Raw genomic sequence first — 72,089 nt, forward strand, 5'->3', positions numbered from 1 at the left:
GGATCTGATGTCTGGCTGCTAGCTTAGAAGCACCCTGGATCTGGGGCAATGTAGACACATGAGGGCACATGTCAAATAGTAAAGCACATGGGTTAATCCTGTTCTCTAATCACAGGTTTGGTCCGCTGAGTCAAATAAAGGAGGATGAGCTCCATCAGCTCAGTGTTGCTGCAGCCGCTGGAATAGGGAGTCCAGCTGCACCTGCAGAATTGGAAGTCCAATCCAGGTGCCTGCTGGGAAGTCCTGGGGAGCCACAACACTGGTACAGGGACCTAGGTGGCCTGGCCCCTGGTGTACCTGGATGGTTTTGCAGGTCTGCTCGACTCTGGTGGCTGTACAGCCAGCTGGCTGCTACTGAAGGATTGGGCTGCCCTACAGTCACTGGCTGGGAGGCCCTGCAGAGTTGGTGTGGCTGCTTCCAGACCCAGGACCCAGAAGGATGTGGCTGTAGATTGGGACCCAGAAGGCTGGTACAGCTTGCAGCTGCCTCTGAGGGGCTAGGAGCCCTAAACCTCTGCTGTCTCAGTCCGCAGGCAAGGAGTTCTGTGCCCAGAGTCTCTGGCACTGTGGGCCTGCTCCTCCAAGGAGAAGGGAGACCAGAAAAAGGGAAGTGATATTTTGCCCCTCTCTGTGTCCAGAGAAGTCTGAGGGTAATCTGAATCACAATGTTCTCAGCTCCTGTGACGTCCCATCTCCTTCAAGGAGCCTCAATGTTGGTTTTCTGGTTTCAGTTGCCCCTCCACTCACCAATTTCAAGGTTTCAGATCCTCTGCCTCTCAGATATTGTGCGCGCTGGTCACTGCCATCTCTGATCTGACTGGGAGGCTTCAGCCAGCAGCAGATAGAGACTGATGCTGGGACTTGCTGCCAAGCATGGATTAGAACTCTGGGAGTATTATAAAAGTGTTGAGGTAAAGATGGAAGGACCTGTAGAGGACAGAAACCCACAAGAAGACCAACAGAGACAAATAACCCAGTTCCATGTCATCTTTCAGAGACTAAAATATCAACTGCCTAGTATGCATGATTTTGACCTAGGCTCCCTGCACATATGCAGCTGAAGAGAGCCTTAGTCTACATATGAGGCACCTGGCAAGTGGAAGTAGGAGGCTGTTTCTAACATGAACTCTATTGCCTGCTTTTAGATCACTTCCCCTGGCCAGGCTGCCTTGCACGGCCTCAACTGATGAAATAAGTGTAGTCTTGATGTGACTTGATATGATGGGAAAAGTGAATCTAGGCCTCACTTTTCCTGGAAAGGGGGAAGGGAGAAAGAGAAAGTGTGAGGAATGGGGAGGAGGAGAGGAAGATATGGTTCCCTTATTTAGTTTATGTAAACTAAATAAACTAATATAAAATTTAAAGAAAAAGAATAATAATGAAAAAAGGCAAAGGACGCTGTCATTCAGACAAGGTGGCACCCTACAAAATAGAAAACATTTTTACCAACTCCATAAAAGAAAATCAGTAAACTCACTGTTTCAGTAAAATAAGATAAAACTAGTGCAATGGTAGGGAAATTCAAACTTGGATAGAGATACAAATAAACAAGAAACTTCATGCACTGACAATGGGTGTTAACACTGACATATACATTTTGAAAAACTGGCAATTCCTCTTCATGTGGAACATAAAGGAACCTGCATGACAATGATGTTATATTTATTGTTTCAAAATTCTATATATTCATATTATTCCCTTTATCTAGCCTATCCCTTCCCATCCCAACAATTTATTATCCATGTTCCTTCTTTTTCTGTAGATTTAATGTGCTCTTTTTAAAAACACATTCAGTGATGGGAGTACTAAACTATTTTCTGATTACAATTAAATACTACGCAACAAGATAGATCAAGGAGTACAGGGATAAAGAGAGATCAGAGATTGAGGGAATATCAACCCAAAGCTTGGCCCAACCTGAGACACACCTTACACTAGAGAGCCAGCCTCTCACACTATCAATGATGCTCTGCTGTGTTTATAAACAGTAGCCTAAAATGACTGTCCTCTGGGAAGCTGCATCCAGCAGTGGACTGAGACAGAAGCTGGGGTTTGCAGCCAAACATAAGGCAGAGCTCCAGTGCTATTGTGGAAGTTTTGAGGGAAAGATAGAAAGACCTGAAGGGGACAGGAACACCAAGAGTAGAACTTAGAGACAACTAACCCAGACCCACAAGGTCTTACAGAGACTGACACATCAAGTAAGGAGCATGCATGGTCTGGACCTAGGCCCCCTGCACATATGTAGCTGATGGTCAGCTCTTTCTTTATGTGGGTTACCCGGTAAGTAGAAAGGAGAGGTGTTTCCAACATGGACTCTATTATCTGCTTTTGGGTCACTTTACACTGGCAGGGCTGTCTTGCCTGGCCTTAGTGGATGAGGATAGGCTCAGCCATGATGTCACTTGATGTGTTAGAGAAAGACGGTAAGGAAAGAAGGGGCTCTCCTTTTCTGGGGTCAAAGGGAGAGGAGAAGGGTGGGGGAAGGGGACTGTGAGGAGAGAAGGATGGAGGAACCCTTGGGATGAAATGTAAATAAACATATAAAAAGTAAAGTAATAAAAATAAACCAGACTGGCCTTGAACTCACAATGATCCAATAATATTAAAGGAGCACACCATCACATGTGGCCCTAATTTCTAGTATACATTATGACATCATGTCTTTCTTTTTACTAGTACTTCATTAGATTGACATAATTCTTTACTAATTCTATGCTATGAACTATAAAATGGGAAAACAATAGGATATGAAAAGAAGCAATTAGGTTGATTTCTGGAGGAAGAGCAAAGAGAAGGCTGGAGTACATGGGGACACAAAGTTCTTTGCAAGACTATTACATATCAGAGGAATGGTCCCTGAACATTTTCCCCTAATCAACATACAGAGACAACGAAAAAATAACAGCCACTTAAAAGTACTCTGTTACTTTGGAGCCACTCACAAATAACTCATAATTGCTTTTGGTAATTAGCAACTAGAGAAAATATCAGAATTATTTGATCCCAAGGCCAGCACTGTCATGGCCACTCTAGCTGAAATGATTATAGTTCTAAAGGGAAATGAGGTCACGGAGATGCAGACTCTTATCTTAGTACCTTTCCAGAGAATGGAGAAATGTGACCCTATCTGTGAGGACAGATATAAAAAAATTGAGCAAGCAATGACCTTCACTCAGCAAAATGAATGACCAGACCCTTGTCTTTGAGAAAATGTTTCTTAGCAACCAACCCAGACGGCCCCAATTCTTCTTCTGAGTAGCTAATGACCTCCAGCCAAGAGCCTGCAGCCCTAATCTTCAAGGATGAGCTAACCACCCCACCTTCAATTGCAGCTGCATCCACACTTGACAGGACTGGCCAAGCTTGAGCACCTAAGACTAACCAATTATCTTACTTTATAGCTTCCTCTTCCAATCCTAAATTGCCAAAACTGCAACTTCAACTTTCCTACACTTATTCTTTTAAAAACCTAAGGCCTTTGTCTCCCGGTGCCACTAATTGCTGACCGGCAGGGGTGACCCCATTGCACAATGGTTAAACTAAACCTCTTGCTTTTGCATCAAGTCGTGGTATGTGGGAGTTTCTAGGAAGGATGCAATCTTGAACTCCTGAGCTGTGAGACCCCAGGTCTTACACTAGCTCAGAAGCACCCTAGATCTGGGGCTCTGTAGGCACTTGAGGGCACACTCTTTCAGGTCAAATAGTAGAAGACATGGGTTACCCCTATTCACTACTCACAGACTTGATCCTGCTGAGTAAAATGGAGGAAGATTAGTTCCATCAGCTCAGTAGTGATGCAGCTGCTAGAATAGAGAGTCCAACTGCAGCTACAAAATTGGGAGGCCAAACCAGGTGCCTGCTGGGAAGTCTTGGGGAGCCACAACAGTGTTTCAGGGACCTAGGTTGTTTAGCCCCTACTGTACCTGGATGGTTTGTGGGTCCGCTGGACTTTGGAGGCTGTACAGCCACATATCTGCCACTGAGGGATTGGGTAGCCCTACATTCACTGGCTGGGAGGCCCTGCAGAGTTGGTATGGCTGCTTGCAGACCCAGGAACCAGAAGGATAGAACTGCAGATTGGGATCTGAAGGCTGGTACATTTGGCTGAGGAGCTAGGAGACCCATTTCTGCTGTCTCAGCACCTGGAGAGGACAGAAACCCACAAGAAGACCAACAAAGACAAATAACCCAGTCCCATGTGGGCTTTCAGAGACTGAGATAGAAACTAAAGAACATGCATGATTTTGACCTAGGCTCCCTGCACATAGGTAGCTGATGGGAGCCTTGGTCTTCATATGAGGCTCCTGGCAAGTGGAAATGGGAGCCTGCTTGTAACATGAACTCTGTTGCCTGCTTTTAGATCACTTCTCCCTGACCAGGCTGCCTTGCATGGCCTCAAGTGATGAAATAAGTGTAGTGATGATGTGACTATATGTGATCAGAAAAGTTTTGGGGGCCTCCCAATTTCAGGAAGAGGGGAAGGGAGAAGGAGGGAATGTGTTGGTAACTAGGAGGAGGAGAGGGAGTGGGTACCCTCATGATGTAAAGTAAATAAACTAATATAAAATTTAAAGAAGAAGAAGAATGAAAAAAGGCAAAGGACACTGTCATTCAGAGAAGGTGGCAACCTACAAAGTGGAAAACATATTTACCAACTCCATAAAAGAAACTCAGTAAACTCACTGTTTCAGCAAATAGGATTAAGCTAGTGCAATGGCAGGTAAATTCAAACTTGGATAAAGATATGAATAAACCAGAAAGTTCATGCACTGACAATGGGTATGAACATTGATATATAAATTTTGAAAAATTGGCAATTTCTCTTTCTGTGGAACATAGACAACCCTGCATGACAGTGATCTTATTTTTATTGTTTGAGAATTCTATATATTCATATTATGCATTTTCATCTAGCCAATTTCTTCCTATCTCAACAAATTATTATTCATGCTCCTTCTTTTTCTATTTTCTGATTAGATTTAAATACTACTCAAAAAGATGGAACTGGTAAAAAAAAGAAAAAAAAAGAACTGGTGCTGCATCTCCACAAAACAACAGAAAACAGTGGCTTCCAGGTCGCAGGAACAAGCTCATGATATTATACTACTAATTTTACCAAATAATAAATTGATTCCTATTTTTTATTTTTTAATTTTTATTATTATTTACATTTTATTAACTCTGTATCCCAGCCATATCCCGCTCCCTCATTCTCACCCAATCTCCCTCCCTCATTTCTTCCCCCCTCCTTTCCATTTACACAATTTTAATCCTACCTTCCATGACCATGGGATATCTTTCCATCTCCTGATATCTTCTTCAATTTCTTTCTTCATAGATGTAAAGTTTTGCAAACAGGTCTTTCACTTGCTTGGTTAGAGTCACCCCAAGAGAGTTTATATTATTAATAGCTATTGTGAAGGGTGTGGTTTCCCTGATTTCTTTATTTTTAATTTGTATATTTTATTATTACATTTTATTAACTCTGTAGCCCAGCTGTATCACACACACTCATTCCCTTCCAACCCCTCCCTCCCTTCTTCATCTCCTTCATGCCCCTTTCCAAGTCCACTGATTTGGGAGGACTTCCTCCCCTTTCATCTGACCCTGTTTTATCAGGTGTCTTCAGGACTGGCTGCAAAGTCCTCCTCTGTGCCCTAGCAGGACTGCTCCTCTCTTGGGGGATGGGGAGGTCAAAGAGCCTGCCATTGAGTTCCTGTCAGAAATAGTCCCTGTTCCCCTTACTATGGGAAACCAATTGGTTACTGAGTTACCACGGGCTTCATCTGAGCAGAGGTTCTATGTATATCCATAAATGGCACTTGGTGGCATGTCAGTCTCAGAAAAGAGCCCTGTGCTCAGATATATTTGGTCGTTGTGGAGCCCCTATCGTGTCCACGTCATAATAACTTCCCCTTCTTTCCTAGGATTCCCTGCACTCTGCTGAAGGTTTGGTTATGACTCTTAGTATTTGCTTTGATACACTGCTAGGTAGAGTCTTTCAGGGGCCCTCTGTGATAGGCTCCTGTCCTGTTACTTGTTTTCTACTACGTCCAATGCACCACCCATTTGTCTTTCTAAGTGAGGATTGATCATCTTACCCCTGGTCTTCATTCTTGTTTATCTTCTTTAGGTGTATAGATTTCATTATGTTTATCATATCTCATAGGAATATGAGTGAGTATATACCATGTGTGTCTTTCTCCTTCTGAGATAACTCACTCAGAATGATCTTTTCTAGATCACACCATTTGCCTGCAATTTGCCCTATTTTTTGATTGTTGAGTAGTATTTCATTATGAAAAAATACAACAATATCTGTATCCATGCCTCCATTGAGGGACATTTGGGTTGTATCCAGGTTCTGGCTGTTAAAAATAAGGCTGCTATACAATGTAGCTCATGCCTTAGATGTACAAAAAGGCATTAATGCTCAACTAAAAGGAGGCTTGATGGCGTTCAATCAGAGGATTGACCTCATGCAGGAGCAAATTGATACCCTATGGCAAATGGCTCAACCGGGCTGTCAATGAAAGTATGCTGGACTTTGTGTCACTAGCATACAACATGAGAATTTTCCCTGTGCTGCAAATCTGTCTAAACAATTGTCTAGCTATATTTTAGGTAATTGGACTGGAGAATTCGATACTACGATGGAGCACATGAGAGAGGCCATTATCACAGTAAATTCTACCAGAGTGGACGCAGGACTAGCCACAGGATTATCACCGTGGATTGCTGCAGCCATGAATCATCTGAAGGAATGGGAGGGCATGGGAGAATTAGCAGGCCTTCTGGTGTTGGTCTCCTTGGTTTGCCTGTGGTGTATATGCAAGATTAGAGTCTCACAACAGCATAATGCAGCCATGATAATTCAGGCCTTTATAGCCATTGCAGCAGGACAGTCTCCCCAAGCATGGTTGGCTAACATAAAAAGCTAAAATGTTATGCTCAGGATGCGAGGCTAAGCACTGCACTCAGGGTTAGCCGCTTTCAACCCAGAGAAGAGCATGTCTGATTGCATGCGTGTTGATGCCCCAGGTCACACCTCTGAGAAAAAGGTATCAGACGGGTCTGATGCTCTTTGGGTGGATGACACCTAAATGAACATCAGTACAAAGTCCCAATTTATTTCTAATATCAGAGATCAGACCTCTACTCTTGCCTGATGCGTCTAAAACAAAAAAGGGGAACTGTAGAGAGCTGGGTAATGCCGCGCCTTAAAGATGGAGCTGGTTTCTGCCTTCCACCTTCCAGATGGTGAGTGCTCTCTGTCACAAACAACTCCACATTTGGCTAAGGCTGAGGATCTGGCTTGCTTCCATGTATGTGGACTTATCTGCATTGCCCACGTGGCATGCTGGGGTTGTCTACCCAGAGGCTATTTAAGCTGTGGGCTGGCTTTCCCCAGGGTCCGATGATTGTTCAAGGTTCTGAATAAACTGCATTGAAAAAAAAAAAATAAGGCTGCTACAAACATGGTTGAGCAAATTGCGTGTTGTGTACTTGAGCAAAATTTGGGTATAAGCCTAGGAGTGGTACAGCTGTGTCTGGAGGAAGCATTATTCCTAATTGTCTGAGAAAGCACCAGATTGACTTCCAAAGTGGTTGTATCAGTTTATATTCCAAACAGCAATGGAGGAGGGTTCCCCTTTCTCCACTACCTCTCCAGCATGTGTTGTCATTCCAGTTTTCTATTTTAGCCATTTTGATAGGTGTAAGGTGAAATCTCAGGGTCCTTTTGATTTGCATCTCCCTGATGGCTAAAGATGTTGAGCATCTCTTTAAGTATTTCTCTGACATTCTTTATTCCTCTACAGAGAATTCTCTGTTTAGCTCCATAACCATTTTTAATTGGATTACTTGATTTATTACTTTTTAACTTCTTTAGTTCTTTATATATGCTGGATATCAGCCCTCTGTCAGAAGTAGGGTTGGTGAAGATACTTTTCCAGTCTGTAGGCTGTTGTTTTATTCTGAGGAAAGTGTCTTTTGCTTCACAGAAGCTTTGTAGTTACATGAATTCTCATTTATTTATTGTTGCTCTTAGAGCCTGTGTAGTTGGTGTTCTGTTCAGGAAGTTGTCTCCTGTGCTGATGAGTTCTAGGATCTTCCCCACTTATGCTTCTAACTGATTTAGAGTATCTGGTTTTATGTTGAGGTCTTTTATCCACATGGACTTTACTTTTGTGCAGGGTGATAAGTATGGATCTATTTTCATTTTTCTGCATGTAGACATACAGCTGAACCAGCACCATTTATTGAAGATGCTGTCTTTTTTCCAATGAATGGTTTTGGGTCTTTGTCAAAAATCAAGTGTTCATAGGTGTGTGGGTTTATTTCTGGGTCTTCTATTCAGTTCCATTAATCCTCCTTTCTGTTTCTATGCCAATATCATGCAGGTTTTATTACTATTGCTGTGTAGTACAGCTTGAGATCGGGGATGGAGATACCTTCAGATGATCTGTAGGATCATTTTAGCGATTTTGGGTTTTTTTCTTTCTCCATATGAAGATGAGAATCTTTCTTTCAAGGTCTGGAAAGAACTGAGTTGGTATTTGGATGGGAATTGTGTTGAATATATAGCGTGCTTTTAAAAGGATGGGCAATTTCACAATGTTAATTCTACCAATCCACCTACACTGGAGGTCTTTCCATCATCTGATAGCTTCTTCCATTTCTTTCAGTTTGTTAATATGGTGGATCACATTGATGGATTTCCATATATTGAACCACCCCTGCATACCTGGGATGAAGCCTACTTGGTCATAGTGGATGATATCTTTGATGAGTTCTTGTGTTTGGTTTGCCATTATTTTGTTGAGTATTTTTGCATCAATGTTCATAAAGGAGATTGGCCTGAAATTCTCTTTCTTTCTTGGGGTCTTTGCGTGGTTTATGTACCAAGGTGACTGTGGCTTAACAAAATGAGTTTGGTAATGTTCCTTCTCTTTCTATTTTGTGGAATAGTTTGAAGAGAACTGGATTTAGCTCTTCCTTGAAGGTCTGGTAGAATTCTGCACTGAAACCATATGGTCCTGGGCCATTTTTGGATTGGAGACTTTCAATGACTCCTTCTATTTCCTTGGGGGATATAGGAATATTTAATTGATTTACCTGGTCCTGATTCAGCTTTGGTAAGTCGAATTGATCAAGTAAATTGTCCATTTCATTTAGATTTTCAAATTTTGTGACATACAGACTTTTGAAGTAAGTCCTAATGATTGTTTGGATTTCCTCAGTGTCTGTAGTTATGTCCCCCTTTTCATTACTGATTTTGCTGATTTGGATGATGTCTCTCTGCTTTTTAGTTAGCTTGGCTAAGGGTTTGTCTATCTTGTTGATTTTCTCAAGGAACTAGCTTTTGGTTTCATTGATTCTTTGAATTGTTTTATTTGTTTCTAATTGATTGATTTCAGCCTGAGTTTGATTATTTCCAGCCGTCTACTCCTTTTTGGTGTGTCTGCTTCAAACAAACAGGAAGGAATTGATGGAAAAACAGGAAAATACAGTCAGAGAGGTGAAGGAAATCAACAAAAAGGCTCAAAATCTAAAGATAGAATTGGAAAAATTAATGAAAACACAAATGGAGGAAATTGTGGAGAGAAAGACCTTAGGGAAGAAAACAGGAACTACAGAGGTTAGCATAAACAATAGACTACAACAGATGGAAGAAAGAATCTCAGGTGTGGAAGATATAATGGAAGAAATAGATAAATCTCTCAAAGAAAATGTTAAATCTAAAAATTCCTGACACAGACCATCCAAGAAGTTCAAGACAACATAAAAAGACAAAACCTAAGAATAATAGGAATAGAGAAAAAAGAAGATTCCCTGCTCCGAGGCCCAGAAAATATTTTCAACAAAATCATTGAAAAAAATTTCACCAACTTAAAGGAGAGGCCAATAAGAATACAAGAGGCCTACATAACACCCAATAAATTAGACCAGAAAAGAAAATCCTCCTGCCACATAATAATCACAACCGTAAGTATACAGAACAAAGAAAAGATACTAAAAGCTGCAAGAAAAAAAGGCCAAGTAACATATAATGACAAACCCATTAAAATCACACCTGACATTACAACAGAGTCTATGAAAGCCAGAAAGGCCTGGATGGATATCATGCAGACAGAAGAGAACACAGATGTCAGCCAAGGCTACTATACCCAGCAAAACTCTCAGTCCTCATAGACGGAGAAAACAAGATATTCAATGACAAAAACAAATTTCAACAATACCTACAAACAAATCCAGTGTTACAGAAGACACTGGAAGGGAAAATACAACCCAAGAAAACTAACTACTTTCAAGAAAACACAGAAAGTAATTAACCTCACTACAGTAAAACAAAAAGCAAACAAGCACACAACCTGATGACCACAGCCAACATAAAAATCACAGGATCTAACAGCCACTGGTCATTAATCTCTCTCAGCATCAATGGATGCAAATCTCCAATAAAAAGACACAGAATAACAGAATGGATGCCTAAACAAAACACACCAATATGTTGCATACAAGAAACACACCTAAGTCACAAAGATAGACATTACCTGATGATAAAGGGTTAGAAGATGGCTTTCCAAGCAAATGGATGAAAGAAGCAAGCAGGAGTAGCCATTCTAATATCTGATAAAATAGACTTTCAACTAAAATTAATAAAAAGAGATGGGGAAGGACACTTCATACACATCAAGGGAAAATTCCACCAGGAAGACATCATAATCCTGAACATCTATGCCCCAAATACAAGGGCATCCATTTGCAAAAGAAACATGGATAAAACTTAAACCACACATAGATCCCTACACATTAATAGTGGGAGACTTCAACACCCCACTCTCAACAAAGGACAGGTCAACAAAACAGAAATTAAACAAAGAAACAATATCTCTAACATAGGTGATCAATCAAATGGACCTAACAGACATTTACAGAACCGTACACCTAAACACAAAAGAATTTACCTTCTTCTCAGCACCTCATGGAACGTTCTCCAAAATAGACCACATAGTTGGTCACAAAGCAAGCCTCAACAAATACAAGAAGATTGAAATAATCCCTTGTATCCTGTCTGATCACCATGGAATAAAGCTGGACCTCAACAACAACAGAAATAGCAAAAAGCCTACACACACATTGAAACTGAACAACTTGCTAATAATTGACAGCTAGGTCAGGGAAGAAATATAGAAAGAAATTAAAATCTTCCTAGAACTCAATGAAAATGAAGACACAATATACCCAAACTTGTGGGACACAATGAAAGCAGTGCTAAGAGGAAAGTTCATACCACTAAGTGCCTTCAAGAAGAAATTTGAGAGAGCTCATTCAAGCAACATAATGGCTCACTTAGACACCCAAGAAAAAAAAGAAGCAGACACACCAAAAAGGAGTAAAAGGCTGGAAATAATCAAATTCAGGGCTGAAATCAATCAATTAGAACCAAATAAAACAATTAAAAAATCAGTAAAACCAAGAGCTAGTTCTTTGAGAAAATCAACAAGATAAACAAACGCTTAGCCAAGCTAACTAAAAGGCAGAGACACACCATCCAAATCAACAAAATCAGTAATGAAAAAGGGGACATAACTACAGACACTGAGGAAATCCAAACAATCATTAGAACTTACTTCAAAAGTCTATATATCACAAAATTTGAAAATCTAAATGAAACGGACAATTTTCTTGATTGATGCCACTTACCAAAGCTGAACCAGGACCAGGTACATCAATTAAATAGTCCTATATCCCCCAAGGAAATAGAAGGAGTCATTGAAAGTCTCCCATCCAAAAAAGGCCCAGGACCTGATGGTTTCAGCACAGAATTCTACCACACCTTCAAGGAATAGCTAACTCCAGTTCTCTTCAAACTATTCCACAAAATAGAAACAGAAAGAACACTACCAAACTCATTCTGTAAAGCCACAGTCACCTTGGTACCTAAACCACACAAAGACCCAAGAAAGAAAGAGAATTTCAGGCCAATCTCCCTTATGAACATTGATGCAAAAATACTCAACAAAATACTGGCAAACCAAACACAAGAACTCATCAAAGATATCATCCACTATGACCAAGTAGGCTTCATCCCAGTTATGCAGGGGTGGTTCAATATACAGAAATCCAACAATGTGATCTATCAGGTTAACAAACTAAAAGAAAAAAAAAACACATGATAATCTCCCTAGATGCTGAAAAAGCATTGGACAAAATCCAAAATCCATTCATGTTTAAAGTATTGGAGAGATCAGGGATACAAGGCACATATCTAAACATAGTAAAGGTGATATACAGCAAGCCTATAGCCAACATCAAACTGAAAGGAAAGAAACTTAAAGCAATCCCACTGAAATAAGGGACAAGACAAGGCTGCCCACTCTCCCCATATCTCTTCAACATAGTTCTGGAAGCCCTTGCTAGAGCAATAAGACAGTTTTGATATCAAGAGAATACAAACTGGAAGGGAAGAAGTCAAATTATCAATATTTGCAGATGATATGATAGTATACCTGAGTGACCCCAAAAACTCTACCATGGAACTCCTACAGCTGATAAACACCTTCAGCAATGTGGCCAGATACAAAATTAACTAAAAAGTCAGTAGCCCTCCTGTATACAAAAGACAAAAGGGCTGAGAAAGAAATTATGAAAACAACACCTTTCACAATAGACACAAATGATATAAAGTACCTTGCTGTAACCCTAACCAAGCAAGTCAAATACTTGTATGAAAAAAAATTTAAGTCTCTTAAGAAAGAATTAGAAGAAGATATGAGAAGATGGAAAGTTCTCCCATGCTCATGGCTTGGCAGGATTTACATAGAAAAATGGCCATTTTACCAAAAGCAATCTACAGATTCAATGCAATTCCCCTCAAATTACCAACACAATTCTTTACAGACCTGGAAAGAAAAATTCTCAACTTCATATAGAATAACAAGAAACCCAGAATTGCTAAAAAAAAAAATCCTCTACAATAAAAGATCTTCTGGAGGTATCTCCATCCCTGATCTAAAGCTGTACAATAGAGCAACAGTAATAAAAACTGCATGGTACTGGCAAAAAAACAGAATGGTGGATCAATGGAACTGAATAGAAGACCCAGAAATAAACCCACACACTTAGGGATACCTGATCTTTGTCAAAGATGCCCAAACTGTACAATGGAGAAAAGATATCATCTTCAACAAATGGTGCTGGTCTAACTGGATGTCTACGTGTAGAAAAAAGGAAATAGATCCATACTTATCACCCAGGGCAAAACTAAATTCCAAGTGGATCAAAGACTTCAACATAAAACCAGACACATTAAATTGGTTAGAAAAAAAAAAAGTGGGGAATACCCTTGAACGCATTAGCACAGGAGACAACTTCCTGAAGAGAACACCAACAGCACAGGCTCAATCAATAAATCGGACCTCATGAAACTGAAAAGCAACTGTAAAGCAAAGGATACCATAATCAAAACAAAACGACTGCCTACAGATTGGGAAAGAATCTTCACCAACACTTTCTCTGACAGAGGACTAATATCCAGTATATATAAAGAACTAAAGAAGCTAAAAAACAGCAAACCAAGTAATCCAATTTAAAAAAAAAATGGGGAACAGAGCTAAACACAGAACTCTCTGTAGAGGAATATTGAATAGCAGAGAAACACTTAAAGAAATGCTCAACCTCGTTAGCCATTAGGGAAATACAAATCAAAACGACCCTGAGATTTCACCTTACACCCATCAGAATGGCCAAGATCAAAAACTCAAGTGACAACACATGCTGGAGAGGTTGAAGAGAAAGGAGAACCCTCCTCCACTGCTGTTAAGAAATGTAAAATTGTACAACCACTCTGCAAATCAATCTGGTGATTTCTCAGAAAACTAGGAATAGTGCTTCCTCAAGATCCAGCCATACCAGGCCTAGCCATATATACAAAAAAGGCTCAAGTACACCAACATCACAGGCTCTAAGAGCAACAATCATTAAATGGGACCTCATGAAACTGAAAGGTTTCTGTAAAGCAAAGGACACTGTCCTCAGAACAAAACAACAGCCTACAGATTGGGAAAGGATCTTCACAAACCCGATATCTGACAGAGGGCTAATATCCAGTATATATAAAGAACTAAAGAAGTTAAATAGCAAAAAATCAAGTAATTCAATTAAAAAATGGGGAACAAAGCTAAACAGAGAATTCTCTGCAAAGGAATGTCAAATAGCAGAGAAACACTTAAAGAAATGCTCAACCTCATTAGCCATCAGGGAAATGCAAATCAAAAGGACACTAAGATTTCACCTTACACCCATCAGAATGGCTAAGAACAAAAACTTAAGAGACAACCCATGCTGGAGAGGTTTTGGAGAAAGGGGAATCCTCCTCCACTGCTGGTGGGAAGGTAAACTTGTACAACCACTCTTGAGAGCAATCTGGCGATTTCTCAGACAACTAGGAATAGAGCTTCCTCAAGATTAGGCCATACCATTCCTAGGCATATATCCAAAAGACACTCAACTACACAATAAGGACATTTGCTCAACCATGTTTGTAGCAGCCTTATTTGTAATAGCCAGAAGCTGGAAACAGCCCAGATGCCCCTCAACTGAAGAATGGATGCACAAATTGTGGTATATCTACACAATGGAATATTACTCAGCAATAAAAAAACAAGGAAATCATGAAATTTGCAGGTAAATGGTGGAATCTGGAAAAGATCATCCTGAGTGAGCTATCCCAGAAGCAGAAAGATGCACATGGTATATACTCACTCATATAGACATATAATATAGGATAAACCTACTAAAATCTGTACACCTAAAGAAACTAATCAACAGGAAGGACTCTTGTTAAAATGCTCAATTCCTATCCAGAAAGGCAAAGAGACTGGACATCAGAAGAAGGAGAAAAGAGGGAACAAGTCAGGAGCCTGACACAAAGGACCTCTGAAAAGCTCTGCCCTGCAGACTATCAATGCAGATGCTGAGACTTATGGGCAACCTTTGGGCAGAGTGCAAGGAATCTTAGGAAGGACGTGGGAAACAGTAAGATCTGCAGAGGACAGGAACTCCACAGGAGAGCAACAGAACCAAAAAATCTGAGCACAGGGATCTTTCCTGAGACTGATACTCCAACCAAGGACTATGCATGGAGATAACCTAAGACCCCTGCACAGACAAGGCCCATGGCAATTCAGTATCCAAGTGGGTTCCACTGTGATAGCAACAGGGACTGTCTTTGACATGAACCCTAACTGGCCTGCTCTTTAATTACCTCCCCCTGAGGGGGAAGCAGCACTACCAGGCCACAGAAGAATACAATGCAGCCACTCCTGATGAGACCTAATTGACTAGGATCAGAAGGAAGGAAAAGAAGACCTCCCCTATCAGTGGACTTGGAGAGGGGCATGCATGCAGAGGGTGGAGGAAGGGAGGGATTGGGACAGGAGGAGGGAGGGAACCACAGGGGGGATCCAAAGGGAATAAAGTGTAATTAATTAAGAAAAAATGTAAAAATTAAAAATGTTAGAACAAGAATGAAAATGTTTTTTATGCTTTGGTAATTATGTATATTAAGTAGCTCTAACCATTAGGTGCAAATGATAGACTAATAATCTCACCTCAAAAGCCAACCCCTCAAACTCTATTCCCCCACATGTACATGAAAAAAAAAATGGTAATGCAGTGTTAGAGAAGTGAGTGGAAGACACACATTCTGCATAAAAATTGTAATCTAAAACAATGGAGAGAAATTAAGTAAATTATTCCCATAGAAATTAGTTAGAACAAGGCAGTAGCCAATCAATAATACATAGTGGAAAGACTTACAGTGTTTCTAGCTGACCTATTACCTTGCATCATCATTCAACTGTAGAAATGTGAAGCACAAATCATGTGACACAGCAGCTTTTGGTAAGCATGTGGCTAAAACAAGAATCCTGGCTATGGTGCTCATAGTCCTTCACGTATTTTCCCTAGATGATGTGAGGGGGTGGAAGAAGTGTACTCCTTCATGCTGAAAATTTTATTTTAGGAATGGGCCTATATGGACAATGCTCAGAATTGGCAGGAAATGAATGACTTGGAAAAAAAAAAAGAAATACAGACCTGTACTTTAGCTGCACAGTGACTGACTAAAGTTTATGCAGTATTGTAAAAAAATCAACCCAACACAACCTTCAGCCTGCAGTCTGTCCTGACGACAAGATATGCTGAGGCAATATGTTGTAGGCGGTTATTGATATTTACTAAGGGTTTAACTTCTGGTAACGCAATCCTCAGCAGATGTATAACCAAATCACCACACAGACTGGGTTTTTAGTTAACCTAGAACACAATGCTGGGCAATATTTACTCCCTCCTAAACCTCCATGTCCTCAGTTTCCTAACATTTAGATTTCCCACATTATACTTGCTTTTTGTGAAATCTTAGGTCTGGTTCATGCTCCAAGTCCTCCAAGCTCTCTCCTCCTGCTCTGCTCTCCTCTTGCTCTCCTCTCTTCAAGCTCCTCCTCCTTTTCGCCCCTTCCTGTTCTCTAGCTCCTCCTCTCTTTCCTGTCCTCTGGCTCCTCCCATTGCACAACATTGTATCTAATTGCTTTATTTGTGTCCTGTTTACAGGAGAGTTGAGACAGGATGCTTATAGTGAGTATCACAATGCAATATCCAGATTGAAACCAGAGAGTTGGGGGTGGGGAAATCAGCATTTGAATTAACAAGGGTAAGGCATATACATTTTAAAAGAACATTATACCAACACAATAGGGGCACAGACCTGTGGAAACAACCAACCCATGACTGCTCCAAATTGAATTCCACAACACAAAAGAAAGCCCTTGCTTACACTACCTACAAACCAGAGGCAAGACAGACAAAAGACCCAAGATAGAAACAGAAATGATTAAGAGAGTCAGTGAAAGGATTCCTACTGATATTCAGCTGTACTCACAGACTGGTGTCTAACCTAAGCGTCATCAAATGGGCATCATCATCCAGTACATGGAAGCAGATGTAGTGACCCAGAGCCAAACAAACACTAGGCAGAACCAGGGGTACCCTGCAAAAGAGGAAGAGGAAGGATCATAGGTGCCAAAAGGATGGATGACACCAGGAAAACAGAGCCAAAAGGACAATAAGCAGGGTACATAGGGGCTTACAGAAACTGAAGCAACAAACACAAACCCTATATGGGTCTGAGATAGGTCCAGAGCTAGGTCCTCTGGATGTAAGTTATGGTTGTGCAGCTTGTGTTCTTGGACTATCAACAAAGGGAGTGGAGGATGTCTCTGACTCTTTTTCCTGGTCTTGAAATTATTTTCTTTCTACTGGGTTGCCCCATTCAGTTACGATATGAAGGATTGTGCCCAGCCTTTTCATATCTTGTTAGGCAATGTTCTGTGGATATCCAAGGTATATCTGCTTTTCTTAATTGTTTTTGGAGTGGGGATTAGGGGAGGGATTGGGAAGAATGAAGGGAGGAGAAACTGTGGTTGGGATATAATGTATGAATAAACAATAAAAGTTTTAAAAAAGTACTACCACATTGTTTTAAAATTGTTCATGATTTACTAATTTTTTTAAAGTAATTAAAAGAAATTTGTGAAAACCAATATAAAACAAGTCTTCCTTTGAATCCCCGCATAAGCCCCTCCCTCAACCCCTCCCAGCCCCACCCTCAGTCTCTAAAACCTGTGTAGCCCAGGCTGGCCTCGAACTCATGATCCTCCTGCCTCTGCCTCTTTCAGCAAATCCTACTGGTGTGCACAAAGTGTAATTAATAAAAGTTAAATAAAAAAAAATTTTAAAAAAACTCTTCCAATGTGTATTGCATTGTATATACTGGCACTGAAACTAATGTCACTGATACTAATTAAAATAATTTTTTGAATTTCTATTTTGTTTCTAAGATATAATAACAACTAATGACAATATTTTCATTTCTGTAATGTTTGTTAATGTGCTCTCATACAATAAAGTCAGATATTAGAAAGCACTCAGGGAAACTCATAGTTCTATAGTTAATAACTAAGATCATCTCTTTCTGGAAATATAAAATGAGAGTTTATATAAAATAGATGAATGCTACGTTAAAGAAATCAAGAGATGGGAGCCCACAGTTATTGTCTGAACACTGATGGGGCAGAGTCACTTAGATATCTGAGGTAGGATTATAAAAAATTGGGATATTCTCTGAGGACATCACAGGAGTGAGAAACCATGTCTCAAAAAGAGCAAGATTTTTTAAGTGTCTGAAGAACTACGGTTGAAGTTTCACTCTGACAAAGTTTCACACCCACATAAGTACATATTCACATGACTAAAATAGCTCCTGTGCACCAACACAGAGACACACATACAAAAAAGACATTAAGTTATAAGTTACTCCAGTTTAAAAGCTTTATTTACTAAGGACTAAATCAAATCAAGATTTATGAATGACATCTAAATAAAAACATATGCAGATAAAATTAGTATAATGTGAAATCTTATGGACTGTATAATTGGAGGCAATGGTTTAAATGAGGGCAATGGAGATGAACAATAGTTAAGCTTTTACCTGTCATGTATGAGGCTTTAGGTTCTTTAAACCTCAGCAGTGGAGAGTGGAAAAGCAATCCTGAGAAGGCAGTGAACTCAGAGTATCATTAATCAAAGGAAAATGACAGAAACTATCTGTGCTTGAAGTTTGCAAGACTCACAATGACATTGTCACCTTCACTTTTACGTAATATTCCCAAGTTCAACAAGGAAAACAGCCTCAGTAGTCACATTACTGACTGTTAGGAAAGACACAGCTCCTGACCAGTCACAGATGTGGTGCTGCCTAGAAATGCTTCTTCTCAGGCAGGTCCAGATCCCGGGTCTTCCTGGTCTTAGATGACCTTCTTAGTTCTATTTCTAAGGTTTATTCATAAATACAAACCATTTTCCAAAATTTGTGATTGTCCTACTGCAGAATTAATCTGTGATTTGGGTACAATGAATGGAAACCTGAAGGAGATAATTAACATAATCCTGAAGCACATTCAGAGCACATTCAATGACATCTGCCCAGGCCCTTCTGGCTTTCATAGTTTCTGATGAGAAGTCTGCTGTGATTCTCTTAGGTCTACTTTGATATGTTACTTGGCATTTTTCCCTTGCTGCTTTTAATATCTTTTCTTTGTTCTGTAGATTTAGTGTTTTGACTAGTATGTGATGTGAGGAGTTTCTTTTCTGGTCTACTCTATTTGGTATTCTGTAGGCCTCTATGTTTGTGGACATCTCTTTCTTTTAGTTGGGAAAATTTTCTACTATGATTTTCTTGAAGATATTTTCTGGAATTTGGAGCCTGGAATCTTCTTTTTCATCAATTCCTATTATTCTTAGATATTGCTTTTTCATGGCATGTTTGATTTCTTGGATGTTTTGTGTTTGCAAACATTTCTGATTTTTTTTTATTTTATTTTTTTCTTATCAGTTACATTTTTTTAACTCTGTATCCCAGCCGTATCCCGCTCCCTCATTCCCTCCCAATCCCATCCTCCCTCCCTCATCTCCACCGTGCCACTTTCCAAGTCCACTGAAAGGGGGGTCCTCCTCCCCATTCATCTGATCCTGTTTTATCAGGTATCTTCAGGACTGGCTGCAAAGCCCTCCTCTGTGGCCTAACAGGGCTGCTTCTCCCTTGGGGGGTGGGGAGGTCAAAGAGCCAGTCATTGAATTCCTCTTAGAAATAGTCCTTTTTCCCCTCACTATGGGAAACCAATTGGTTACTGAGCTACCATGGGCTACATCTGAGCAGAAGTTCTAGGTTTTATCCATACATGGTCCTTGGTTGAATGTCAGTCTCAGAAAAGACCCTATGCCCAGATATATTTGGACCTCGTGGTGCTCCTCTCCTTTCCCCATCATACTAACTCCCCTTCTTTCATATGATTCCCTGTACTCTGCAAAAGGTTTGGTCATGAGTCTTTGTATCTGCTTTGAAATAACTGCTAGTTAGAGTCTTTCAGATGTGCTCAGTAGACTCCTGTCATATGTTCAATGCACATCCCATCTGTATTTCCAAAGGAGGATTGATCATCTTACCCCATGTCTGCTCTCTTGAATATCTTGTATAGGTGTATAGATTTCATTATGTTTATCATATCTTATAGGTCTATATAAGTGAGTATATACCATGTTTGTATTTCTCCTTCTGGGATATTTCACTCAGAATGATCTTTTCTAGATCCCACCATTTGCCTGCAAATTTCATGATTTCCTCCTTTTTGATTGCTAAGTAGTATTCTACTGTGTAAAAATACCCCAATTTCTGTACCCATTCCTCCACTGATGGACATCTGGGTCGTTTCCAAGTTCTGGCTATTACAAATAAAGCTGGAGTTATTTGCCTGAACTCCACTGGTAGACCCGCAGAGCAGGGGTTTCAATGTCCCAAGAATCACTCTGTTTCCCACAGTAAATGTGGGGGTGGGAGGGATCTGGTGTCTGGCTGTTAGCTTAGAAGCACCCTGGATCTGGGGCACTATAGGCACATGAGGGCACACTCTCTTGCAAGTCAAATTGTAAAGCACGTGGGTTCCCGTGTTCTCTACTCGCAGGTTTGGTCCTGCTGAGTCAAATGCAGGAGGATGAACTCCATCACCTCAGTATTGCTGCAGTTGCTGACCTAGGGAGTCCAGCTGTAGCTGCAGAATTGGACAGCCAATCCAAGTGCCTGCTAGGAAGTCCTGGGGAGCCACAACGGTGGTTCAGAGACATAGATGGCCCGGTCCCTCCTGTACCTGGAAGGTTTTGCAACTCTGCTGGACTTTGCGGTCTGTACATCTGGCTCTCTGCCACTGAAGGATTGGCTGGCCCTTATAGTCACTGGTTGGAGGGCCCAGCAGGGTTGGTATGACTGCTCACAGACCAAGGACCCAGAAAGGTGGAAATGCAGATCTCAGACTCGGAAGGCTGGTACAGCTGGCAGCTGTGGGACTGAGAAGCTAGGAGCCCTGCCTCTGCTTTCTCAGTCCCCAGGCAGGGAGTTCTGTGCCCAGAGTCTCTGGTGCTTTGGGCATGCTCCTCCAAGGAGGACAGAGGCCCATAAAAGGGAAGTGAAAGATGATTGAACATTTGCCTCTCTGTCCCCAAATAAATCTGTAGTGATCTTAATCAAAATGTCCTCAAGCCATGTGACATCTCCTCTCATTCAGGAAGCCTCAATGTTGGTTTGCTGGCTTCAGTTGCCCCTCCACTCACTAATTTCAAGGTTTCTGATCCTCTGCCTCTCAGATATTGTGCACGCTGGTCATTGCCATCTCTGATCCTACTGGGAGGCTTCAGCCAGCAGCAGATACAGACTGATGCTGGGACTTGCTGCCAAGTATGCAGTGCAACTCCGGGAGTCTTATAGAAGTGTTGGGGGAAAGATGGAAGGACCTGGAGAGGACAGAAACCCACAAGAAGACCAACAGAGACAAATAACTCAGTCCCATATGGGCTTTCAGAGACTGATATATCAACTCTGGAGCATGCATGATTTTGACCTAAGCTCCCTGCACATAGGTAGCCGATGGGAGCCTTCGTCTTCATATGAGGCACCTGGCATGTGGAAATGGGAGCCAGTTTCTTACATGAATTCTATTGTCTGCTTTTAGATCACTTCCCCCAGCCAGGCTGCCTTGCATGGCCTCAAGCGATGAAATAAGTGTCCTCTTGATGTGACTTGATATGATGAGAAAAGTGAACATCGGCCTCCCTTTTCCTGGAAGGGAAGAAGGGAGAAAGACTGAAAGTGTGAGGAACTGGGAGGAGGAGAGGAAGGTGGTACCTTCAAGATGTAAAGTAAATAAACTAAAATTTAAAGATGAATAATAACAATGAAAAAGGCAAAGGACACTGTCATTCAGACAAGGTGGCAGCCTACAAAATGGAAAACATTTTTACCAACTCCATAAAGAAAATCAGTAAACTCACTGTTTCAGTAAAATAAGATAAAACTAGTGCAATGGTAGGGAAATTCAAACTTGGATAGAGATACAAATAAACAAGAAACTTCATGCACTGACAATGGGTGTTAACACTGACATATACATTTTGAAAAACTCACAATTCCTCTTTATGTGGAACATAAACAAACCTGCATGGCAATGATCTTATTTTTATTGTTTGATAATTCTATATATTCATATTATTCCCTTTATCTAGCCAATCCCTTCCCATCCCAACAATTTATTATCCATGTTCCTTCTTTTTCTGTAGATTTAATGTGCTCTTTTTAAAAACACATTGAGTGATGGGAGTACTAAACTATTTTCTGATTACAATTAAATACTATGCAACAAGATAGATCACGGAGTACAGGGATAAAGAGAGATCAGAGATTGAGGGAATATCAACCCAATGCTTGGCCCAACCTGAGACCCACCTTACAGTAGAGAGCCAGCCTCTCACACTATCAATGATGCTCTGCTGTGTTTGTAGACAGAAGCCTAACATGACTATCCTCTGGGAAGCTCCGTCCAGCAGTGGATCCAAACAGAAACTGAGGTTTGCAGCCAAACATGGGCAGAGCTCCAGTGTTATTGTGGAAGTTTTGAGGGAGAGATAGAAAGACCTGAAGGGGAGAGAAGCACCACCAGTAACACAGCACAGACAACTAACCCAGCCCCATGGGGTCTTACAGAGACTGACACATCAACTAAGGAGCATGCATGGTCTGGACCTAGGCCCCCTGCACATATGTAGCTCATGGTTGGCTTGTTCTTTATGTGGGTTACCCGGCAAGTGGAAAGGGCAGCTGTTTCCAACATGGACTCTATTGCCTGCTTTTGGATCATTTTCCACTGGCAGGGCTGTCTTGCCTGGCCTTAGTGGATAAGGATAGGCTCAGCCATGATGTCACTTGATGTGGTAGAGAAAGACAATAATGGGAGAAGGGGCTCCCCTTTTCTGGAGTCAAAGATCGAGGAGAAGGGTAGAGGACAGGGAAGGGGACTGTGAGGAGAGAAGGATGCAGGAACCCCTGGGATGAAATGTAAATAAACTTATATAAAAAATAAAGTAATAAAAATAAACCAGACTAGCCTTGAATTCACAATAATACACTAATATTAAAGGAGCACACCATCATATGTGGCCCTAATTTCTAGTGCACATTATGACATCATGTCTTTCCTTTTACTAGTACTTCATTAGACTGACATAATTCTTTACTAATTCTATGCTATTAACTATAAAATGGGAAAGCAAGAGGATATGAAAAGAAGCAATTAGGTTGATTTCCGGAGGAAGAGCAAAGAGAAGGCTGGGGTACAAGGGACACAAAGTTCTTTGCAAGACTATTACATATCAGAGGAATGGTCCCTGAACATTTTCCCTAATCAGCATTCAAGGACAATGAAAAAGTAACAGCCTCTTTGAAGTACTCTGCTTCTTTGGAGCCACTCACAAATAACTCATAATTGCTTTAGGTAATTAGCAACTGGAGAAAATATCAGAATTATTTGATCCCAAGGCCAGCACTGTCATGGCCACTCCAGGTGAGATGAAGATTGTAGTTCTGAAGGGACATGAGGTCACAGAGATGCAGACTCTTATCTCAGCATTGAGATGCTTTCCTTTCTGACAGTGCTGGCTCTGAGGATGCTAAGAGCTACATACTGAACTTAAGGTTCCTGATAGAGCAGGACTTAAGGAAGCATTTGTATTTCAGTCTGGATAACAGTTCCAACAATAAGGGAGGTTTGGTAAGTGCTCAAATCTACAAAATGGATTCTGGAGTCAAAACAGATATAGAGCAAATTCTTTCAATGGAGAGAAAAACTTTCGGTCTGTGGTAACAGCTGAAAAAAATAACAGTTTATTTACCTTGTACTAAACCCTCACACAGCTATTTTTATGTACTGAAATCTTTGAGCCTGAATGTAGAAGATTATAAATACATTGATATGTGATTTCAAATGTGATTAAGAATTATGATTGCCCATTAATGTTTTCCTCAAAACATATTTTACGTAAATATGCTTATTTATGTAAACATTGATGACTTTTAAATAATTATCATAGCTGTTAGAATAATGGTTTCATGTCTATAATAAAGATTATAATGGGACTATAGGAATCATCTAACCCTGGAGTGAAGCATACTATGAACTGGTTTCTAGAGTAAAGAACATTATGGTTTACCACTACATTCATGACTTAACCAGGAACCGTGTCTGTCCTAAAAGTCAGATTTGATGAATGCTGGGTCCTCTTTCCCTCTTGAATTTGAGAACACAGTGTTGAAGGAAGTTGACTCTCATTGTGAATCTTGCATAACACTCTTTTGGAAAAAATTTGTTCTGTCGTTTGTTTTAATTTGGTGTTATGAAAATGTTACACTCATCATCAAGATATGTTTTCCAGGTTTCATTACTTGTGTGGAAACTGAAAACTCTGACAGACAGACAAGGAAACAACCATCAGCCTAAATTTTTAGACCATATTCACCTTCAGTTTTATAAAGCATAGTATTCTATACTATACTGATTCTCTTTGGATTCTCCTTATTGTTGTTTATAGCTTTTGTTTAGCATTCATAGTTTGATCAAGCTTAGCCATCAGTACATATAAATGTCAACCTGAAATTAGTCATTCTTCTCTTTGTGTATGTGTGATGTTATGTTTGTATGTCTGTATTCATGTGCCTGCCTAAATTTGGTATAACTGTGTGTGGTCATGGCGCAAGGTCTGTTGTTCCACACAATTTTTATCCTTCTTTTTAAATAGTGAAAGATTCTTTTCGTGGAATGGAGTTTTCTGTGCAGTCTACAAGGCTGGTGTCTGATCCCCAGAATTGGAATCTTTTAGTCCATGTCTCCCCAGTGCTTGAGTACAAGTGTGCACCAACACAACCAGATATTTAACGCAAACTCTAGAGATTGAACTCACATCCATATGCTCAGAATGCGAGCAGTTTACTGTTGAACTATTGCCATGTCCCAGTGTTAATTTATATGACAAATATTTTATCACATATTAATTTTTATGTTTTAAGAGCCATTGTTAAAGAGTTCATTTGATTGAAACCACTGTTGTGCCATGGAATGCAAAAAGTACATCTGGTAAATGATGAAAACTGGGTCTATGTTGAACTCAAAAAATCCAATTCTGACAAGGGTAGATTTTGTAGCATTGGATTATAATTTTAGTACTGCATTTTAGATACTTTCAGAAAGTTAAGATACAGTGGCAAATTATGAATCAATTTATGCACAGACTGGGACTTTGAAAATGTTTCTTAGCATTGTTGAGCACAGATTTTTACTTGTTATATGAAGCCCATAGATGTACACATTTCTCAAGTCTCCGTAATACTCCTACCTGTTATATATATTGACAATCATTTACCAAACAACTTAGAAGACTTTTCTTGGCAAAAAATAAATGAAATGCTCTCTCTGAAACCAAATATTTATGAAAATGATAGAAGGCACTAATAAAACCAAGATTACAAGCTCTGATAACAGTTTTTAAATTTAACCCCAGAAAGCATCTTTCCATAGGAAAGCTCTAAGCCTTGTCAGTGGGAAGATGTGATTTTAGTTGATGTGATGAATGTTACCACACTGAGAGCTCCTCTACAGAATTTTACATTCTCTGCAGACCCTAAAGACAAATTTCAGTCATTGGATCCTGTCAGAAAGACTCTAGTACTGGGAAAGAGAAATGGTCCAGGAATCTCAGGATAAAGATGGAATGCTGGATGATTTCATTCTTCTATATATCAGCTCTTCCTTTTCTACCCTAAATAAGTTGGAGCAATTACATTTAGTTTTCCAACACGGGTACATTTCACTTCCAAATTACTGCCTTTCCAGATGTCCCCAGCTCCAGGGAAGTCTTAAATGATACTTTTTACATAGTTTAAGAAGAATTTGCTTCTTCTGAAAGGTCATGCCTGAGGGCACCATCACTTTATGTGTGTTCAGCAACTGCAGAAAACCAGGAACTCCAAGATGGTGAGTTACATTGCTGCCAATGATGGTGGGCTTCCATGTGCGCTCTGTATGATTGTTTATTATGGTGAATGTCGTTTCTTGTACCTGTTTCCTTAACGGAGCCTGAAAGATCATGAAATGTAAAATTCACAAGCAAAAATACAAAAGATTTAGTAAATACCATGTCCTTTCAATTATAAAATCATGATTAATATTCATGGGTGTATCATGTTTGGCCGTTTGCTGTGGGTCTGTGGTTTCATGACAGCTACCTTAAAAATATACCAGTGGCCCTCATACACACTCAAGATATTTTTCTTTAAACTCAATTTTTTCAGTGATGATTTTGTAATTTTTTATTTGTCGATATTATTTTCATAGGAAATAATTCTTTTTCTTAAGAAAAAATGAATTAGCAATAACATTCAATGTAACAGCTAATTTTATATTTGAACCTTAGTGTCCCTAGGTATTATGCTAGGTAATAAATATTTTATTGTTTACGTATAGAGAAGTATATATAAATTGATAGAACATTTTCAATATTTATGTTTAAACTTTAGATAAGAAATTTATTGAGAATGGACTTATTTTCTGGTGCAGATGTTCACAAAACTCTCTTCTTTTCTGATATAAGTACTTATCAAAGTTTTTCCTAGAAGTGTACAACTTCATGTTCTTTCCTTTTGTAGTGACTACTCATAGCTTTACACAAGGCAACAATATTGATACTAATGATGAATATTCTAAGAAGGATATTACTGTTGTCAAAAATACATTATTTGAGGGAGGATCTGGCTATGTTGTGAATATCGCTATTTGCGCTTCTTCCTTTCTTTTTAATCAAGTGATTCTACCACAGTGATATTCCAGGCAACAAAGTATTGAATTCATCATTTTCCTCAGAGAATTAATTGTTGGTGTATTTAAAGAATCAGGTGCTAAATGACAAAATGCACTCAAGAACTTTGACAATAGGAATAATGTTCTTATCACAAAGCACAGTTGGAATTCTGGGAAACATCTCTCTTCTTTCCCACTACCTAATTATTTACTATAAGGAACATACATTGAAGCCTACAGATTTAATCCTCACACATCTGATCATAGCCAACTCCTTGATAATGCTCTCTAAAGGTGTGCCCCTCACAATGGCAGCTTTCGGGATGAAACAGTTCTTCAATGATTTTCTGTGCAAACTTCTTTTTTGTATCGAAAGACTTGGAAGAAGCATGTCTATGGGCACTACCTGCATCTTGAGTGTCTACCAAGCCATCAGCATCAGCCCAATAAATTCCTGTTGGAAGAACCTTAAAGTCAAAACTTCAAACAACATTGGCCTGTTTATTTCTCTCTGCTGGGTCCTGTATATTACCCTAAATCTTATTTTCCCTGTGCTTGTGCATATCACAAGAATTCATAAAAATACAACAGAAAAACGAGATTATTTTTATTGCTCCAGCTTGGGTCGTGATAAAACTGTAGAATCACTGTATGCAGCATTATTGGTATGCCCTGAAGTCTTGATTTCTCTGCTCATCATCTGGTCCAGTGGCTCCATGATTGCCTTTCTATACAGACACAAGCAGCACATTCAACACATCCGGAGCACCCGTGTTTACCTCAGAACATCCCCTGAGTCTAGAGCCACCCAGAGCATCCTGGTTCTGGTGTCTACTTTTGTAGCTTTTTATTCCCTATCCTCCATATTACATGGTTTTATTGCTGTTTTATATGAGCCCGGTTGGTGGTTGGTAAATATCACAGCTATCATTTCTCTGTGTTTTCCCACTTTGGGTCCTTTTCTTATGAGTCATGACTTCCTTGTACTCAGATTCTGCTTATGCTGAATAAGTAATGTCAAAATCCAATAGCTGCTTCAATGGTTTGTGGACTGTGTATTTTTTGTGCCTTATTTATGAGTTTAGTTATGTGTGCCTTATGTGTTTGGTTAGTTGTGCCTTATTTATGTGTTTATGTGTTTAGTGTTTGGTCTAACCAGATGTCAACATAGACATGATGAGCGAAGCCCCTTATATAAATTAAGGTATTTGGATTACCTTTTTCAATTTACTTATTTATTTATTTATTCATTTATTCTTTTTACATACCAATTGAAGCCCCCACAGGCCTCTCCTCTCAATCCTACCGTCTGTCCCTCTTCCTGAAACTCATATGTGTCCCCTACTCCTAAAAAAAGGGGAGCCTCCCCCTACCAACCCACACCAGGATATCAAGTCACATCAAAACTAAACAAATCTTCTTTCCCTGTGGTGTTGCAAGAGTGATGTGGTGTGGTGAGAGCATGGTGATCAAAAAGCAGTCAACAGAGTCCTTGTCAGAGATAGTCCCCACTTCCTTTATTATGACGCATGACACTATAGCTGCCCATTGGCTAAATTTATGTAGGAGACCTAGGTCCAGTCCATGCATGGTCCTTGGTTGCTGCTTTAGTCTCTACAAGCCCCTGTATGTCCTGCTTATTTGGATCTGTTGATGTTTTTGTCCCTTCCAGGTCCTTCTATCTTTACCCCCGCTTTTCCACAAGACTCCCTAAACATTGCCTAATGTTTGGCTGTGACCTCAGCATCTGTTTTGATCTACTGCTTGGTGGGGCCTCTCAGAAGGCAGCTATACTAGGCTCCCATCTACAAGCTTATCAGATTATGTTGACAGTGTGAAGAGTTGGCTCTCTCCCACAGGCTGGGTCTCAGGTTGGACCAAGCATTGGTTGGACATTCAATATTGTAGGCAGGATAAATTAGGGTCAGAGTTTTTGTGGGTGGGTTGGTGATTCCCTCCCTCCACTAGGTATCCTGTCTAGTTAGAGGGTGTCCTCTTCAGTCTTCATGGCCCCTGCTAGTAGAAGTCTCAGCTGGTGCCACCCCCATGTCCTTCCAAAAATCTTCCATGTCATAGGTCTCAAGCTTCTCAGAGAAATGCCCTCACCCACAGTTTCTGTTAACTTTTTCATTTGAGAGTTACCATATTTTCTTGCCTGGGACCTTAAAAATATGTGCGATACAAAATGAATTTTGGGTTTATGTTGCACTTATCAAATCCAACTTGGACAGAGGCTGTTTTGGCTCATATGGACTGTATAAAGAACACTCCTTTTATTGGATGCCAGGAATTTAAGATGTGGTAGACTTAAATTGCATATCATTTGAACATTTTAAGTGTGGTTGACATATATCATTGGGCACAAAATTATGTGCCGGTCTGTGTTAGGAGTAAGTCTTTTTTCAAGGTTCCAAATTGCCCCTCCAAAAAAAATTGCTAGGGCCCAGCCAAACCTGTGGGCAAAGCCATAGACACCTGTAGATTGTTTCACATTGCAAGAGGCAAAGTGAGGTCAATCTCTCGTGCTCCTTCTTTCCACAGAAGCAGCTTCGCATCCTCTATGCCTGATGGCTGGAACGCCTCTGCTCATTAAGCAGGAGACCACACAAACCAGGGACACTGCCTAGGTGATGCACTAACTAGTCATCTCTGTCATTTTGATTGCTACATTTACTTAGCTCATAATGTATCCTTCTCAGGTCTCTGATCACATTGACAGCTAGGCTGGAAGGCTAGGCTTAGTTAATGGTAGCTTGGCAGCTAAAGAGCAGACAATTAGGTCCACTATCAGCTCAGTGAATAGGTCATTAATTAGTTAAAACTACTAGGTACAATATCTTTTATGTAAAAAGGAAAACAAGTTTGCCCTGCTCTCAGGCTTTACATCAGTTACCAATGTCTTAAAAAGATATAAAGTTTATGTAGGGTCTGAGGATATAGGACTTCAGGTTATGAGAATCTAAAACGATGTTGGTCTACATATTAAAAACGGAAGATATTTTAGATTTCTTCCTTTTGCTACTCCTGTGCTTATGTTGTTATAAGATTTCAAAAGTTTAGAATTTTGGCATTGATCAATAAAGTTCTGATAAATTGATGGAACACTAACTGCTTACTACTCAGTCACAAGCTTGAGATTTTAATTTCCTTTGGTTGTTTTCTGAAAATAGACTTAAAGGTGCTTTTCATCATGCCAAAAACATCTATTTAATGTATATATCTGACCCAATATTCATAGCTTTTATTTTGGTATTCTTAATATCTGCCATTTCTGGGGTAGATTTTGACACAGAAATATTGTAAACCTATTCCTTTTAGTTGCTTTGCTAAAAAAAAAAAAGAAAAATTGAAGCATCCAGGGTATGAATGTATTCTGACTAAATGTACAAAAGGTAGCTGAGCTCCTTTGAAGGCTGATTACCAACAGGGCCAACAGTTAAAATGCTAGAGTTTCAAACTGTGAACATGTCACCGGCCAGCAATGACAATTAAATACCACTTGAGAGAGGACTGGGAAAAGAGAGGCAGAAGCACACAGAAAAGGACACCAAGTCTACATACTGATCAAAGTGTTGATTTAATGGACATCAGGTTGAAACTTAAGTAAAAAAAAAAAAAAAAAAAAAAAAAAAAGTACAAGCAGTTTCTCACACAGGCAATTTTAGTTAGCCAAAATATATGAGGGGTCACTCAAGGTTTCACAGAGCCTGCTGTCTCGTTACTATGGTTGCACAGAGTTTCTCAGCGTCAGAGCAGTCTGCTGTAGGACCACCAACGTCAGTCTATAAGAGACTGGACTTTAAAAAATAGCCAAGAGGCTGAATTCCACTACTCAGATGCCATTAACTCCAAAAAGGCTGCCACGTAGACACGTAAGTTGTTTATAAAAGACACAAAACAAAAAGCTGACTGGTGCCCATTCTGTTGGATATAGTTTTACCTGTTACTCTCAAAATGTTGTTGTATTAGATTTGCTGATATGGTACTTTTCTGAGTTTTTTAATATATATATATTTCCTTTTGTGTACCAAAAAATTCACATGAGTTTCAGAAAATCAAAAGGTCATGAGACCTGGATCTTGCATAGCTCAAACAGATCCCAGATGAGTTTTTCCCTGGTGTTGGGATTCCTCATTTTTCCATTTAATAGACAAATCTTAACTTCTGTCTTTAGTCTAAATTTGTCTCAGCAGATTTTCACCTGCTTGACTCTGGACTGCAAGCTGAAATCTGGACTTGTTGGAAGCTGACATGACTGCTCCCTGTCTCTTCAGTTGAATCAACTAACCAGATTGTTAAGGACTGCCTCATTGACCAGCCTTTGACTGGCTCCTAGGAATCTTTAGTAAATTAGAAAAGGCCATGATTTTGGCATCAAAGTAAGAGATTCTAGTATCTTGGGTGGGCGCTCTAAAGATCGGGAAAATCCTTAAAATTCAGTTAAAAGCAACCCCCCTGGCCAGTCAAAGAAGGGGACCCTTATCTACTTTGCTGGTTTCTTTAATGTTTAAACCCAGATAATTACAGACTAAGGTAACTATCCATGTACTCTCCCCAAATTTGACCAGCATTTCAGCCTCTTTCAAACTGAGATATCAACAGTCCAATCATCAGCATTGAAGACATTCCAGAAGACAGATATTCGGCCCATTGTCCAATTCTACAGGCTGAAATGTTGAGTCAAAAGGAAAATGTTCTTAAGATAAAATTCTCACTCTGCAGCGAATTCATGATGGAAGCAGTTACAAGGAAAGGGGGGAAATGAAAGGGTTAGACTAACTTTGTAATCTGTATGTCTTCTAAGGCCTATAGTTCTGAGTTTTAGGTTCAGGTTAAGCTAAAGCCTCTTAGTACCTTTCCAGAGAATGGAGAAATGTGACCCTACCTGTGAGGACAGATGTAAAAAAAGCAAGCAAGCAATGACCTTCACTCAGCAAAATGAATGACCAGACCCTTGTCTTCGAGATAATGTTTCTTAGCAACCAACCCAGACGGCCCCAATTCTTCTTCTGAGTAGCTCCTGAATTCCAGTCACAATCCTGCAGCCCTAATCTTCAAGGATGAGCTAACCACCCCACCTTCAACTGAAGATGCATCCACACTTGTCAGGACTGGCCAAGCTTGAGCACCTGAGACTAACCAAATATCTTACACTATAGCTTCCTCATCCAATCCTAAATTGCCAAAACTGCAACTTCAAATTTCCCACACTTTTTCTTTTAAAAACATAAGGCCTTTTTCTCCCGGTTGCCACTCTTTGCTGACAGGCAGGGGTGACTCCATTGAACAATGGTTAAATTAAACATCTTGTTTTTGCATCCAGTCATGGTCTGTGGGAGTTTCTGGGAAGGGCACAATCTTGAAATCCTGAGCTGTGAGACCCCAGGTCTTACATGGCTTAGAAGACCCTAGATCTGGGGCTCTGTAGGCACTTGAGGGCACACTCTCTTGTAGGTCAAATAGTACAGGACACGGGTTACCCCTATTCACTACTCACAGATTTGATCCTGCTGAGTAAAATGCAGGAAGATCAGTTCTATCAGCTCAGTAGTGATGCAGACACTGGAATAGGGAGTCCAACTGCAGCTACAGAATTGGGAGGCCAAACAGGGGACTCCTGGAAAGTCCTGGGGAGCCACAACAGTGTTTCAGGTACCTAGGTTGCTTAGCCCCTACTGTACCTGGATGGTTTGTGGGTCCGCTGGACTTTGGAGGCTGTACAGCCAGATGTCTGCCATTGAGGGATTGGGTAGCCCTTACACTCATTGGCTGGGAAGCCCTGCAGAGTTGGTATGGCTGCTTACAGACCCAGGACCCAGAAGGATGGAACTGCAGATTGGGACCTGAAGGCTGGTACAGTTGGCTGAGGAGCTAGGAGACCCATTTCTGCTGTCTCAGCACCTGGAGAGGACAGAAACCCACAAGAAGACCAACAGAGACAAATAACCCAGTCCCATGTGGGCTTTCAGAGACTGAGATAGAAACTAAAGAATATGCATGATTTTGACCTAGGCTCCATGCACATAGGTAGCTGATGGGAGCCTTGGTCTTCATATGAGGCACCTGGCAAGTGGAAATGGGAGCCTGCTTGTAACATGAGCTCTGTTGCCTGCTTTTAGATCACTTCTCCCTGACCAGGCTGCCTTGCATGGGCTCAAGTGATGAAATAAGTGTAGTGATGATGTGACTATATGTGATCAGAAAAGTTTTGGGGGCCTCCCAATTTCAGGAAGAGGGGAAGGGAGAAGGAGGGAATGTGTTGGTAACTAGGAGGAGGAGAGGGAGTGGGTACCCTCATGATGTAAAGTAAATAAACTAATATAAAATTTAAAGAAGAAGAAGAATGAAAAAAGGCAAAGGACACTGTCATTCAGAGAAGGTGGCAGCCTACAAAGTGGAAAACATATTTACCAACTCCATAAAAGAAACTCAATAAACTCACTGTTTCAGCAAATAGGATAAAGCTAGTGCAATGGCAGGTAAATTCAAACTTGGATAAAGATATGAATAACCAAGAAAGTTCATGCACTGACAATGGGTATGAACATTGATATATAAATTTTGAAAAATTGGCAATTCCTCTTTGTGGAACATAGACAACCCTGCATGACAGTGATTTTATTTTTATTGTTTGAGAATTCTATATATTCATATTGTGCATTTTCAACTAGCCAATTTCTTCCCATCTTAACAAATTATTATTCATGCTCCTTCTTTTTCTGACTATTTTCTGATTAGATTTAAATATTACTAAAAAAGAAAGAACTGGTAAAAAAAAAAAAAAAAAAAAGAAGAACTGGTGCTGCATCTCTACAAAACAACAGAAAAGAGTGGCTTCCAGGTTCCAGGAACAAGCTCATGGTATTATTCTACTAATTTTACCAAGTAATAAATTGATTCCTATTTTTTATTTTTTAATTTTTATTATTATTTACATGTTATTAACTCTGTATCCCAGCTGCATCACACTCCCTCATTCTCTCCCATTCCCACTCTCCCTCCTTCATTTCTTCCCTGCTCCTTTCCATTTTCACAATTTTAATCCTACCTTCCATGAGCACGGGATATCTTTCCACCTCCTGATACCTTCTTCAATTTCTTTCTTCATTGACGTAAAGTTTTTTTTAAACAGGTCTTTCACTTGCTTGGTTAAATACTTTATATTATTAGTAGCTATTGTGAAGGGTGTTGTTTCCCTGATTTCTTTATTTTTAATTGGTAGTTTTTATTATTAATTACATTTTATTAACTCTGTATCCCAGCTGTATCACACACACTCATTCCCTCCCAACCCCTCCCTCCCTTCCTCATCTCCTCCCTGCCCTTTTCCAAGTCCACTGATTGGGGAGGACTTCTTCCCTTTTCATCTGACCCTGTTTTATTAGGTATCTTCAGGACTGGCTGCAAAGTCCTCCTCTGTGGCCTAGCAGGACTGCTCCTCCCTTGGGGAGGTCAAAGAGCCTGCCATTGAGTTCCTGTCAGAAATAGTCCCTGTTCCCCTTACTATGGGAAACCAATTGGTTACTGAGCTACCACGGGCTACATCTGAGCAGAGGTTCTATGTATATCCATAAATGGCACTTGGTGGCATGTCAATCTCGGAAAAGACCCCTGTGCTCAGATATAATTGGTTCTTATGGAGCTCCTATCCTTTACACATCAAACTAACTCCCCCTTCTTTCATACAATTCCCTGCATTCTGCCCTAGGTTTGGTTATGAGTCTTACTATTTGCTTTGATACACTGCTAGGGAGAGTCTTTCAGGGGCCCTCTGTGGTAGGCCCCTGTCCTGTTACTTGTTTTCTTCTACTTCCAATCTCGATACCATTTGTCTTTCTAAGTAAGGATTGATCATCTTACCCTGGGTATTCATTCTTGTTTATTTAGGTGAATAGATTTCATTATGTTTATCATATCTCATAGGAATATATGAGTGAGTATATACCATGTGTGTCTTTCTCCTTCTGGGATACCTCACTCAGAATGATCTTTTCTTGCAAATTTCATGATTTCCTATTTTTTGATTGCTGAGTAGTATTTCATTGTGTGAAAATACCACAATTTCTGTATCCATGCCTCCATTGAGGGACATTTTGTTTGTATCCAGGTTCTGGCTATTACAAATAAGGCTGCTACAAACATGGTTGAGCAAATGTCCCTGTTGTGTACTTGAGGAAAATTTGGGTATATGCCTAGGAGTGGTACAGCTGGGTCTGGAGGAAGCATTATTCCTAATTGTCTGAGAAAGCACCAGATTGACTTCCAAAGTGGTTGTACCATTACCAACAGCAATGGAGGAGGGTTCCCCTTTCTCCACAACATCTCCAGCATGTGTTGTCATTCCAGTTTTTTATTTTAGCCATTTTGATAGGTGTAAGGTGAAATCTCAGGGTCGTTTTGATTTGCATCTCCCTGATGGCTAAGGATGTTGAGCATCTCTTTAAGTATTTCTCTGCCATTCTTTATTCATCTACAGAGAATTCTCCGTTTAGCTCCATAAACCATTTTTAATTGGATTACTTGATTTATTGCTTTTTAACTTCTTTAGTTCTTTATATATGCTGGATATCAGCCCTCTGTCAGATGTAGGGTTGGTGAAGATCCTTTCCCAGTCTGTAGGCTGTCATTTTCTTCTAACAGTGTCTTTTGCTTTACAGAAGCTTTTCAGTTTCATGAAGTCCCATTTATTAATTGTTGCTCTTAGAGCCTGTGTAGTTGGTGTTCTGTTCAGGAAGTTGTCTCCTGTGCTGATGAGTTCTAGGATCTTCCCCACTTATTCTTCTAACCGATGTAGAGTATCTAGTTTTATGTTGAGGTCTTTTATCCACATGGACTTTACTTTTGTGCAGGGTGATAAGTATGGATCTATTTTCATTTTTCTGCATGTAGACATACAGTTGGACCAGCACCATTTGTTGAAGATGCTGTCTTTTTTCCATTGAATGGTTTTGGGTCTTTGTCAAAAATCAAGTGTTCATAGGTGTGTGGGTTTATTTCTGGGTCTTCTATTCAGTTTCATTAATCCTCCTTTCTGTTTCTATGCCAATATCATGCAGGTTTTATTACTATTGCTGTGTAGTACAGCTTGAGATCGGGGATGGAGATACCTTCAGATGATCTGTTGTTATACAGGATCATTTTAACGATTCTAGGTTGTTTCTTTCTCCATATGAAGTTGAGAATCTTTCTTTCAAGGTCTGGAAAAAACTGGGTTGGTATTTTGATGGGAGTTGTGTTGAATCTATAGCGTGCTTTTAAAAGGATGGGCAATTTCACAATATTAATCCTACCAATCCACGTACACAGGAGGTCTTTCCATCTTCTGATAGCTTCTTCAATTTCTTTCAGTTTGTTAATATGGTGGATCACATTGATGGATTTCCCTATATTGAACCACCCCTGCATACCTGGGATGAAGCCTACTTGGTCATAGTGGATGATATCTTTGAAGAGTTCTAGTGTTTGGTTTGCAAGTATTTTGTTGAGTATTTTTGCATCAATGTTCATAAAGGAGATTGGCCTGAAATTCTCTTTCTTTCTTGGGTCTTTGTGTGGTTTAGGTACCAAGATGACTGTGGCTTCATAGAATGAGTTTGGTAATGTTCCTTCTCTTTCTATTTTGTGGAATAGTTTGAAGAGAACTGGATTTAGCTCTTCCTTGAAGGTCTGGTAGAATTCTACACTGAAACCTTCAGGTCCTGGGCTATTTTTGGATGGGAGACTTTCGATGACCACTTCTATTTCCATGGGGGGTATAGGACTATTTAATTAATTTACCAGGTCCTGATTCAGCTTTGGTAAGTCGAATTGATCAAGTAAATTGTCTACTGCATTTAGATTTTCAAATTTTGTGGCATATAGACATTTTATTTTATTAATTACACTTTATTCATTTTGTATCCCCCCAGAAGCCCCTCCCGTCCTCCCCTCCTGATCCCACCCTTCCTCCCCTTTAGTAGGATAAACCTACTAAAATCTGTACACCTAAAGAAACTAATCAAGAGGGAGGACTCTTGCTAAAATGCGCAATTCCTATCCAGAAAGGCAAAGAGGCTGGACATCAGAAGAAGGAGAAAAGAGAGAATAAGTCAGGAGACTGACACAAAGGACCTCTGAAAAGCTCTGCCCTGGAGACTATCAATGCAGATGCTGAGACTTATGGAAAACCTTGGGCAGAGTGCAGGGTTTCTTAGGAAAGAAGTGGGAAACAGTAACATCTGGAGAGGACAGGAACTCCACAAGCAGAGCAACAGAACCAAAAAATCTGAGGGGTCTTTTCTGAGACTGATACTCCAACCAAGGACTATGAATGGAGATAACCTAAGACCCCTGCACAGATGTAGCCCATGGCAGTTCAGTATACAAGTGGGTTCCAATGTGATAGAAATGGGGACTGTCTCTGACATGAATTAACTGGCCTGCTCTTTAATTACCTCCCCCTGAGGGGAAAGCAGCATTACCAGGCCAGAGAAGAAGACAATGCAGACACTCCTGATGAGACCTAATTGACTAGGATCAGAAGGAAGGAAAAGAAGACCTCCCCTGGAAATCATGAAATTTGCAGGCAAATGGTGGGATCTAGAAAAGATCATTCTGAGTGAAATATCCCAGAAGGAGAAAGACAAACATGGGATATACTCACTTATATAAACCTATAAGATATGATAAACATAATGAAATCTATACACCTAAAAAAGATAATCAAGAGAGCAGACATGGGGTAAGATGATCAATCCTCATTTAGAAAGACAGATGGGATGTACATTGAACTTATGACAGGAGTCTACTGAGCGCATCTGAAAGACTCTAACTAGCAGTGTTTTCAAAGCAAATACTCATGACCAAACCTTTGACAGACTACAGGGAATCATAAGAAAGAAGGGGAGTTAGTCTGATATGGAAAGGATAGGGGCTCTACAAGGACCAAATATATCTGGGCACAGGGTCTTTTCTGACACTGACATTCAACCAAGGACCATGTATGGATATAACCTAGAACCTCTGCTCAGATGTAGCCTGTGGTAGCTCAGTAACCAATTGGTTTCCCAAAGTGAGGGGAACAAGGACTATTTCTAACAGGAACTCAATGACTGGCTCTTTGGCCTCCCAACCCCCCAAGGGAGGAGTAGTCCTGTTAGGCCACAGAGGAGGGCTTTGCAGCCAGTCCTAAAGATACCTGATAAAACAGGATCAGATGAATGGGGAGGAGGTCTGCCCCTATCAGTGGACTTGGAAAGGGGCACGGTGGAGATGAGGGAGGGAGGGAGGGACTGGGAGGGAATGAGGGATAGGGACACGGCTGGGATACAGAGTTAATAAAATGTAACTGATAAGAAAAAAATAAAATTCAAAAAAAAAGAAGACCTCCCCTATCAGTGGACTTGGAGAGGGGCATGCATGCAGAGGGTGCAGGAAGGGAGGGATTGGGACAGGAGGAGGGAGGGAACCACAGGGGGATCCAAAGGGAATAAAGTGTAATTAGTAAAGAAAAAATACATAAAAATTAAAAATGTTAGAACAGAAATGAAAATGTTTTTTATGCTTTGGTAATTATGTATATTAAGTAGCTGTAACCATTAGGTGCAAATGATAGACTAGATAATCTCACCTCAAAAGCCAACCCCTCAAACTGTACTCCCCGGCACGTAAATGAAAAAAATGGTGATGCAGTGTTAGAGAAGTGAGTGGAAGACACACATTCTACATAAAGAATTGTAATCTAAAACAATGGAGAGAAATTAAGTAAATTATTACCATAGAAATTAGTTAGAACAAGGCAGTAGCCAATCAATAATACATAATGGAAAGACTTACAGTGTTTCTAGCTGATCTATTACCTTGAATCATCATTCACCAGTAGAAATGTGAAGCACAAATCATGTGACACAGCAGCTTTTGGTAAGCATGTGGCTAAAACAAGAATCCTCGCTATGGTGCTCATAGTCCTTCATGTATTTTCCCTAGATGATGTGAGGGGGTGGAAGAAGTGTACTCCTTCATGCTGAAAATTTTATTTTAGGAATGAGCCTATATAGACAATGCTCAGAATTGGCAGGAAATGAATGACTTGAAAAAAAAAAAAAAGAAATACAAACCTGTACTTTTGCTGTACTGTGATTGACTAATGTTTATGCAGTTTTGTCCTATGCTGCAATGGAAATCAAATCAGAGTGCATTCGCAACACTCAAATGCTCTGAAATCCACATAGATACTATAAGAGGACTTGCTCTAAGATTCAAATTATGCAAAGATCAATACATGGAAGCAGTGTTCTGCTCTCTCAAAGCTTAGCAGAGACGGGAACCTACTTTGAATCATTTCCCTTCCTGCAAATAACACTAGAAAACTCTATTATAGAAATGATGATTGAAATAGAAAAAAATTTAGTTAATGATATCTTATTTTTCTTGGAGTGTATGTGTGTGTGTCCAGATAGGGTGCTACTCAGTAATGCAGAGTGATCAGAAATGTACAACAATCCTCTTCCCTTAGCCCTGTGATTCTTAGTCTTGACAGACCAAGCAAATGTTCAGTTTCTTAATCTATAATTTATGGTGAGGTGACTTTCAATTATTATCAGTGAAGATACAGACAAACACTCAAATTCATGGACATATTTGCTTTAACACAAAAGAAACCATGGTTTTCAAGCCAGCATGAAGACATTTTCTAACAGTGAAATACATGCTGTGTTTGAGAATCCTACATAACAACATGAACCTTCAGTCAGTGAAGGGCAGGAAGAGATGAACGAAGTATAAAAAAAATCAACCCAACGCAACCTGTAACCTGCAGTCTTTCCTGACTACAAGATATGCTGAGGCAATAGGGGCACAGACCTGTGGAAACAGCCAACCCATGACTGCTCCAAATTGAATTCCACAACACAAAAGAAAGCCCTTGCTTACACTACCTACAAACCAGATGCAAGACAGACAAAAGACCCAAGATAGAAACAGAAATGATTAAAAGAGTCAGTGAAAGGATTCCTACTGATATTCAGCTGTACTCACAGACTGGTGTCTAACCTAAGCGTCATCAAATGGGCATCATCATCCAGTATATGGAAGCAGATGCAGTGCCCAGAGCCAAACAAACACTAGGCAGAACCAGGGGTACCCTGCAAAAGAGGAAGAGGAAGGATCATAGGTGCCAAAAGGATGGATGACACCAGGAGAACAGAGCCAAAAGGACAATAAGCAGGGTACATAGGGGCTTACAGAAACTGAAGCAACAAACACAAACCCATACGGGTCTGAAATAGGTCCAGAGCTAGGTCCTCTGGATGTAAGTTATGGTTATGCAGCTTGTGTTCTTGGACTATTAACAAAGGGAGTGGAGGATGTCTCTGACTCTTTTTCCTGGTCTTGAAATTATTTTCTTTCTACTGGGTTGCCCCATTCAGTTACGATAAGAAGGAGTGTGCCCAGCCTTTTCATATCTTGTTAGGCAATGTTCTGTGGATATCCAAGGTATATCTGCTTTTCTTAATTGTTTTTGGAATGGGAAGTAGGGCAGGGATTGGGAAGAATGAAGGGAGGAGAAACTGTGGTTGGGATATAATGTATGAAAAAACAATAAAAGTTTTAAAAAAGTACTACCACATTTTTTTAAAATTGTTCATGATTTACTAAATTTTTTAAAAGTAATTAAAAGAAATTTGTGTAAACCAATATAGAACAAGTCTTCCTTTGTATCCCCCCATAAGCCCCTCCCTCATCCCCTTCCAGCCCCACCCTCAGTCCTCCTAAAAACTGTGTAGCCCAGGCTGGCCTCGAACTCGTGATCCTCCTGCCTCTGCCTCCTTCAGCAAATCCTACCAGTGTGTGCAAAGTGTAATTGATAAAAGTTAAATAAAAATTTTGAAAAACAAAGACAAAAATATCTCTTCCATTGTGTATTGCATTGTATATACAGGCACTGATACTAATTAAAATAATTTTTTTAATTTCTATTTTGTTTCTAAGATATAATAACAACTATTGACAGTATTTTTATTTCTCTAATGTTTGTTAATGTGCTCTAATACAATAAAGTCAGATATTAGTAAGCACTCAGGGAAACTCATAGTTCTATAGTTAATAACTAAGATCATTTCTTTGTGGAAATATAAAATGAGAGTGTATATAAAATAGATGAATGCTACGTTAAAGAAAGGTGGGAGCCCACAGTTATTGTTGAACACTGATGCGGCAGAGTCACTTAGATCTCTTGGGGTAGGATTATAAAAATTGGGATATTCTCTGAGGACATCACAGGAATGAGAAACCATGTCTCAAAAAGAGCAAGATTTTTTAAGTGTCTGAAGAACTACGGTTGAAGTTTCACTCTGACAAAGTTTCACACCCACATAAGTATATATTCACATGACTAAAATAGCTCCTGTGCACCAACTTTACACTCATTGATCAGTGATTCCAATGATTTTTTTTTCAGGGAAGCCTCTCTTTATCATGGATGTTGATTAATAGGGAAACTCATAATGGCAAATACATGTAGAAAATAACATCCTACTTTTATGTTTATGTTTCAAAACAAATTTCTACTGTTCTTATTAGGGACAAAACTCTAAAATTTATGTGTTTGTGTCTTAGTTAGTTAGGAATTTATCACTGTGAGGTGTCACCATGACCATGAGAACTCATATAAAGAAAACCATTTAAATGGAATTGGAGTTTCAGAGTCTTAGTTCATTATCATTTTGGCTAGTCCCACATGCATGGACCAAGATATATATTACCATTCCAAAAGTGAACATAGTGAGAAAAATCCTGGAGCAATGAGAGACCAAAAATTAACTGGGCTAATTCCACACTCTGTATCTCTATGTCTGAGGTCAATGCCATTTTCAGAACTACAAATCCTTTCAGCTTTGTTGACTACAACAAACTTTCCTCTCTTGTGTTGGTTACACTTCCTGTTAGCAGCTCTCCTTGACAGGTATACCACAACCCTGGCATCTCCAGGGTCTGTGATCTCCAAGTCATCCAGGCTTTACCTTCAAAGCTTCACACAATGCTCTTTCTGTAGGAACACCCTTGACATATTCCTGGCCTCAGCAGCAGAGAAAGATAATATGTGGGGAACAGGCTCCCCTTTTCTGGGGTCAAAGGGAGACGAGAATATTGAAGGACGAGGAAGGGGACTGTGAGGAGAGAAAGATGGAGGAACCCTTGGGATGTAATGTAAATAAACTTATATAAAAAGTAAAGTAATAAAAATAAACCAGACCGGCCTTGAACTCAAACGGTCCACTAATATTAAAGGGGCGCACCATCACATGTGACACTAATTTCTAGTGCACATTGACATCATGTCTTTCCTTGTACTAGTACTTCATTAGATTGCTATAATTCTTTACTAATTCTATGCTATGAACTATAAAATGGGAAAGCAAGAGGATATGAAAAGAAGCAATTAGGTTGATTTCCGGAGGAAGAGCAAAGAGAAGGCTGGAGTACCCTGGGACACAAAGTTCTTTGCAAGGCTAGTACATATCAGAGGAATGGTCCCTGAACATTTTGCCCTAATCAGCATTCAAGGACAATGAAAAAGTAACAGCCTCTTCAAAGAACTCTGTTACTTTGGAGCACTCACAAATAACTCATAATTGCTTTAGGTAATTAGCAACTGGAGAAAATATCAGAATTATTTGATCCCAAGGCCAGCACTGTCATGGCCACTCCAGGGGAAATGAAGATTGTAGTTCTGAAGGGACATGAGGTCACAGAGATGCAGATTCTTATTTCAGCATTGAGATGCTTTCATCTCTGACAGTGCTGGCTCTGAGGACCCTAAGAGCTACATACTGAACTTAAGGTTCCTGATAGAGCAGGACTTAAGGAAGCATTTGTAGTTCAGCCTGGAGAACAGTTCCAACAATAAAGGAGCTTTGGTAAGTGCTGAAATCTACAAAATGGATTCTGGGGTCAAAACAGATGTAGAGGACATACTTTCAATGGAAAGAAATACTTTCAGGCTGTACTAAAAACAACTGAAAAAAAAAGAGTTTACTGAGCTTGTACTAAACCCTCACACAGCTAATATAAGGTACTGAAATCTTTGAGCCTGAATTTAGAAGGTTACAAATCACATTGATATGTGATTTCCAATGTGATTAAGAATTATGATTGCCCCATTAATATTTTCCTCAAAACATATTTTACAAAAATATGCTTATTTACGTAAACTTCAATGACTTTTTGAATAATTATCAGAGCTGTTAGAATAATGGTTTCATGTTTATAGTAAAGATTATAATAGGACTATAAGAATCATCTAACCCTGGAGTGAAGCATAATATGAACTGGTTTCTAGAGTAAAGAACATTATGATTTACCACTACATTCATGACTTGACAAGGAACCGTGTCTGTCCTAAAAGTCATATTTAATGACTGCTGAGTCTTCTTTCCCGCTTGAATTTGAGAACACAGTGTTGAAGGGAAGTTGACTCTTGTTGTGAATCTTGCATAACACTCTTTTGGAACAAGTTTGTTCTGTCGTTTGTTTTCATTTGGTGTTATGAAAATGTTACTCTCATTGAGATATGTTTTCCAGTTTTCACTACTTGTGTAGAAACTGAAAACTGTGACAGACAGGCAAGGAAACAATCAACAACCTAAATTTATGGACCATATTCACCTTCAGTTTTATAAAGCATAGTATTCTATCCTATACTGATTCTCTTTGGATTCGCTTTATTGTTGTTTATAGCATTTATTTAGCATTCACAGTTTGATCAATCCAGCCATTAGTACATGTATGTCTCAGCCTGAAATTAGTGATTCTTCTTGTGTGTGTGTGTGTGTGTGTGTGTGTGTGTGATGTTATCTTTGTATGTCTGCATTCATGTGCCCGCCTGAATTGGGAATATCTGTGTGTGGTCATGGCACAATGTCTGTTGTTCCACATACAATTTTCATCCTTCTTTTAAAAAATAGTGAAAGATTCTTTTCTTGGCATAGAGCTTTCTGTGTAGTCTACAGCTAGTGTGTGATTCCCAGAAAGGAATCTTCTGGTCCATGTCTCCCCAGTGCTTGAGTACAAGTGTGCACCAACACAACCAGATATTTAACGCAAACTCTAGAGATGGAACTCACATCAATATGTTCAGAATGCAATCAGTTTACTGATTGAACTATCTCCCTGTCCCTGTGCTAACTTAATTTTTATGACAAATATTTTATCACATATTAGTTTTTATGTTTTAAGAGTCATTGTTAAACAGTACATGTGATTGAAATCACTGTTTGTCCATGGAACGCAAAAAGTACATGTGGAAATGATGAAAACTTGGTCTATATTGTACACACAAAATCCAATTCTGACAAGGGTAGTTTTTGTAGCCTTTGATTTTAATTTTAGTACTGCATTTTATATACTTTCAGAAAGTTAACATACAGTGGCAAGTTATGAATCAATTTATGCACAGACTGGGACTTTGAAAATGTTCCTTAGCACTGTTGAGCACAGATTTTTGACTTGTTATATGAAGCCCATAGGTGTTCACATTTCTCAAGTCTCCCTAATACTCATAACTGTTATAAATTTTGAAAATCATATACCAAACATCCTCGAACACATTTTCTTGGCAATATGAAATGCTACCTCTGACAGCAAATTTTTATGAAACTCATAACACCAAGATTACAAGTTCTGTTCACAGATTTTAAATTTAACTCCAGAAAGCATATTTGCATAGCAAAGCTTTAATTTAGCCTTGTCAGTGGGAACATGTGATTTTAGTTGATGTGATAAATGTTACCACACTGAGAATTACATTTACAAAAACTACAGAATTTTACATTCTCTTCAGACCCTAAAGACAAATTTCAGTCATTGGATCCTGTCAGAAAGACTCTAGTATTGGGAAAGAGAAATGGTCCAGGAATCTCAGGATAAAGATGGAATGCTGGATGATTTCATTCTTCTGTATATCAGCTCTTCCTTTTCTACCCTAAATAAGTTGGAGCAATTACATTTAGTTTTCAAACATGGGGTACATTTCATTTCCAAATTACTGCCTTTAAAGCAGGCATTACTGTCTCCACTTCCATGGATGTCTTAGATGATACGTTTTCCATTGTTTGAGGATTATTTATTTTTCTGCAAGGTCAGACATGCAGGCACCATCACTTTGTGTGTGTTCAGCAATCGCAGGATGCTGGGAACTCCAAGATGGTGAGTTACAATGCTGCCTAGAATGGTGGACTTCCAAGTGTGCTCTGTAAGATTGTATATTATGATGAATGTCATTTCTTGTACCTGTTTCTTTGTCTAATGAAGCCTGAAAGATAATGAAGTGTAAAATTCACAAGCAAAAATATAAAAGATTTTGTAAATACAAAAATGCAAAAGATTTAGTAAATACAAAAATATGAAAGAGTTTAATAAATACCATGTCACTTTAATTATAAAATCATCATCAATATTCATGAGTGTCCCATGTTGGCCTCCTGCTGTGGGTCTGTGGTTCCATGACACTTACGTTAAAAAACACCAGTAGCCCTCATACACATTCAAGATATCTTTCTTCAAACTCAATTTTTTCAGTGATAATTTTTTAATTATTTATTTATAGATATTATTTGCATAGGAATACATTAAGAAAAAATGAATTAGCACTAACATTCAACATAACATCTAATTCTATATTTGAAGCTTAGTGTCACTAGGTTTTATGCTAGGTAATGAATATTTTATTGTTTACGCATAGAGAAATATATATAAATTGATAGAACATTTTCAATATTCATGTTTAAACTTTAGATAAGAAATTTATTGAGAATGGATTTATTTCCTGGTGCAGGTGTTGACAGAAGTCTCTTCTTTTCTGATATGAGTAGTTATCAAAGTTTCTCCTAGAAATGTACAACTCAATGTTCTTTCCATTTGTAGTGACAACTCATTGCTCTTACACAAAGTAACAATATTGATTTTAATGAGGAATTTTCTAAGGATATTGCTGTTGTCAAAAATACATTATTTGAGGAAGGATCTGGCTATGTTGTGAACATCGCTATTTTTTCCCTAATTCCTTTATTTTTAATCAAGTGATTCTAACACATTGAGATTACAGGCAACAAAATATTGAATTCATCATTTTGCTCAGAGAATTAATTGCTGGGGTATTTACAGAATCGGTTGCTAAAAGACAAAATGCGCTCAAGAACTTTGGCAATAGGAATAATGTTCTTATCACAGAGTACAGTTGGAATCCTGGGAAACATCTCTCTTCTTTCCCAGTACCTATTTATTTACTATAAGGAACATACATTGAAGCCTACAGATTTAATCCTCACACATCTGATCACAGCCAACTCCTTGATAATGCTCTCTAAAGGTGTGCCCCTCACAATGGCAGCTTTTGGGCTGAAACAGTTCTTCAATGATTTTATCTGCAAACTTCTTTTGTATATCCAAAGACTTGGCAGAAGCATGTCTGTGGGCACTACCTGCATCTTGAGTGTCTACCAAGCCATCAGCATCAGCCCAATAAATTCCTGTTGGAAGAACCTTAAAGTCAAAACTTTAAACAACATTGGCCTGTTTATTTCTCTCTGCTGGGTCCTGTATATTACCCTAAATCTTATTTTCCCTGTACTTCTGCATATCACAAGAATTCATAAAAATGCAACAGAACAAAGAGATTTTTTGTATTGCTCCAGCTTGGGTCGTGATAAAACTGTAGAATCACTGTATGCAGCATTATTGGTATGCCCTGAAGTCTTGATTTCTCTGCTCATCATCTGGTCCAGTGGCTCCATGATTGCCTTTTTATACAGACACAAGCAGCACATTCAACACATCCGGAGCACCCGTGTTTACCTCAGAACATCCCCTGAGTCTAGAGCCACCCAGAGCATCCTGGTTCTGGTGTCTACTTTTGTAGCTTTTTATTCCCTATCCTCCATATTACAAGGTTTTGTTGCTCTTTTATATGAGCCCAGTTGGTGGTTGGTAAATATCACAGCTATCATTTCTATGTGTTTTCCCACATTGGGTCCTTTTCTTGTGAGTCGTGACTTCCTTGTACTCAGATTCTGCTTATTCTGGATAAGTGATGTCAAATTGCAATAGCTGCTTCAAAGGTTTGTGTGCTGTGTACATTTTGTGCCTCATTTATGTGTTTAGTTACTTTGGTCCATCCAGATGTCAACATGGATATGATGAGGGAAGCCCCTTATCTACGTTAAGGTATTTGGATTGTCTTTTTAATGAATTATTTATTCATTTTATATACCAATTGAAGCCCCCTCTTGCCTCTCCACTCAGTCTTACCCTCTGTCCCTCTTTCTGAACCTCATCGCCCTGCCCTACTCCTAAGAAAAGTGAAGCCTCCCCCTACCAACCCACACCAGGACATCAAGTCACATCAAAACTGGGCAAATCTTTTTTCCCTGAAGTATGGCAAGTGTGATGTGGTGTGGTGAGAGCATAGTGATCAAAAAGCAGACAACAGAGTCTTTGTCAGAGATAGTCCCCACTTCTCTTATTAGGAGACATATATGACACCCTAGTTACCCATTGGCTACATTTATGCAGAAGACCTAAGTCCAGTCCATGCACGGTTTTGGTTGCTGCTTAAATCTCCACAAGCCCATGTGAGTCCTGCTTATTTGGATCTGTTGACATTCTTGTCCCATCCAGGTCCTTCTATCTTTACCCCCACTTTTCCACAAGACTCCCTAAACATTGCCTAATGTTTGGCTGTGACCTCAGCATCTGTTTTGATCTACTGCTTGGGGGAGCCTCTCAGAAGGCAGCTATACTAAGCTCCCATCTACACGCTTATCAGAGTATTGTTAATAGTGTCAGGAGTTGGCTCTCTCTCATAGGCTGGGTGTCAGGTTGGACCAAGCATTGGTTGGACATTCACATATTGTAGGCAGGGTAAATTTTGGGTCAGAGTTTTTGTGGGTGGGTTGGTGATTCCCTCCCTCCACTAGGCATCCTGTCTAGTTAGAGGGTGTCCTCTTCAGTCTTCATGGCCCCTGTTACTAGGAGTCTCAGCTGGTGTCACCCCCATGTCCTTCCAAAAATCTTCCATGTCATAGGTCTCCAGCTTCTCACAGAAATGCCTCCACCCACAGTTTCTTTTATTTCTGTAGGCCCTGTTCTCTAAGATCAATTGTATTATCTTCTTGCTGAAAGTGCTCTTCATAGAATCACAACAGAGCAGAATATAAAAAGTTGATGCTGTAGCTGTATTCTAGACAAATGTTATCCATGTTTCCTCATATACTGTTTTGTGAGTAAAATTTTAAAAACTTAAATGTCAGTGTCCAAGCCTGTGCGTGCTCATGTGCATAAAAGTGTGCCTTGAGGGACAGGGTGCTAGAGAATGTAGAGGCCTTCAGTGTGAGGAAGGGGCCCCTTGCAGGCAGTGAAGGGATTGCAGACTCTTAAGGTGTCACAGGCACTGGTAATAACACTAAGCACAAATACCCTGAAAACCTCAGTAGTCAACAGGATACTGGTATTCATCTCTGACTGAGCTCCAAGAGTTATTTGCCTGAACTCGACTGGCAGGCCAGCAGATAAGGGGCATCAATGTTCCAAGAATAAGAATCCCTCTGTTTCCCACAGTGGATGTGTGGGTGGGAGGGATCTGATGTCTGGCTGTTAGCTTAGAAGCACCCTGGATCTGGGGCAATGTAGACACATGAGGGCTCACTCTCTTGCAGGTTAAATAGTAAAGCACATGGGTTAACCCCCGTTCTCTACTCACAGGTTTGATCCTGCTGAGTCAAATAAAGGAGGATGAGCTCCATCAGCTCAGTGTTGCTGCAGCCGCTGGAATAGGGAGTCCAGCTGCACCTGCAGAATTGGGAGGCCAATCCAGGTGCCTGCTGGGAAGTCCTGGGGAGACACAACAGTGGTTCAGGGACCTAGGTGGCCTGGCCCCTGGTGTACCTGGATGGTTTTGCAGGTCTGCTCGACTCTGGTGGCTGTACAGTCAGCTGGCTGCTACTGAAGGATTGAGCTGCCCTACAGTCACTGGCTGGGAGGCCCTGCAGAGTTGATGTGGCTGCTTCCAGACCCAGGACACAGAAGGATGTAACTGTAGATTGGGACCCAGAAGGCTGGTACAGCTTGCAGCTGCCTCTGAGGGGCTAGGAGCCCTGCCTCTGCTGTCTCAGTGCGCAGGCAGGGAGTTCTGTGCCCAGAGTCTCTGGCACTGTGGGCCTGCTCCTCCAAGGAGAAGGGAGACCAGAAAAAGGGAAGTGATATTTTGCCCCTCTCTGTATCCAGAGAAGTCTGCGGGTAATCTGAATCACAATGTTCTCAGCTCCTGTGACGTCCCATCTCCTTCAAGGAGCCTCAATGTTGGTTTTCTGGCTTCAGTTGCCCCTCCACTCATCAATTTCAAGGTTTCAGATCCTCTGCTGAGAGGCAGAGGATATTGTGCGTGCTGGTCACTGCCATCTCTGATCTGACTGGGAGGCTTCAGCCAGCAGCAGATAGAGACTGATGCTGGGACTTGCTGCCAAGCATACAGTAGAACTCCAGGAGTCTTGTAGAACTGTTGGGTGAAAGATGGAAGTACCTGGAGAGGACAGAAACCCACAAGAAAACCAACAGAGACAAATAACCCAGTCCCATGTGGCCTTTCAGAGACTGAGATATCAGCTACGGAGCATGCATGATTTTGACCTAGATTCCCTGCACATAGGTAGCTGATGGGAGCCTTGGTCTTCATCTGGCACCTGGCAAGTGGAAATGGGGGCCTGTTCCTAACATGAACTCTATTGCCTGCTTTTAGATCACTTTCCTCTGGCCAGGCTGCTTTGCATGTCCTCAAGTGATGAAATAAGTGTAGCGATGATGTGACTTTATGGAATGGGAAAAGTTCATCTGGGCCTCCTTTTTTCTGGAAGAGGGGAAGGGAGAAAGGGAAAGTGTGGGAAACTGGGAGGAGGAGAGGAAAGTGGTACCCTCAAGATGTAAAGTAAATAAACTAATATAAAATTTAAAGAATAATAGTAATAATGAAAAAGAGCAAAGAACAGTGTCATTCAGACAAGGTGGCAGCCTACAAATTGGAAAACATTTTTACCAACTCCGTAAAAGAAACTCAGTAAATTCACTGTTTGAGCAAATTAGGTCAAAGCTAGTGCAATGGCAGGTTAATTCAAACTTGGAGAGAGATATGAATAAACAAGATAGTTCATGCACTGACAATGGTTGTGAACACTGACATATACATTTTGAAAAACTGGCAATTCCTCTTTCTGTGGAACATAGACAACCCTGCATGACAGTGATCTTATTTTTGTTGTTTGAGAATTCTATATATTCATATTATGCATTTTCATCTAGCCAACCCTTTCGCATCACAACAAATTATTATTCATGCTCCTTCTTTTTCTGACTATTTTCTGATTAGATTTAAATACTAGTCAACAAGATAGAATTGGTATAAAAAAAAAAAGAACTGGTGTTTGTTGCATATCTAGAAAACAACAGAAAACAGTGGCTTCCAGGTCCCAGGAACAAGCTCATAGTATTATTTTACTAATTTCACCAAGTAATAAATTGATTCCTATTTTTTTATTTTTTAATTTTTATTATTATTTACATTTTTTAACTCTGTATCCCAGCTGTATCCTGCTCCCTCATTCCCTCCCAATCCCACCCTCCCTCCCTCATCTCCTCCCTTCTCCTTTCCATTTTCACAATTTTAATCCTACCTTCCATGAGCATGGGATATCTTTCTATCTCCTGATATCTTCTTCAATTTTTTTCTTCATAGATGTGAAGGTTTTTTTTTCAAACAGGTCTTTCACTTGCTTGGTTGGAGTCACCGCAAGTTACTTTATGTTATTAGTGGTTATTGTGAAGGGTGTTGTTTCCCTAATTTCTTTCTCGACCCTTTTGTCTTTGGTATACAGGAGGGCTTCTGATTTTTTTGAGTTGATTTTGTATCCTTCCACTTCCCTGAAGGTGTTTATCATCTGAAGGAGTTCTCTAGTTTAATTTTTGTGGTGGCTCATGTATACTATCATATCATCTGCAAATAGTGATACTTTGACCTCTTCCTTTCCAATTTGTATCCACTTGATCTCCTTTAGTTGTCTTATTGCTCTAGCTAGAACTTCAAATACTATGTTGAAGAGATATGGAGAGAATAGGCAGCCTTGCCTTGTCCCTAATTTCAGTGGGATTGCTTTAAGTTTCTCTCCATTGAGTTTGATGTTGGCTATAGGCTTGCTGTATATTACCTTTACTATGTTTAGGTATGTGCCTTGTATCCCTGATCTCTCCAAGACTTTTAACATGAATGCGTGTTGGACTTTGTCAAATGCTTTTTTGGCATATAAGGAGATTACCATGTGGTTTTTCTCCTTCAGTTTGTTTATGTGGTGGATTACATTGACGGATTTCCATTGTTGATCCATCCTTGCATGCCTGGGATGAAGACTACTTGGTCATGGTGGGTGATATCTTTGTTCTGTTCTTGGATTCGGTTTGCAAGTATTTTATTGAGTATTTTGCATCAATGTTCATAAGAGATAAGTCTGAAGTTCTCTTTTTTTCTTGGGTCTTTGTGTGGTTTAGGTATCAAGGTGACTGTGGCTTCATAGAATGAGCATAGAATGAGTTTGGAAATGTTCCTTCTGTTTCTATTTTGTGGAATAGTTTGGAGAGAATTGGAATTAGCACTTCTTTGAAGGTCTAGTAGAATTCTGCAATGAATTCATTTGGCCCAGGGTTTTATTTGGAAGGAAGACTGTTGATGACTGATTCTATTTCCTTGGGGGATATAGGACTATTCAATCTTTCTATCTGATCTTGACTTAATTTTGGTAGATGGAATCTATCAAGAAAATCGTCCGTTTCATTTAGATTTTCAAATTTTGTGCCATATAGGCTTTTGTAGTACAACCTAATGATTTGTTTGGATTTCCTCAGTGTCTGTAGTTATGTCACCCTTTTCATTTCTGATTTTGCTGATTTGGATAGTTTCTCTCTGCCTTTTAGTTACTTTGGCTAAAGGTTTGTCTATCTTGTTGATTTTCTCAAAGAACCAGCTCTTCGTCTCATTGATTCTTTGAATACTTTTATTTATTTCTAATTGATTGATTTTCCCCCTGAGTTTGAGTATTTCCAGCTCCTCTGGTGTATTTGCTTCTTTGTTTTTTCAAGGGCTTTCAGTTGGGCCATTAAGTTGCTTGAAAGAGATGTCACAAATTTCTTCTTGACGGCACTTAGTGGCACGAACTTTCCTCTTAGAACTGCTTTCATTGTGTCCCATAAATTAGGGACCTTCATTTTCATTGAATTTTAGGAAGTCTTTAATTTCTTTCTTTATTTCTTCCTTAACCCAGCTGTCATTGAGCAGCAAGTTGTTCAGTTTCCATGTGCTTGTAGGCTTTTTTCTAATTCCATTCTTATTGAGGTCCAGCTTTAGTCCATGGTTGTCAGATAGAATACAGAAGATTATTTCAATCTTCTTGTATCTGTTGAGGTTTGCTTTGTGACCAACTATATGTTCTATTTTGGAGAAGTTTCCATGAGGTGCTGAAAAGAAGGTATACTCTTTTGAGTTTGGGTAGAAAGTTCTGTAGACATCTATTAGGTCCATTTGATTTAGGACCTCTGTAAGTGCCTTTATTTCCCTATTTGGCTTCTGTCTAGATGATCTGTCCCTTGGTGAAAGCAGAGTGTTGAAATCTTCCACAATTAAGGTGTTGGGATCAATGTGTGAGTTAAGTTTTAATAATATTTCATTTATGAATATAGGCGCTCTTGTATTTGGGGCATAGATGTTCAGAATTGTGATGTCTTCTTGGTGGATTTTTCCTATGATAAGAATGTAGTGTCTCTCCTCATCTTTTTTGATTACTTTTGGTTGAAAGTCTATTTTATTAGATATTAGGATAGCTATCCCAGCTTGTTTTCTAGGTCCGTTTGCTTGAAAGACATTTTTCCAGCCCTTTACTTGGAGATTCTGTTTATCTTTGTTGCAGAGGAGTGTTTTTTGGATGCAGCAGAAGGTTGGATCCTGTTTCTGCACCCATTCTGTTAGTCTGTGTCTTTTTATTGGCGAGTTGAGTCCATTGATGTTGATAGATAATAGTGAGCAATGAACGTTAGTTCCTTTTATTGTGGAGTCGGTGGTCTTACTGTTTTTCATTGCTTGTTTTCTTTAATTTTTTGTTGGGATATTATCTGCATGCTACGTTTTCTTGGGTGAAGTTGTTTTCATTGGATTGGAGTTTTCCTTCTAGTGTCTTCTGTAGGGCTGGTTTGCTGTATAGATATTGCATAAATTTAGTTTTGGCATGGAATGTTTTCTTGTCTCCACCTATGTTGATTGAAAGCTTTGCAGGGCATAGTAGTCTGGGCTGGCATCTGTGGTCTCTTAGAGTCTGCATGACACCTGCCCAGGCCCTTCTGGTTTTCATGCATTCTTTTTTTTTTTCCACATTCTGAAAAAAAAATTTCTTTCAGTTTAGGTAAAATTATTAATATTTATCATTTAAAATGAATGTTTGACTGTTGACCCTTTTATAAGCATATTATTAAGGTAGCACATTTGATTAATTTCACACAGTGAGCTATGTAAATTTACAATGGAATAAAGGGAAACCATGAATATTTTAATTCATACATTGCACAATTTATACATATAGATTGTCCTTTCTATTTGATGGTGATGCTGCTGTTATTGTCTCTGCTATTTTCTGTGTGTTCAAAGCTCACTGACTGGCATTTTTATTTTTATTTTTTTGCTGGTTTTCACATGATGTAATTTTTTATTAATTACATTTTATTCACTTTGTACCCCCATAAGCCCCTCCCTCCTCCTCTCCTGATCCCACCCTCCTTCCTCCTCCTTCACACATGCCCCTCCCCAAGTCCACTGATAGTATGAAAACCCTTGTATCCTGTCTGAGCTTTCATACTTTCTGATGAGAAGTCCAGTGTGATTCTGATAGGTCTACTTTATATGTTACTTGGCACTTTTTCCCTTGCTGCTTTTAATGTCTTTTCTTTGTTCTGTAGATTTAGTGTTTTGACTATATGACGTGATGTGTTTCTTTGCTGGTCTGGTCTATTTGGTATTCTGTAGGCCTCTTGTATATTTATGGACATCTCTTTCTTTAAGTTGGGAAAATTTTCTTCTGTGATTTTCTTGAAAATATTTTCTGGACCTTGGAGTCTGGAGTCTTCTTATTCCTATTCATATAATAGGAATAATAGATTCCTGTTATTCTTAGATTTTGTCTTTTCATGGCATCCTTGATTTCTTGGATATTTTGTGTTTGGGACTTTTCTGATTTTACATTTTCTTTGAGAGAAATATCAATTTCTGCGAGTGTATTTTCAGCACCAGAGATTCTCTTTTCCATCTCTTGTATTCTGTTCGTGATGCTTAAATTTGTGATTCCTGATCTTTTCTCTAAGTTCTCCAGCTCCAGGGATTTCTCATTTTCTGTTTTCATTATTGATTTTAATTCTGTTTTCATGCCTTGCACCATTTCCTTCATCTGTTTGAATGTGGATTCCTGTTTCTCTACTATGGTCTCTATTTTTTTGATCATTTCTTCTCTATATGACACTAATTGTATCTCTACTTGTGCCTCTATTTGTTTGGCTATATTTGCCTGTGTTTCTTTAAGAAATTTGTTCATTTCCTCTTTCTTTGCCTCCAATTGACTGGATAAATCTTTGATAGAATTATTTATTTCCTCTTTAACTGTCTGAATTTGCATGGCTATTCTCTGAGATATTTGTTTGTTTCCTCTTTATGAGCCTCAAATAATTGGATAAGGATAGCTTTGAAGTCATTTTCTGATGAATTGGAGTATCCATCAATTTTGGAGGGCTGCTGGTGAAACCATGATGTCCTGATTTATGTTGGATGTGTTCTGGACGTATTCTTTCGCCTACCCCTGGCCATTGGTTTATCTGAAACCTTCCCTGTTTGTTTCTGGATTCTGCAGTTCAGACTCATACTGTCTGTCTCTGGCATCTGGACAGTTTTTCAGAAAGCTGAGAGAGGTCTCCTGGCCTCAGCTCATGCGTTGGTGCACTACCTGTGCCTGTGGGAGGAAAGGACACGGGTGCAAAAGGGCAAATGCAGGCGTGTGTGTGTGTGTGTGTGTGTGTGTGTGTGTGTGTGGAAGTGTACCTCAAGAAATAGAGTGATAGAGAATATTGAACCCTTGAGTGTGTGGGAGGAGCTCAGCCGTGCATGCTTCTAGGGGATTATTTGTGCATGCAATGTATATGCAACAGGTGCTGGTTTTGGTCACGGCACAATTTCTGGCGTTATCTGCCTTAACTCCTCAGTTGTATGTGCATAGCAGAGGCTTCAATGTCCCAAGGGACCCTCTCTTTCCCACAGTGGGTATGTGGGTGGGAGGGGTCTGATGCCTGGCTTCTAGTGTAGAAGTACCCTGGATCTGGGGCTCTGCAGACACAAGGGTACCCCCACTAACAAGCAGGTCACATCGACAAGGATGGGGGTATCTGGTCTCTCTGTTTTATGTTTTGGTCCTGCTTGGTCTTATGCAGGAGGACTAACATGCTCTGCCAACTCAGTGCTGCTGCAGCCACCAGGTTAGGACGTCCAGCTGCAGCTGGAGACTGGGATGCTGGTCCAGACGCCTTCTGGAAAGTCCTCGGGGCCCTCCACTGTGCTCTCCAGGCCTGGGAATCCCAGTGCCTGGTGTGCTTAGCTTCTTTGGCAGGTCTGCTGGGCTTTGGTGGGTATATAGTGTATTATCTGTCACCTATGGATTGGGTGGACTGTACAGTCAGTTGCTGAGAGACCCAGCGGAGTCAGTATGGCGGCTAGCAAAACTGGGACCGTGGGAGGATGGTGCTGCAGATCTGGGACTACAAGACAGGTACAGCTAGCAGTTGCTGCTAAGGGGTTAGGAGCCATGCCTCAGCCACTACAGACGCCAGGCAGTGAGCTCTGAGCTGAGAATCTTGGTGAGCTGGCTGTACCAAGGATGAGGGATTTCCAAGAAATGGGAATGTTGGGAGGTCAAAGGATCCTTTCTCTCCTTCCCCAAACAAGTCCATGAGTGACCCCAGACCAAAGTTCTCACCTCTTGTGATGTTCCCTGTCATTTAGAAAGCCTTACCATTGTTTGCCTGGCTTCAGTAGTCCTTCCACTCACCAACTCCTCTGTTCAACTCCTCTGCAACTCAGAAACTGTGCATGCTAGTCACCATCTTGGCTCTGCCTCCCTCCCAACCCCAGAGAAACTTATCTTAAACTACAACCACCCAATGACTTGCCTGTCTGAATACAGTCATGGAAGTTTGCTAAATGGCATGAATGAGAGAAGAGCATCTCTTCCAAAATGTTCTGCTCAACTAAGAAGATTGCCTTATACAGAAGTTTGTGATTGGTTTTTATATAAGGCTTCTGACTGGTACATGAATATGGAGGCAGAATATATGTAAGGCTGTGATGGCTGTAATTACCATCTGTGTATTGTTGGCTTTATCTCAATTGTAGCTTGTGAGTAATCTCTTCATGTTGCTTACCCCAATAAGTTTTTTCTAAGCAATATCTGTCCATCTATCCTGTTTTTCATGGAAAGAACAGATTGAGATGGCTGCCTATAGAGCAATGAGAAACTTTGAAAATATGTTTTCTTTTTATCAAACTCACTGATCATTTTCTACAAAGGAGTTTTTGACACAATTTTAGGTTTCAGATTGAAACAGTTCCTCGGTGATGTTTTCTGTGGAAATTTCTTTGGTATGGTGATTGGCTCATTTGTATGAGGTTCTCTGGTAGAACTGTGAGTCAAGCATATGCAGGGCTTTAATAGATATAATTGTGAATTATGTATACCAGATTTTATTTCTTAAATGCCAGATGAGAAACCTGTTCTGCATGTTTTTTTTTTCATTAATCTGAAAGCCTGCTCTTTCATTTCTGATGAGTCTCAATCTACCATATTATAATATTATATCCAATAAAGAATGTTAAATTTCAGTTTTAAGTTTTTTAAGCTTTTTCATTTTAATTAAATTATATATTTAAATTTTATTTTATTATTTACTCATTTAATAACTTTACAGCCATATTCCAGCCTTCTCCTTCCTTTCTTTCCAGTCCCACCTTCACTCTAATCCACCCTCTCTTTCTTCTCAGAGAAGGTGAGACCCCCATGGGGTGACAACTCACCCTCGCACCTCAAGTCACAGAAGAACTAAGCACATACTCTCCCACTGAGGACAGACAGTGTAGCTCAGGTAGGAGAAAAAGATCCAGAGAAAGGCAACAGAGTCAGAGACAACCCCTACACCCATTATTAGCAAACACACATGTTGTCCAAGCTGCACATTTGCTACATATCTGTAGAGGTTCTAGGTCTAGCCGATGCATGCTCCTCGCTTGGTAGTTCAGTCTCTGTATGCCCCATGGGATCTCTAGGTATTCTTGTGGTGTCCTTAACCTTCAGGTTCGCTCTATCCCTTTTTCCACTCTTCCACAAAAGACCCCAAGCTCAGCTTAGATTTTTGGCTGTGGGTCTCTGCATCTGTTTCCATCAGCTGATGAATGAAGCATCTCAGAAGACAGTTATGCTAGGCTCTTGTCTGCAAGCATAGCAGAGTATCATTAACAGTGAAAGAAGTTGCCTCTCTCCCACTGGGTGGCTCTCAAGTTGAGGTAGTCATTGATTTGCCATTCCCTGAATCTTTGCTCCATCCTAATCTCTTGCATTGTAATCTTGTACTTTATAGCTACTATCCACTTGTCCATAAACAAAGGAATGGATACAGAAATTGTAGTACTTTTACACAATGGAATACGACTCAGCTATTAAAAACAAGGAAACCGTGAATTTTGCAGGCAAATGGTGGGATCTAGAAAAAAAATCATCATGAGTGAGGTATCTCAAAAGCAGAAAGACACACATGGTATATACTCACTTATATGGACCTAAAAGATAGGCTAAACATACTAAAATATGTACACCTAAAGAAAATAAACAAGAAAGAGGTCTAGGGGTAATATGATCAATCCTCATCTAGAAAGACAAGGAGAATGGACATTGGAAAGTGGAGAAAACAAGTAACAGGACAGTAGCCTACCACAGAAGGCACCTGAAAGACTCTACCTAGCAGTGTATCGAAGCAGATGCTGAGACCCATAACTAAACCTTTGGCAGAGTGTAGGGAATCATATGAAGGAAGGAGGAATTAGTATATCCTAGAGGGATCAGTGAGCCCCATAAGGCCCAAATATATCTGAGCACGGGGCTCTTCTATGAGACTGTTTATCCAACAAAGGACCATGCATGGATATCACCTACAACCCTTGCTCAGACATAGCCCATGATAGTTCAGTATCCAAGTGGGTTCCCTAGAAAGGGTGACAGGAATTGTTTCTGACATGAACTCATGAGCCTCCCCTCTCCCCTTAGGGAGGAGCAGCCTTGCTAGGCCACAGATAAGGACATTGCAACCATCCTGAAGATACCTGATAAGCTTGGGCCAGACGGAAGTAGAGGACGACACCCCCTCCCAGTGAACTCAGAAGGGGGCAGGGAGGAGATAAGGGAGGGAGGGGACGATTGGGAAGGAAAGAGGGAGTGGGCTAGAGCTGGGATACAAGTGAATGTATAAAATTATTTAAAAATAAAAAATGTTAATATAAAAAGGAGGGGAGGAGGGAGAGGTTTATGGGGGGATACAAAGTGAATAAAGTGTAATTAATAAAAGTTCAAAAAATAAATTAATAAAAGATCAGTGTAATAATGAGATAATGTGGGGAGAGATCATATCAAATTATCATTTCACAGCAGAAAAGTATGATATTCTTCCTTATGGCCTAATGCCTGGATAGCCCCAGGTTCTCAGTTCTCAGTATAGTCTACATTTCAGCAAGTGGACCTATAATCCTATCATAATGCAGGCGGTTACCTATGTTACATTTTTCCTACTATTTCAGGCCACTGTCAGCCCAGTCCTTTTTGTTGTTCACAGAGTGTGTAGTTGTGTTCTTTTCTCCTGCAATAGAGGGCACAGCAACTTCCAGTACTATGAAAGCTAACAAAAACAGGTACCTGTTTGGTTTCTTCATGTTTTATGAATCCAATACTTTGCAGTTAAATACATGTCACACAAGTATTGTGTGACAACATACAAGAGACATGTGCAAGTTGAAGTCAAACAACATCCCAACACTGAGTGGAAGAGGAAGATGAGGATGAGTTCTCAACACTACTTGAAATCCTAGTAGCGTTTGATAGTGCTGGTAAAGAGAGACACACTTTACTATAATTGTGTGAATGCATTAAGTCCTGAGCAATTGAAAATTGAGCACCATGATAGTCTAGGTTTTCCAGCTAAGAGCACACAATGCATGAAATATGGTATTTTGGCTGAGGGCAGATACAGAGCAAGGTGAAGCAACTACAATTTTTTTTTCTTGGAGTTGGCTGAAGCAGATGAACAAAGATGCATCTAGAAGGATTACACAATGGAGGTTGCATCATGAATTAGGTCTGTGTGGAAGTCTGGGGTGTTAAAGTGTCTGAATTTTTAAAGGTCACAAGAGTTGTAAGATGGACGATAAGGCTGGTTTCTCTGATCACAATGTCTACATCCAGTCTATAAACCCCCACTCTGAAACAAGTGCCTAACTGTACCAGACACAGTCATCAGCAAGGACATATTATGATATCTTGTGCAGCATCTCCTGATATTCTAACATGGCATCTTCGCTCTATGAATGGAGTATTGAGTACTGAGAGAACAGAATTTTTATTTTACCAGATACCTGTTTGCTGAGATTATGCCATGAAAGACTCAGCTTGGCACTGAAAACAATGCGCAAAGTACAGCACAAGACACTAAGCTCATTATTTTAAAGTCATCAATGTAATAAAATGGCTCAAAACACTTCATCACAATTTGGTCAAATACCCCTTGCATGTAATTGTGTTGCAAGATGTTTTGGGATGAATAGAGATGAATGCGGTCAACAGAGAGTGTATGTATGTAGGAAACTTTTAAAGAATAAAGAAAAATATTTAAGCCTCCCCCAAAAGACATTCACACCCAAATTGACAATTAGTCATGAATATAAGGCAAGGAATGTTTAAAATGGCCAACGTAGTTTGGCAGCAAGTCGCTGTGCTTGACATGTATGCTACTAGGCCCTCTGTTGGGGGATTCAAAATGGCCACTTCAGTTCATTAAGCTACTTGGTAGATGGTCTTTTTTTATTTTCTATTTTCTTTTTTATTTATATTTTTATTAATGACAATTTATTCAATTTGTATCCTACCTGTAGCTCCTTCTCTCCTCCTTTCCCAGTCTCACCCTCCCTCCCTCTTCTCCACCTGTGCCCCTCCCCAAGTCCACTGATAGGGGAGGTCTTCCTCCCATTCCTTCTAGCAGGTCTCATAAGGAGTGGCTGCATTGTCTTCCTCTGTGGCCTAGTAAGGCTACCCCCCATTAGGGGGAGGTGATCAAAGAGCAGGCCAATTAGTTCATGTCAGAGACAGTCCCTGTTCCCATTACTATGGAACTCACCTGGACACTGAACTGCCATGGGCTACATCTGCGCAGAGGTTCTAGCTTATCTCCATTAATGGTACTTGGTTACAGTATCAGACTCAGAAAAGACTCCTGTGCCCAGATTTTTAGTTCTGTTTCTCTCCTTTTGGAGCTCCTGTCCTCTCCAGGTCTTACTGTGTCCCACTTCTTTCATAGGATTCCCTGGGCTCTGCTCAAAATTTGGCTATAAGTCTCAGCATCTTCTCTGATACCCTGCATGCTAGAGTCTTTCACAGGCCCTCTGTGGCAGGCTCCTGTCCTGTTCCCTGTTTTCTCCCTCTTCAGATGTCCAACCTCTTTGCCTTTCTGAATGAGGATTGAGCATCTTACCCAGAGTCCTCCTTCCTGATTAGTTTCTTCAGATGTACAGATTTTATTATGTTTATCCTATAATATATGTCTAATATACACTTATGAGTAAGTATATACCCTGTGTATCTTTCTGCTTCTGGGATACCTCACTCAGGATCATCTATTCCAGTTCCAACCTTTTACATGCAAATTTCATGATTTCCTTGTTTTAAATTGCTGAGCAGTATAACATTGTGTTAATGTACCACAGTTTCTGTATCCATTCCTCAACTGAGGGGCATCTGGGTTGTTTCCAGCTTTTGGTTGTCACAAATAAAGCTGATACAAACATGGTTGAGCAAATGTCCTTGTTGCGTACCTGAGCATGTTTTGGATATATGCCTAGGAGTGGTATATCTGGATCTTGAGGTAGCACTATTCCTAATTGTCTGAGAAAGCACCAGATTGATTTCCAAAGTCGTTGTACAAGCTTACATTCCCACCAGCAGTGGAGGAGGGTTCCCCATTCTCCACAACCTCTCCAGCATGTGTTGTTACTTGAGTTTTTGATCTTAGCCATTCTGATGGGTGTAAGATGAAATCCAGGGTCTTTTTGATTCACATTTCCCTGATGAGTAAAGATGTTGAGCATTTCTATAAGTGTTTCTCTGCTATTCCATATTTCTCTGTTTAGCTCTGTACCCCGTTTTTTAATTGGATTACCTGATTTGTTGCTATTTAACTTCTTCAGTTTTTATACATTCTAGATAATAGCCCTCTATCAGATAGAGCATTTGTGAAGATCCTTTCCAAATCAGTAGGCAGTTGTTTTGTTCTGACAACAGTGTCTTGAAGCCAAACTGAAAAAAACAAAAAAAAAAAAAAACAAGTGATTCAAATTGCCCCTACCTGTAACATCTTAGCTTCTTTAAAGTAGGTGCTTAAAATAAAGATTTATTATTAACAGTAACAGTGGGTAGGCCATATAAGGCAACACTTTAAAAATGCCTAGTCTTACTTCAATGCCCTATGAATTTATGAAACTCCCTTAATATATCTCAGTACTTGGAAAACAACCTTACTCACTTCACACCCAGTGGGGAGGCTTCTTCACAAACCACTGCCTGCACCCCATAAATCATCTAAAACACTGGATACTCTTAGTGAGTACCAGTGAACAAGGCTGGCATCTTCCCTTTCACAGGAGCACGATGCACACCACAGGGAAGATTTATAACTCCTGGTAGCGAGATCTAACTCATGTGTTTGAGATCTAACAAATAAATTTAAGGATAAGTAGTTACTGGGTGAAGGACACTCGCTCCACCTCCAAAAAGTACTGTTTTACTATATTTTTTATTTTGTATATTAATCACAGGTTGTTTCTTTTGTATCCCAGCCATAGCCCCCTCCCTCATTCCCTCCCAATCCCACCCACCCCCCTCTCAACTCCTCCCTGCCCCTTTCCAAGTCCACTGATACTGGAAGTCCTCCTCCCCTTCCATCTGACCCTAGCTCATCAGGTGTCTTCGGTACTGGCTGCAATGCCCTCCTCTGTGGCCTAGCAAGGCTGCTCCTCCCTTGGGGGTGGGGGAAGGAGGTCTAAGAGCCTGCCATTGAGTTCATGTCAGAAACAGTCCCTGGTCTCCTTATTAGGGTACCCACTTGGATACTGAGCTACCAAGGGCTACATCCGAGCAGAGGTTCTAGGTTACATCTATACATGGACCTTGTTTGGAGAAACAGTCTCATAAAAGACCCCAGTGCCCAGATACATTTGGTCCTTGTGGAGTTCCTGTCCTCACCAGGTCATACTAACTCCCCCTTCTTTCATATGATTCTCTGCTCTCTGCCGAAGGTTTTGTTATGAGTCACAGCATCTGCTTTGATACACTGCTAGGTAGAGTCTTTCAGAGGCCCTCTGCAGTAGGCTCCTGTCCTGTTTCTTGTTTTCTCCTACTTCCAATGTCGATCCCATTTGTCTTTCTAAGTAAGGATTGGTCATCTTACCCTGGCTCCTCTTTCTTGTTTATCTTCTTTATGTGTACAGATTTTAGTATGTTTATCCTATCTTATAAGTCTAGTACCCACTAATAAGTGAGTATATACGGTGTGTGTCTTAAGGAGTCAGCCACAGTTGCAAAAGGATTGAAAGAGGATGGTGTCAGCCTGCCTGGGGAAATAATTTTATTTTTAATTTTTCATCTAAGCAATGAGATGAAATATTGTAAAACTATACCTTGAAAGGCTTAGAGATACACCTTAGTGATGATGTGATCTTCAAGCAGTCTATTCTCATTTGTTTGTTTTACCTTCCAGTAATGATAGTTTTTAAGTTATCCTGCCATGTCATTACCAGTACATGCAGCTATGATGGCTTGAGGTGGAACACTGAGACTGGGGTTACATAAGCCAGAAGCAGAAAGACACACATTGTATATACTCATTTATAAGTGGATATTACCCGTATAATATGGGATAAACATACTAAAATCTATAGTCCTAAAGAAGCTAAACAACAAGGAAGACACTAGGGAAGATGTTTAATCCTCGTTCAGAAGGACAAACAGGATAGACATCAGAGGTGAAAAAAGACAGGAAACAAAACAGGAGCCTACCACAGATGAACTCTGAAAGAATCTACCCTAGAGGGTATTGAAACAGATGTTGAGACTCATTGCCAAACTTTGGGCAGAGTGCAGGAAATATTATGGAAGAAAGGGAGAAAGAAAGACCCCGAGGGGACAGGAGCTCCACAAGGAGACCAACAGAACCCAAAACTCTAAGTTCCAGGGCACATTCAGAGGTTGCTGAACAAACCAAGAACCATACATGGAGAGGACATAGACCCCTGCTCAGACATAGCCCATAGGCAGCTCAGTCTCCATGGCTGTCTCCTAGTAGGGAGAGCAGGGGCAGCCTCTGGCATAAGCTCAGTTGCCTGCTCTTTGAACACCTCCCCTGGCAGGGTGCTCTTACTAGCCTATAAAGAAAGAGGATTCACACAGTCCTGATGAGACCTGATAGACTAGGGTAAGATAATAGGGAAGGAGGATAACATCCCGTATCAGTGTACTACAGGAGAGGCAAATGGGGTGAGGAAGAATGGATGGTGGGACCAGAAGGAGATGAGGAAGACATAAGGGACTACAGCCAGGATACAAAGTGAATAAACTGTAATAAATAACAACAGTAAGAAGAAGAAGGAGAAGAAGAAGAAGAAGACGAGGAGGAGGAGGAGGAGGAAGAGAAAAAGGAAGAGGAAGAGGAAGGAAAAGGAGGAGGAAGAGGAGGAAGAGGAAGAGGAGGAGGAGGAGGAGGAGAAGAAGAAGAGGAAGAAGAAGAAGAAGAAGAAGAAGAAGAAGAAGAAGAAGAAGAAGAAGAAGAAGAAGAAGAAGAAGAAGAAGAAGAAGAAGAAGAAGGCAATTGAGGCTCAAAAGCAGTCTGGCAAAATAGCTTGTGTCCATGTGCTTTATTCTAAAGTGATCTAGTGATGCTGTGTGGAAAGAGGAACACTTACTCATTACTGTGGCCAACTGATTCAATCACTGTAGAAATCAGGGTGGAGGATCTTCAAAATGAGGAATATTGATCTGCCATAAAAATCAGGCTATACCACTCCTGTCATATACCCAAAGCACTTTACATCTTACTACAGACATACATGTAATCTGTGTTTATTGTTTCTCTATTCCTAAAAACTAGACATTGTAATGAAGCCTAGATATCAACTGATGAATGGATGATGAAAATGTGGTACCTTTACACTATGGAATATTCAGCTGTTAGTAAAAACTATCATGACTATTTCAGGCATATGAGTGGACCTGGAAACAATCATACTGAAGGAGGCAACCTAGATGCTGAAAGACTAACCTAGCAAGTTTTCTATTGTATGTGGCTGCTAGCTTTTAAGCTTTAAATGTGTGTGTGAGTGCGTGTGGGGGGGGGGTGTTGTCATTCAGAATATCTGCAGGGATCAGGTACCACGTAAAAAAAAAAAAAAAAAAAAAAAAAAAACAAGGAAAATCAATGGATTTATTCAAGAAAGGGAAGATATAATATAGTTTTTTAAATTGAATAAGAGGAGGACTGGGTCAGGAGGAGAATGAAAGAACCAAAGTGGAGTAGGGAATAGAGGAAGGGTAAACTAACACTAAAGGGTTTCTAAAGGCCTCCTAAAACATAACAGTTGAGAAGCTTGTATATATACACACACATATCTGTATAGGTATATGTGTACTAGTATAGAAGTGTATATACTTACACACATAAAAATGAGGATGTATATGTAACTGTGTGTGCACATGTGCGTATGTGTATGAATGTATAAAAGCTTCTACATTAGTATGCTTCATGAAGCCTTTAAAAATCCATTCATGTAAGTTGCATATATGTCTGTGTGTATGTGTGTGTATACATACATACATACATATATACATACATATACACATGTGGAATTTAAATAGAGTCTCCATATAAAGTAGGAGATAATCACTAACCAAATTCTTAACTTAAAAAAAATTACACAAGATTCCCTGCACTCTGCCCAAAGGTTGGCTGTAAGTCTCAGCATCTGCTCTGATACCCTGCAGGGTAGAGCCTTTCAGAGGCTCTCTGTGATAGGCTCCTGTCCTGTCCCTTGTTTTCTCCCGCATCTGATGTCCATCCTCTTTGCCTTTCTGAATGGGGATTGAGCATCTTAGCCAGAGTCTTTTCTGAGAATGATATTCCAACCAAGGACCATTCATGGAGATAACCTAAAACCCCTGCAAAGATGTACACCATGGCAGTTCAGTGTCCTAGTGGATTACATAGTAATGGGAACAGGGACTGACATGAACTGATTGGCCTGATCTTTGATCAGCAACCCCTGAGGGGGGGAGCAGCCTTTCCAGGACACAAAGGAAGACAATGCAGCCACTCCTGATGAGACCTGATAGCCTAGGGTCAGATGGAATGGGAAGAGAACCTCCCATATTAGTGGACTTGGAAAGAGGCATTGGAGAAGATGAGAGAGGGAGGTTGAGACTGGGAGGGAATAAAGGACTGGGCCAAAGCTGGTATAAAAAGTGAATAAACTGTAATTGATATTTAAAGAATTACACAAGCCAACATATAAAAAAAACTGCTATGTTCTTATTGCTGAATTTAAGTTACAACAATCAGACTGTTTCCAACTCTACTCAATTTTTTTGAAATTTCATATGTTTAACAAATGAACAATAGTCCATTTTGTGAATGTGTCACACTTTATTTACTCATTCATCTGTTGATGAAATATTAGGTTGTTAGCACTTCTGAGATATTGGGACTAGGGGAGCAATGAACATGAATCAGTATGTATCTCTAAAATGGGATACTGTGTATTTTGATTATCTGACCAGTGGCATACTGGATCATATAGTAGATATATTTCCAGCTTTTTGAGGAATATTAACACTATTTTCTATAGTGGCTGCACCTGTTTGTACCCACAAGGGTATTGAAAACTGGTCCCCTTTTTGGTGCATATTCACCAGTATTTGTGGTCATTTGTTTTACTGATATAACCATTGTGACCAGGGTAAGATGAAATATAAAAGTAATTTTAATTTACATTTCCCTGCAGGCTAAGGATATGGATCATTTTTCATATATTTCTGAGTCATTTCTGTTTAATTCTTGAAATTTCTGATGAGTTCTATACCATTTTTCTGTAGAAATTTGCCCTCCCATCATCACTCACCTCATTGACAACACTCTTGTTTATTGGACACATCTCCATATGTTGATCCTTCTGATTTGTCAAATTTATCTTCTTTGAGACTCTTAGACACTATCCTTCTTCTCATCCTTAGTCATTTCTGAAGGTTCTATCATCTCACATCCATATCTTTTTTTTTCATGAGCTATGTCAACATGTAATAAAATATTTAATTCTTGTTTTATCTATGCCAAAAGCCAAAGGAAAAAACCACTCACTTATCAGAATTTTGAAAGACTCTATATAAACGGCACACACCTACCTATGTCCATTACATCTGAAAGTTTTTATGGGCTCTTTTAATCTACAAAGACTCTCTATACTACCTTCATTTACTCTTTTTCTCTTTCTTGTTCATTTTTCTTCCCTTGAATGTTTATTATCTCCCCATGGGACCTATTTCTTTGACTGGAAGAGACTGAGTGTAAAAATTTTCCCACAAATAAATGTCTTGAATGTTGGGGTGATACTAATTTAGTAGGTAATGGAAACATCAAAAAGTAGAACTCTTGTCAGATATCAGAAACTTTTACGACAATGGAGGAATAGAGTGTCACCTCTTTGCAACGTCTAATCTCCCAAGATCTAAAGTGTCTGAAGTTATTGATCACTCTCTTAGCCTCTTCAGTCTCCTTCAGAATATTACTGTTGTTGTTTCTGACACTGTCATATGTCTGGACTGCTGGATGGAAGTACAAGGACTTTCCTACATTTTGTGCAACAATATAAGGCTTTTCCACGCATAATATAGACAAAAAAAGCATCATTTCTACTGAGTAGAGAGTTACATCACTGTGGGTAAAGCAATGTGGGAGACATCTCTCCTGATTAACCTAAAAATATGTCAAATAGATTCTTGCATACATCAAAGAGAACCATTGTCACGCTTGTACTGAGAGTTTAAATCTCTAATTACAAGGCTTGTGTGGATAACCTTACTCTTTCCCAATCATGTGTTTTGACTGAGTCTATATGAGAGGTATTAATTTTACACATGGTAGAGTGTAGCTATTACCAGGCTCAGGGCAGACAGGGACTCATACCTCTGGAGCAGCTGCAAGCAAGGTGATAAGGAGCACATGCATAAGAGGAGTTTGGAGCACTCGTGTCCTGGAACAGATGTGAAATGTGCAAGACTTTCTTTGGTGAGAGCTGACCAGTAATTGTGGTTACATAGTCTTTGGCCTGTGGAGTGTAGCTTCTTTAGAACATATGTAAAATATACACAGCATCCAGGATGAAATGTACCAGCAGAACTGATTACAAAAGCAGAGATGATTTATTGAAAATAAATTGAGAACATCTCCTCTAAGAAGCTGGAACAAAGAAAGGCTGTGAAATATGATAATTGAATGAGAAAACGGCCTAGATCCCAACAGTTTAGCTAGTATTGGATGGAGATTCCACCAACTGAAGTAACCTGAATTATCCAAAAGTTTTTCTTTATATTACAAATGTCTTCCCCAAAGAGTAGCTGTTTAGCTTTCCTCTCAAAAATTGGACTCTGCAAAAGCATTCAGTTTTCATTGTCATAAAAATATTAAGAAGAATTTGTATCCTTTTTCCACAGAAAGAAGAGTCTGGAGAGAGAGAACAATTGACTCATATGTACAAAAGGACTCAAGGTGGGAAAACACAAAGTTAAAATGATTGTGATATCCATAAGCCATGAATTGTGACCATGCAGCAGAGCATTGCAACCATGTGAGATAGCAGAGAGGGTATAAAAACCCAGAAAGGTGAAAACTAGGACCAGGATGCTCTGGGTGGCTCTGGACTCAGGGGAGCTATTGTGACAAGCCTGAGTGCTGCGGATGTACTGAACTCGCTGTTTGTGCCTGTACAGAATCACAATCATTGAGCTGCTGGTCCAGGTGATGAGAACAGAAAACAGAACTTCAGGAAACACAAAAAAAGCTATGTATAAGGAAACTGTGGTTTTGTCATATCCTACAACACTGTAGAGTTTGAATTCTGTCTCTTCTGTTAAGTTTTTCCTACTTAATTTTATGGACATGTACAAGGGGAAAATAACATTTATTATAATGTAAAAGACCCAGCAGAAAGAAATACACAGACCAATGTCTTTTGGAGATTTGGCTTTAAGTTTCTTCCAACAGGAGTTTCTGGGAAGGATGGTGATGGTATGGAAGGCACACAAGAGGCAAATGGTGATAATGGACATGCTCCTGAAAACTCTCAGAAAATACATAAAAAGTTGGTAGCTCCAATCATTGTAGAAGAGTTTTAACACAAAAGCTGCCATTGTGTTACACGCTCCTTTAGAGAGAATGATCAGGAAGTTAACTATGGTCAGATGCATGAGAATCAATTCTGTGGGCTTGACTTTGTGTTTCTTGTAATAAATAACCAGGTAGTAGGCAAAAAGTGAAAAGTTTCCTAGAATTCCAATGGTACATTGTAACAAGATTATTATTCCTATTCCCAAATTTCTGGAGTCCATAACATTACTGATAAAAAAAAATGACTTCAAAATATGCCAGCTGTCACTCCTCAGAGCAAAATGATGGATTTCTTTTTTAGCTGAAATGGTGCTGTGTGCCTGTTGTCACAAATGCACAAGAATCACATTAGCTAGAAACTGAAATCCCAGGGTGGTCAGCAGAACAAAATACTGTCCACACCATCGCTCATGTTATTTTACAACTGAAGACATTCAACAAGAACTGCTAAAGTCGTCAAATATACATAAATTCCAATTATATATTTCATAAAAGTTAGCATAAGAATATGGCCAACTAATATGGATAGAAGCAATGACCAGTGAATTCATAATGAAAGCATGCTCAAGTCTACAAGTCTACTCTCTCACCAATTTCTCCAAGAAAGAAATCTCTTGTAAAGGCCTTTTTTAATTAATTTCTTTTTTATAAATTACAGTTCATTCACTTTCTATCCCAGCTGTAGCCCACTCCTGCATTCCCTCCTAATTCCACCCTCTCTCCATCATCTCCTCCCATGCCTTTCCCAGAGCCCAATAATAGGGAAGGTCCTCCTCCTCTTCCCACTTATCCTAGCCTATCAGGTCTCACCGGACTGCCTGTATTGTCTTCCTCTGTCGCCTGGTAAGGCTGCCCCCACTTTGGGGAGGAATGGAGTGGACAAAGTGCAAGCCACTGAGTTCATGTCAGAGACAGTCCCTGTTCCCATTACTAGAGAACCCACTTGGAGACTGAGCTGCCATGGGCTACATCTGTGTAGGGGTTCTAGATTATTTCTATGCATGGTCCTTGTTCGGAGTATCAGTCTCAGAAAAGACCCCTCTGCCCAGATTTTTTGGTTCTGTTGCTCTCCTTTTTGAACTCCTATACCCTCCAAGTCTTTCTTTTTTTTTAATTTTTATTTTTTATATTAATTACAGTTTATTCATTTCCTCCAAGTCTTTCTATCTCCCCCTCCTTTTATAAGATTCCCTGTACTCTGCCCACGGTTTGACTATGAGTCTCAGCATCTTCTTTGATACCTTGCTGGATAAAGTATATATTAACATTAAAATATTAGAACAGGAAGGAAAATGTTTTATGCTTTGGTAATATTAAGTAGCGCTAACCATTAGGTGCAAATGATAGATTAGATAATCTTACCTCAAAAGCTAACTATTCAAATTCTACCTCCCACACTTACATGAAAAAAAAATGGTAATGCACTGTTAGATAAAGAAAAGTGAGTGGAAGACATACATTGTGCATAAAGAATTGTAATCTAACACAATGGAGAGAAAATAAGTAAATTATTTCCATAGAAATTAGTTAGAACAAGGCAGTAGCCAATTAATAATACATAGTGGAAAGACTTACAGTGTTTCTAGCTGATCTATTACCTTGCATCATCATTCAACAGTAGAAATGTAAAGCACAAATCATATGACACAGCAGCTTTTGGTAAGCATGTGGCTAAAACAAGAAACCTGGCTATGGTGCTCATATTGCTAATGAGCTCATATTTTCCTAAGATGATATAAGAAGGTGGAAGAAGTGTACTCCTTCATGCTGAAAACTTATATTTCAGGAATGAGCCTTCATGGACAATGCTCAGGATTAGCAGGAAATGAATGACTTGGAAAAAAAAAAGAAATGCAAACCTGTAGCTGTACAGTGATTGACTAATTTTTATGGAATTTGTCCTATCCTGCAATAGAAATCAAATCAGAGTGCATTCACAAAACTCAAATGCTCTGAAAGCCACATAGATACTATAAGAGGACATGCTCTAAGATTCAAATTATGCAAAAAATCTATACATGGAAGCAGTGTTCTGTTCTTTCAAAGCTTAGCAGAGACTGGAACCTACTTTGAATCATTTACCTTTCTGCCAATAACACTATACAACTCTATTATAGAAATGATGATTGAAATGGAAAAAAATCTAGATGATGATCTTATTTTTATTGGTGTGTGTGTGTATGTGTGGTGTGTGTGTGTGTGTGTGTGTGTGTGTGTGTGTGTCCAGATAGGGTCCTTCTCAGTAATGCAGAGTGATAAGAAATGTACAACAATCCTCTTGCCTCAGCCCTGTGATTCCTAGTTTTGACAGACTAAGCCAATGTTCAATTCTTAATCTATGATTTACATAGTGAGGTGAAGATATAAACAAATACTCAAATTCATGGATATAATTGTTTTATCACAAGAGATACCACGGTCTTCGAGCCAGCTTGAAGATATTTTAAAGAAGTGAAATGCATTCTGTGTTTGAGAATCCTACATAACGACATGAAACTTCAGTCAGTGAAGGGAAGGAAGAGATTATACAAAGCATGAAAAAATAAACCCAACACAACCTTCAACCTGCAATCTACAAGATATGCTGAGGCAACGGGAGCACAGACCTGTGGAAACAGCCAACACATGACTGCTCCAACTTGAGTTCCACAACACAAAAGAGAGACCTTGCTCACACTACCTACGAACCAGAGGCAAGACAGACAAAAGACCCAGGATGGACACAAAAATAATTAACAGAGTCAGTGAAAGAAATGCTAATGATATTCAGCTGTACTCACAGATTGGTGTCTGGCCCAAGTGTCATCAAATGGGCATCATCATCCAGTACATGGAAGCAGATGGAGTGACCCACAGCCAAACAAACACTAGGCAGAACCAGGGGTACCCTGCGGAAGAGGAAGACGAAGTATCATAGGAGCCAGAAGGGTGGATGACAACAGGAGAACAGAGCCAAAAGAACAATAAGCAGGGTGCATAGGGGCTTACAGAAACTGAAACAACACACACAAATGCTGTATGGGTTTGAGATAGGTCCAAAGCTTGGTCATCTGGATGTAAGTTATGGTTGTGCATCTTGTGTTCTTGGACTATCAGCAAAGAGAATGGAGGATGTCTCTGACTCTTTTTCCTGTTCTTGAAATTATTTTCTTTCTACTGGGTTGCCACATTCAGTTACGATATGAAGAAGTGTGCTCAGCCTTTTCATATCTTGTTAGGCAATGTTCTGTGTATAGCTACGGCATGTCTGCTTTTCCTTAATTTTTTTTGGACTGGGGAGTAGGGCAAGGATTGGGAATAATGGAAGGAGGGGAAACTGCGGTCGGATATAATGTATGAAAGGACAATAAAAGTTAAAAAAAAAAAAAGAGTACCACGACATTTTGTTTTAAAATTGTTCATGGCGGAAACCAGCTCCATCTTTAAGGCATAGCATTCCGCAGCTCTCTACAGTTCCCCCTTTTT

General features: G+C 39.8%; 3 protein-coding genes across 3 annotated transcripts; 2 read left to right on the top strand and 1 right to left on the bottom strand.

The window, feature by feature from the left end:
* The first annotated feature begins 26,905 nt into the window (after window positions 1-26,905).
* Window positions 26,906-27,802, top strand: LOC110544114 (vomeronasal type-1 receptor 4-like). Its single transcript, XM_021630223.2, has one exon. It carries the CDS (start codon window positions 26,906-26,908, stop codon window positions 27,800-27,802), a length of 897 nt encoding a protein of 298 aa, XP_021485898.2.
* Window positions 27,803-45,956: 18,154 nt separating this feature from the next.
* Window positions 45,957-46,877, top strand: LOC132646972 (vomeronasal type-1 receptor 4-like). The gene has a single exon (XM_060366198.1). The coding sequence runs from the start codon at window positions 45,957-45,959 to the stop codon at window positions 46,875-46,877; it is 921 nt and encodes a 306-aa protein (XP_060222181.1).
* A 21,044-nt stretch (window positions 46,878-67,921) lies between these two features.
* LOC110565709 (vomeronasal type-1 receptor 4-like) lies at window positions 67,922-68,860 on the bottom strand. Its single transcript, XM_060366199.1, has one exon. The coding sequence runs from the start codon at window positions 68,843-68,845 to the stop codon at window positions 67,922-67,924; it is 924 nt and encodes a 307-aa protein (XP_060222182.1). The 5' UTR covers window positions 68,846-68,860.
* Between the last annotated feature and the right edge of the window lie 3,229 nt (window positions 68,861-72,089).

Source organism: Meriones unguiculatus, chromosome 14, assembly GCF_030254825.1.
Source record: "Meriones unguiculatus strain TT.TT164.6M chromosome 14, Bangor_MerUng_6.1, whole genome shotgun sequence".
NCBI lineage: Eukaryota > Metazoa > Chordata > Mammalia > Rodentia > Muridae > Meriones > Meriones unguiculatus.

What these genes read in the sequence shown, in the direction of transcription:
- LOC132646972 (XM_060366198.1), top strand. Translation starts at nt 45,957, where the DNA reads ATGCGCTCAAGAACTTTGGCAATAGGAATAATGTTCTTATCACAGAGT.
- LOC110544114 (XM_021630223.2), top strand. Translation starts at nt 26,906, where the DNA reads ATGCACTCAAGAACTTTGACAATAGGAATAATGTTCTTATCACAAAGC.
- LOC110565709 (XM_060366199.1), bottom strand. Translation starts at nt 68,845, where the DNA reads ATGGACTCCAGAAATTTGGGAATAGGAATAATAATCTTGTTACAATGT.